At 40.1% G+C, this 72,089-nt stretch overlaps 1 protein-coding gene and 1 non-coding gene across 2 annotated transcripts; both read left to right on the top strand.

Annotated features, from left to right (window-relative positions):
• Positions 1-27,847: 27,847 nt before the first annotated feature.
• On the top strand, positions 27,848-46,618 carry MYLIP (myosin regulatory light chain interacting protein). Its single transcript, XM_054591873.1, has 7 exons — positions 27,848-28,096; positions 29,201-29,391; positions 39,662-39,847; positions 41,078-41,275; positions 41,726-41,890; positions 42,743-43,163; positions 44,728-46,618. Exons 1-7 carry the CDS (start codon positions 28,010-28,012, stop codon positions 44,815-44,817), a joined length of 1,338 nt encoding a protein of 445 aa, XP_054447848.1. The 5' UTR covers positions 27,848-28,009; the 3' UTR covers positions 44,818-46,618.
• A 3,818-nt stretch (positions 46,619-50,436) lies between these two features.
• On the top strand, positions 50,437-50,541 carry LOC129085816 (U6 spliceosomal RNA). The gene has a single exon (XR_008530753.1). It is a non-coding gene; the product is annotated as a U6 spliceosomal RNA (small nuclear RNA).
• Positions 50,542-72,089: the final 21,548 nt, after the last annotated feature.

Here is a 72,089-nt window from a genome sequence, read left to right as displayed (position 1 = left end):
TGCTGGGAGTGTTCCAGCCAGAGGTTTTGTGAATTACCATACCAGATGGTGTGTGCCACAGCCTTCTCTGGTAAGGACTGAGTTTTTTCACTGGCAAAATGAAAACATTGATCCAATAATAGCTGACAAGAAGCCTTCCTCTTTATTCCAGTCGCTATTTACAGCATCTGTAAATGCTGATTTCCTAAAGTAAATTGGGAATCAGTGGTTATGGGTTAAGCAACAACGATAGGAAGAATTTTGTTGAATCCTTTGGGTCCTGGTAAGGAAATCCAGTGACAGCACACTCTACTGTGGCCGAAAAGTTGATTCGTTCTCTACCTGAAGAAGAGAAACTTCTCGTGCCAATTTCTGTCTTACTGCTGTCCCTAGATGAACATGAAGTTAATGAAGTATTGCATTGTGATATTTATTTGTTAGAAAGGTGCCAAACTGATTTGACAAGAGTAGGAGTGATCCTAACATGAAACCAGAGATTTACTTATAAAACAGACTGTGCCTGTATAATTAGACTAATTTTCTCATTTTGCAGGTAGAGCCAGGATTACGTTCATCTGTTAAAATGCTAAAGGTATGTTCAGAGAGTGGGCTTACACTCAACAGAGACACGTGAAACACAAGCATACTTGAACACTACCTCCCATTAGGTTACTAGCAAGGAATGCAACAGAGATTCTGTTTCTCACTACTGCATAGTAGCGCTGAGCATGCAAGGGGGCAGGGGAAGGAATTATGCTCAAAGGCTGCAGGCGCATCCGGGGGACATGCGGCACTCCTGCAATTGAGGCTCAGGCTGGGTGACTGCTCTGTCACATCCATCTGCCCCCGAGAGAGAAGGCCCCCAGGTTCTATTTAAGGAGTCATCTGCCTTTGAGAATTCCCTTTGAGGCACAAGCAACCCACCAGTATTTTAAAAATATGTTGCTGCACACCAAAAACACTCTTCAAGTTTTAATATAGCATTTGAAACTCTGTTCAAACTGCTGCCCTAAATTCAAGCTGCATGGGCCATCTGTACACGTGAGGCTCACCAGCTTTGGCTAACTCAAGATAGTCTGCCAACCAAAGGAAGGAAGTCTGTTACAAAGTGGTATTTGTTGGAGAAAAATACAAATCTCAAAAGTCCCAGGATTCTTCTTCCAAAATATAGAGTTAACATCAAAGTTTTCGGAGTTTTGATGGACATTTGGAGAATTCCAGTTTCCGTGGCAAGTCCAATAAGATATACTTTCCCTGGCTGTTTACTCTTGAGTATAACCTAAAAATAGCATCACAGAGGAAGCCTGACCCACTTTGGTTGAGGAAGTATAAGATCACTCTCTGATTAAAGCTGTGTTAATTTAGACCTCCTATACTATACTATTATATACATAAGAGGTCATGAATCCTGAATTCCTTCTCATAGACACCGAAAGATGTAGCAGGATATCCAGGAGACAACTGTAGGAGTAGGATCCATGGATTCTTCCACTGGACCCAGATTAGTTGTGTAATCTTAGGCAAGTGCTTTTAAATCTCTGGGCCTATTTTCCCAGTCTGCACAATGAAAAATTGTGTCTGGGCCTCTTAAGGTCAGATTCAATGCTAAAACTCTAGGGATGTCTAATTGCGCTACAGCCTAGAAAAACTGTCCAGCGTTCAAGTCTTCCACCAAGAAATTTACTTTCCGAGTTTCATTTACTCATTAAATCAATATTTGCACAGGAGAATTTCCACAATAACATTTTACAGAGATAGTTACTCTTGCAGAAATGCAGAACTCTTAAGTGTTTCATCACTTTATTTTTTGTGTGTTCACATTGTTTTTCATGAGACTGTTTTTCTTTCCTTTTAGTCTTCAACACTAAATATTGTTAACAATTATATCAGCCACAAGACCACAATGAGAACCAGGGTTGAGTCTGCTTACATGAGAAAAGGTTAATATTACCCTTCTAAAGTGCTTTACTCTCTCCTGTCAATTTTAGATTTTACAGCAAGGTAGTAATAAGGAATCATTTTAATCAGTCATGGGAGGCTAAAATATGGACACACACATGTGTGTACGTGCATGGACATATGCATATATGTATACATAAAAGCTATATTTACTTTCACCTGAAATTAAAAGCAAATTACCATACTCCACTTACATAATGCTCTAGAAATATCTAGCAAGCATGATATTGATAAGAAAAAAGATTTATTGGGTTAAAGTTCTGAAACCACAGGATATCATATTCAAATCAAGACTTTAAATAATATTCTTAAATCTCTACCTGTTGTATAGCAGATCCTAGTAAACCAGCTTTACTTTTACGAGTCCTACAACTTGGAATATGACTTGGCTTAAATTTCTTGGAAATTCTTTCCCGAGAAGTCTCTGTACAGTTTCAGTATTATTATAAAAATCTCACATTTAAGATGGCTGCTCTAAGCAACTCTAAATTCTGAGAACTAGACCCTTTCTTCCCCAATCCTAAAAAATTCTAGATGGTGTTTAGGGTGTGTATATATGTGTGTGCACTTGTGTGTTTGTGTGTATTCATGTGTGTTTCCTTCTGTCTTTTTAGATTAATCAAACACATACAGTACATGCCAACTATTTATTTATAATTCCAAATTACCTAAATAAGAGTTAATAAAAATATTTTAACCTGTTTTAGGACAGTAGGTGTAACAGCAGACTTCAAATTATGTTCAGCATCTGCTATAAATCACATTTATTTTTAATATGAGTTGACTTTTATTCACATGCCTGTAAAATAGAACCATTTTTAACATTTATAGTAGTATCATTTATACACTATACAAACAGTTATGTCGATCTTGGTGGATGCCTGGTACTTCTCTGAGTACTGAGTACTCAAAAAGCAAAATCTAAAAAATAAAGATATATTAAAAGCTGTCATAAGACACCCTTTCATAAACACACATTTCGTATAGATTTTGCTTCTTTGTGATCTCTTCCGAAACAAATTTTAAAAAAATGTATAGAACCCAAGCAATGTGTGAGGTTCTAACCATGTCTTTCCATACCAGGATACTTTAAAAATATGCAAACTGTGTTGATATGCAGAAATAAGGTCAAAATTTATGCAGCGGGATTCCAATGTGCAGAAAACAAACTTTATTTTCTTTAATTGATTTTCTCTTTAGCTCTAAAGTGATTCATTTTGTCATGAAAAAGGGACAAATTATTCAGACATACTGTGTAGAAAAGAGGGTAGCAGGCCTAGATTGCTGTCTTTAGAAAGGCCTGCTTTCAGCATTGGCCCTTGCTCAGCATCTGGGAACTAGGATTCAGGAAAGGTTTCTACCATTCCTAGAATGATAAGAATCGTGTACCTAAACTGTTTATGCAAACAATATGGTTTATGCTAAACATCTGCTTTCTGTTGGGGAGTCTGAAATTTTGGTACCTACTAGGCAGAGGTGCCTATGTCACCTGCAATAAGAACCCTGGGTACCAAGTCTCTGATGAAATTTCCTGTCACATAACATTGTACCTGGACTGTCACAACTCATTGCTGGATGCATTAATGGCGTCCTGTGTGACACCCCAGGAACAAGACCCTGGGAGCTTGTGTCTGGTTTCCCTGGACTTTACTCCCATCCCCATGCCTTCTCCCTTTGCTGATTGAGCTTAGTACGTTTTCACTGTGAGCAATCACAGCCGCGAATATGACTCTGTGCTGAGTTCTGTGAGTCCTCCTAGTGAATACCCATACCTGGGAGTAGTCTTGAGGGCCCCAACACACATGCCAAAGTATTGAGTGTCTCCTATGTAGTAAGCACTTTCTAGCAGCTAAGGACATAGCAGTGAGGAAAGCAAAAGTACTTGACCCAAGGAACTTACGTTCAATATGTAAAGGGTGGAGGGAAGACAGGAAGATGAGGAAGGAGTCACGCAATAAAACATCAACAAGCAAATTATACCAGGTACCTAATGGTAAGAAATGCTGTGGAGAGTAATAAAACAGGAAAAAGGGCATAGAATGTTGAGGTCAGGGCTTGCCATTTTGAACAGGGGAGTCATGGAAGGTTTGAGTTAATTGCTGAAGGAGGTAAGGAAGTGAGCCATGGGAATAAGCAGAGGGAACAACTGGTGCAAAGGCCCTGAGGCACAAGAGTGTTCAGTTCAGGAACATGGCAGCAGGGTAGTGAGCAATGAGCAAGAGGGGTAGGCGGTGGGTCAGACCATGCAAGAGTGCAGACCAGGAAGGGCCATTACCCACCCTCTGGCTTTTATCCTGAGTGAGACCAGAAGTCCCTTGATGGTTATGAGAAGTGATGTTAATTAAAAATTTGTTTTTAAAATCATCATCATGGTTATTTATGGAGAATATGCTGCAGAGCAGCAAAAGCAGAAGCAGTAAGGAGCATGAGGAGATGACTGCAGTAGCCCAGGATTGGGGGGTGAATTAGACATGGGGTGTATGAAAAAGAGAGGAGTCAGTGATGATTGCAGGGCTCTTAGCCTGAGGAATTGGTGAAATTGCCATTTACTGAAGTGGGGAAATTGAAGAGAGAGCAGTTTTGGCAGGGGAGTGGGAGTAGGTGGGAATCAGGAATTTTGTTTTTGAAAGTGTTATGTTTGAGATGTTTCATGGTCTAATAAAAATATAAAATTATTGTTTCCACTTTGCAGAAGAGGAAACTGAGGCACAGAAAGGTTAAGTGACTTGCTCAAGGTCACACTTGCAAACACAAAAATTAAAATGACTGTTCCTTGGTGCAATAACAAATACATTTTAATAATAAATATATAAAAATACTTAAATAATAATATAATAAGTACAATAAATCACATTATGTCACTAATATGCTACAGTTTATCTGCACATGGTTGGCAGCTAAGTATTCCACTAGCAAATATTTTTTCCCAGAGAATTATCTCTTGGAAACAGAAGTTCCAGGACTAGGCACTGCTGCTTGAGACTATCATCCAGCCTAGGATTGATTAATGAATGATAACCTAATAGTACAATAAAGAGAATAGAGGGGGAAATAAAGAGAAAAGATTTTACTTCAATACCTCAGAAGGCTCCCACACTATGAGACTACACATGCACAAGGTTAATTTTTGCAGCCTTGTTAGTAATTGCAAAATACTAGTTACATCCAAATGCCCAGAGGAATAGTTAGATAAACTATGGTATATCTACACAACAAAGGACTAGATAGCTATAAAAATAAATAAATAAATAAATAAATAAATAAATAAATAAATAAGATCTTTAAAAAGTGATTTCCAGGATATATTGTTCAGGGAACAAAGCAAAGTGTAAAAATAATGATGTTCTATAGTACAGTATATTTTATGTAATAAAGAAAGAAAATTTAAAATGACCTAAGAATCTACTTATTTTCACAAAAATAAATGTAGGAAAGACATGCTGAGAATGAATAATCTTACTACTGAAACGGAATGGAAGGGATGAGAAAGTAGTATCACTTTTCTGAGTATGTCTCTTTATATGGTTTAGGTATTTGAACCAATGTAAATTTGCCACATGCTTCCCAAAATAGTAACAATAAAATCAACATGAATGGGGAAAATCCCTAAAAAAGAAAGCACACAAGTAAAACTTATTACATTCAAAAGTACTAACAAATCATGCTTGGAGGGGGCAGAGAGAAGGAAGAGCCAATCCAAGTAACTTTTGAACACAGTATTTCAGTTCTATACTCAGAGAAAAAAAGAAATCTAAACACATACTGAATTCTACTTAGTAGGTTTGTCTTTGCAGTGGAATGGCTGAACGATTCCAAAACTACTTTCAGTGAACTCCAGGATTGAGCCTAAATTGAGAGTGAGTGCCAGGTTTCTCCCTATCAGAAATGGGAGCTACAAATGTGGAAAGGAGAAATTATGGAATGAACTTGTGGTGTTGAATTGGAATTGGAAGTATCACTATAAACTCCTGTTTTTTTTCGGATGGATGGATGGACGGATGGATGGATGGATGGCAGATAGATCTATAGATAGAGATAAGCATACGTGTGGATTAGCCATGAATACTCTATGCTGCCCAGACTCTTCAAAACTGGAGGGTTTATTACCAAAAATGTTCTAAAGTTGTTGACTAACAGCTCTCAAATGTTAGCCCTCTGTGGAATTTCCTCAACTAAGGATATATGATGGAGGTGCTCCGTTCCCGCAGAGTCCCCCTGGGTCACCGTGGATGGTGGAAATAAAGTAAGTCATTCCAGACACTTTCCAGTCTGCCAGGAAAAGGGGGTGGTGATTCGCTCTAGTGGAGAATGCCTCCAAGTCCTTTTCTTGATGTGGTTTTCATTGAGAAAAATATGCGCAGGGGTATACAACATGAATGCAAAGCTCATCAATCAATGTCAAAAGGCTATGTTTACAGAAAACAGATGGAGATCATAGATAACAATTGAAGAAACACAGAGATTTGTCTCAGGTCAGGGTCTGGTAGACAGGGTGGCACCCATTCAGCCCTGAAACCTGGGAAACTGATCACATTTTGTGCTCAACCCCAAACATCAGTACTCATTAACTCGAGAGCATTCTTAGCAAAGTAAGTTTCATAGGTTTTAATGCATTCCTTTTCCAGGCCTGATTGTCCCCAGGAACCGCTTGATCCAGTTTAGGGCTGTACCTGCCTTTAGTATTATTTCAATCATGAGCCAAGCAGGTGGAGCAGAGCAGCCAAGAGAAAAGGAGACTTCTTTCAGATAGAATGAGGACTCCAGCCACGACAAAGCTGAGGAGTTGAGAGTCTTTTGCCTCTTCTCCGTGTCCCCCAAGTCCTTCCTTGATGGCTTCTATGTGACTGTGCCTGTCTTAGGTTGCCCCTGCCATTGAGGGATCTTACCCGTCATTGACTAACCAGCCATCCTCTGGGGCCAAGCAGGGTGATGTGAGGGTGCTGCATCCCTGCCAGGGTGACAGGTTTTGTCTCCTCAGTGGCCTAATTTCCCAAGGCCTCCTTGCTTACCTCCAGCCTTGGGGCCCTCTGGCCTGTCAGCGAAGCCACAGTTCCTGAAACTAGGCAGGACAGTTCCAGAGATCCATCTTGCCAAAATTCATGACCCTTTTTCTTAGCAGCCCATGTTCAATGAATGATTGATGCAGGGTTATAAAGGCCTGAATCTTTCACCTCAGCTCAAAACAACTCTGAAGAGCCACCCAGCATCAGAGCTCCCATGGGATCAGCTGAGACCTTTGTAGAAACCACAGTAGAGCTCATCTTCTCCTTTTGCCCAATTCTGCTTCTTTTCCTTGCATTCTACAGGAGTTCAACTCTAGATGCTCCCTAATAAACTTTCTGTTCACTAATGTCTGTCTGAGGGTTTGATTCTCAGGGAACCTAACCTGTAAAACACACACCCATACACACACACACACACCCTAGCTCTGTCTGCTAAAAGGGTCTAGAAACAATGACATGTCAGTAGCAATGAGCACACCTAGTGCCCAAATATTAATTTCTAGATATTATTCTCCACTAAAAGAAGCAAGGGCTCCTTGGAGAAGTGGCTGATTCCAGGGTTGGAAAACAGAAAATAAAAGATTAGCTTGAAATATCTGGCATCAGAAAGAAGTGTTTTTTCAAGGAAGGCTGGGGCCATGTCAAAAAGATATGGAAAGCAGCTTGAAGGGTTCTCATTGGCCAAATGTGGGACAATTTTAACATCAAAATAAATAATGATAGTAAGAAATTATATACAATTGAATAAAATGAGAATCCACCAGTCTCTACTGTTATGAGTAAATTATTTTAAAAAATGAATGAATGAATGAATAAGAAGTAAAAGCTCTTCCTTATAGTAAGATATTAACAAATGAATGTAGAAAAAATGATGGAATGAGAAAAATCAGTATTTGGAAAACATCATAGTAATAATCAATTCATGAAAGAAAAATCATCAATGGATGCTAAAATCTATGGGGTGAGAGTTTGATGAGGACTAGAATATTTACATAATCTCACAATATCTCCCCACAAGGTACTCATTGATCACAGAAGGGGAAATAGCTTTACAGAGAGAAGCTGGAAAGACACCATCTTCACCCAGTGGCCAATGTTAGCATCACCCATAATGAAACGAACTGACATCCTGCCTCCAGCTATAATGCACTGAGGATACAACATTATTTTAATGGTACTCCTGCCCAAAATGCATAATCTCAATCTAATCTGAGAAAACATCAGACACACCCGATTGAAGCACAAGACACAAAATAACTAGTCTGTACTTGTCAAAAATATCAAAGTTGTAATAGACAAAGATAGACTGAGGAAATATTCCAGGTTGGGGGAGACTAAAGAGATTTGGCAGTGTGTGACCCCAGAGTGGACCCTGGACCAGATGCTTTTCTTCTGCTATTTTGTCTTATTTTCCTATAAAGCACATTATTGGGACACTTGGCAAAGTTCAAGTAAGATGTATCCCTTAGATAGTAGTATTTATCAATATTCATTTCCTGATTTTAACAAATTGTGGTTGCTTAAGAGAATGTTCTTGCTTTTACATAATCATATAGGTGGTCTGTCCAGAAAGTATCCAGCCAGGTACTATGAAAAATAGAAATATTTATTGAAGAAGATACAAGAAACATTGTACATAGGACAATGATGCCTCAGTCTTCCTCAAAGTTGGCACCTTGGGACCTCATACAGTTCTCCCAGCGTCTCTTCCACTGTTCAAAACACTCTGCAAAATCCTTTGTTGGAATCTCTATCAGCTGCCCCATTGTATTTTCCTGAATCTCACCGATGGTCTGAAATTTCTTCCCTTTCAAAGGTGATTTTAGTTTTGGGAAAAGCCAGAAGTCTCAGGTAACCAAATCTTGGCTCTAGTGGGGCTAAGTCACCTGGGTAATTTGATATTACACAAAAATGGGACATGATGCGTGAGTAGGGGTGTGGTCATGATGAAGCTGCCAATCACCAATTACCCATAGCTGTGGCTGTTTTCATTGTACTACATCTCTCAACCAACAAAGAATGTTGAGGTAGTATTCCTTATTAATTTTTTGACTTGGAGGGGTGTGCCTGGAGGGGTATACTCATGATGGACAAAACCTTCCCAATCGAAAAACACAGTTAACATGGTCCTGATCTTGCTGCAACTTTGCCGTGCCTTCTTTGGGTGTGGAAAACCAGGCAACTTCCATTGGGACAACTGGGCCTTCATTTCGGATTATTGCTGTAGACCCATGATTCACCCCCAGTTACAACCTACTTGAGGAAATCTGGTTCATTAGTAGTGGTTTGAACAAAGTCATTAGCAACTGCAACACGGTCTTCCTTCTGCTCTGGTAGCAGAAGCTGGGGAACAAATTTAACCATGGCAGTTTTCATGCCAAGATCCTGCATTAAAATCTCGGGCACAGTAGTTTTTGGAATCCCCAGATCAGCTTCTAGTTCTCACACGATCAGGCCCCAATCTTTGTTGATTGAAGCCCATACACGTTCAACATTCTCAGGTGTTCTGCTTGTTGCAGGCCTTCCAGAAAGTGGATCACTTTCAACAGATTCTCGACGACCTTGAAGCATTTGTGCCACACTTTTATTTGTGCCGCACTCATTGCATTGTCCCTGAAAGCCTTCCAAGGCATCCCAATAGTTTCTGCAGAGGAATGTTCAAGCTTAACACAAAATTTGATGCAGATTCATTGCTCTACTATCTCAGTCATTTTGAATGCCATGGCCACACAGTACACATGCTCACTCAATGGCATCTACCACCCCCACTGACTAGTACAATGAAGTCATCATTGTTCACACATGTGCATTCCAGTCTACTCTCCTTGGCTGCCAGGTTATATTGATGTGCAAACCATTCTTGTTATATTAACAATGGCTGGACTTTTTCCAGGCAGACCTTGTACACATTAAGGATAAGGGGAATTATGTCTGCAATTTACTGTCAAATAGTGTAAAAAAATATTACACAAAGAGGGAGAATAATAAAGCAAATATGGTAAAATGTTAACAGTTGAGAAATTTAGATGAATGGCATACAGAATAATTCCTGTATAAGGAGCCCTTATGTTCTTCTTGCAACTTTCTACATTTCTGATACTACATCAAAATTTAGAAAAACTATGGTGGTAACTTTAAATACTCTACCTGATTGCCTACAAAATTGAGGATTTTGGCAATTGAGGAAAGTGAAGTTCTTAAGACAAAATCTTTAAAAGTTTGAGGTTGTATATTCGCAAACTTAAACAAATTAAATCAGAAAATAAAATTAGCATGCTGGACTAAATTTTTAGTATTCCATTGTTACATATAGCTGCTATTTTAGAATAAATGCCCTATAGATTGTGATGCAATATCAACAATATTTTTTAAATACTATAATTAGAAAAGTAAAAGATAATTATATATACCAAATGATTAGAACTAAAGAGACTTGTTACAGTTTTGGGATTGTTGACATGTTTCTTCAACACTATTGTAAAGATGATTTAATATTTTTATTTGTATATAGTTTATGTTTAAAGTTTTTACTTTAATATGACTAAGAAAATGCAGAAATACTTCTAATATACATTACTATTCAGTCACTGCCCAAATATGTTAAGATAAGAAATACATTGAACAATTCAGTTAAAGGAGAGAAGGAAATGCCATTAGGATAAATATATAGTCATTATTTATATGTTTTGTTCAATTATCATAATTAAAATCCAGTATTTTCTATGTATCAGGTTCATATTTGTAAATATCTAACTTTGCTATATCTGGAGGTTGCATTGGAAATTTTAATTTTTTAATTAAAAATAATTCATTAACCTGGTATGCATTACCTTACCCAAAGGATCAAAGCTGGCAATAGTCACTTTGAAATCTTGTTTCCCTTGATATGATGCAATGAGAATGACATTTCAGACAAATTCAAATTGAGAGATATTCTACAAAATACTCAAAATCTGTCTTCAAAATTGTCAAGGTCATGAAAAATGAGGAGAGTCTCAGACTGTCACAGATCAGGGAGACTAAAATTACATGACAACTAAGTGTAATGTGCTATCCTCAAGGGATCCTGGAAGAAAAAGAACAGTAGTGGAAAAAAAATGGTGGAAAAAAAAGTGTATAGTTTCATTAATAGTAATGTACCAATGTCAGTTTCTTAGTTTTGATAGATGTTCCACCATCATGCAAGATGTTAACATTAGTAGAAACTGAGTGAAGGGTATATGGAAACTCTCTGTACTCTTTGTAAATTGTTCTAAAATAAAAGGTTTATTTTAAAAATTATTTCATTAATATCAATATATTCATAAGGCTGCTAAAATATAATTTGTTTTAATAGTTGCACATTTATTAATGTTTAATGTACCACTACTATTTGTCAAATAGTTCAGAAAGGACTAATTTAGCCTGCTCAATACATTTTTAAAGGAGAACTCATATTATATTAGCTCAGATGACATCCATTTTCTACTTTCAAGACCAGAGGAGAAAAATTGGGGGAAGCTTTTGTTGGAAGAGGAGGAAACCAGGTCATGAAACTACAGGCATAAAATAACAATCAGTGATGATTCTATTCAAATGAAGAATTTTGAAGAATAACAACTATTGAAAAGTTGGGTTGATGACCTGGAAAATAACCTCTGATTGAGGAGAAAAGGCCACACTATTAGATTCTTTTTCATGAAGAAAGGGAAAAGTAGATTTTTTTAACCACTTATAAATATCACAAAGCTAAAACGTTTCGCTTCCTTGAATCTGTATAGCTTTAGATTGTTTGTCAGCTCACCCTTTAGAAAATGTATAGTGCACAATTTAAGTCACAATCAAGAATATGAAGACTAAGAAAGAAATGATATCCTTTTACTGAAGTAAAAGGATAAAATAGGAGTAAATTTCAAACTCACATAATTTTAAAGAGTTATATGATTTAAAACTGTATTTACTCTTCTAAAAAAATTGTATTGTATTTTTTACATTTCCTTTTAGTCTCCATATAGCCTTTCCCCCCAGCAATCACCTCACTGTTGTCCACATCCATGAGCCCTTTTTCCTTTTCGCTCAAACCCTCCACCCCTTAACCTCCCCGCCCCCACTAGCTGTCATACTGCTCTCCATTTATGAGTCTGTCTCCACTTTCCTTGTTGGTTCAGTTTGTTCATTAGATTCCACATATGAGTGAAAGCATATGGTATTTGTCTTTCTCTGACTGGTTTATTTCACTTAGCGTAATGTTCTCCAGATCCGTCCCTACTGCAAAGGGTAAAATTTTTCTTCTTTTTTATGGCTGAATAGTATTCCATTGTGTAAATGCCCCATCGTTGTTTTATCCCCTCATCTATAGATGGACACTTGGGCTGTGACCATATCTTAGGGATCGTAGATAATGCTGCAATGAACATAGCAATGCTTATGTTCTTCTGAATTAGTGTTTTGGGTTCCTTCGGATATATTTTCAGAGGAGGGATTGCCGGGTCAAAAGAGAGATTCATTTTTAATTTTTTGAGGTATCTCCACACTGCTTACCACAGTGGCTGCCCCAATCTGCATTCCCACCACCAATGCAAAACGGCTCCCCTTTCTCCAAACCCTTGCCAACACTTGTTGTTTGTTGATTTATTGATGAGAGACATTCTGACAGGTGTGAGGTGATATCTCATTGTGGTTTTAATTTGCATTTCTCTGATGATTAGTGACATTGAGCATCTTTTCATAAGTCTATTGGCCATCTGTATGTCCTCTTTGAAGAAGTTACTATTCAGGTCCTTTGCCCACTTTTATATTGGGTTGTTTGGTTGTTGTAGGTTTTTTTGGTGTTGAGTTTTGTAAGTACTTTATAAATTTTTGGTATTAATCCCTTATTAGATATAACAGCAAATATGTTCTCCCAATCTGTGGGTTGTTTTTTTATTTTCTTGATGATTTCTTTTGCCGAGCAAAGTCTTTTTAGTTTGGTGTAGCCTCATTTATTTATTTTTTCTTTTGTTTCCTTTGCCTGGGGAGATATATCCAATAAAAGCTTGTTATGAACAATGTCCAAGATTTTGCTGCCCATATTTTCTTCTATGATTTTTTATGGTTTGGGGGCTAATATTTAAATCTTTGACCCACTTTGAATTTATTCTTGTGTGTGATGTAAGAAGGTGGTCTAGTTTTATTTTTCTGTACATATCTGTCCAATATTCCCAGCATAATGTATTGAATAAACTGTCTTTAGCCCATTGTATGGGCTTGCTTCTTCTGTTGAATATTAATTGACAATAAAAATGACGGTTTATTTCTGGACTCTCTATTCTGTTCCATTGATTTATGTGTCTGTTTTTATGCCAGTACCAGGTTGTTTTGATTACTATAGCCTTATAGTACTTTCATATAAGGTAGCATGATTCCTCCAAATTTGTTCTTTTTCAGGATCACTGCTGATATGCAGGGCCTTTTGTGGTTCCATATTAATTTTTGAAATATTTGTTCTAGTTCTGTGCTATATGTCATTGAAATCTGATAGGAATTGTGTTGAATCTTTAGCTTGCTTTGGGTAGTACAGATATTTTAATGATATTAATTCTTCCTACCCATGAACACAATATGTGCTTCCACTTATTTGTGTCTTCTTCAATTTCTTTCTTCAGTGTCTTATAGTTTTCCAAGTACAGGTCTTTCACATTCTTGATGAGGTTTATTCCTAGGTGTTTTATTCTTTCTGAAGCAATTGCAAGTGGGATTGCTTTCCTTGATTTCCCTTTCTGTTAATTCATCATTGGCATATAAAAATATAACTGATTTCTGGATATTAATTTTATATCCTGCTACTTTGCTGAATTCATTTATCAGTTCTAGTAGTTCCTTGGTGGCATCTTTAGGGTTTTCTATGTACAGAATCATAACACCTGTGAATAAAGACAGTTTTACTACTTCCTTTCCAATTTGGATGCCCTTTATTTCTTCTTCTTGTCTAATTGCTGTGGCTAGGACTTCCAGTACTATGTTGAATAAGAGAGGTGAAAACAGACATCCCTGTCTTGTTCTCAATCTCAAGGGAAACATTTGTAGTTTTTGCCCATTAAGTATGATGCTGGCAGTGGGTTTGTTATACATGGCTTTTATTATGTTTATGAATGATTCCTCTATTCCAACTTTGCTAAAAGTTTTTTTTATCATAAATGGGTGCTGGATTTTATCAAATGCTTTTTCTGCATCTATTGATATGATTATGTGGTTTTCATACCTCATTTTGTTATATATGGTGAATCACATTTATTGACTTGCAAAGTTGTACCAACCTTGCATCCCCAGAATAAATCCCATTTGATCATGGTGTATGATCTTTCTGATGCATTGTTGTATTTGGCTTGCTAACATTTTGTTGAGGGTTTTAGCATCTCTGTTCATCAGAGATATTGGCTTATAATTTTATTTATTTGTAGTGTCTTTATCTGATTTTGAAATTAGGTTAATTCTGGCCTTATCAAATGAGTTTGAGAGGCTTCCCTCCTCTTGAATTTTATGAAGTTGTTTAAGAATAAGAGTTGTTATTTCTTCTGTGAATGTTGGTAAAATTCTCCTGTGAAGCCCTCCAGTCCAGGGCTTTTGTTTGTTGGGAGTTTTTTATTGCTGCTTCAGTTTCACTAAGTGAAATTTATCTATTCAGGTTCTTGGATTTTTCCTGATTTATTTTTGGAAGATTATATGTTTCTAGGAATTTATCCATTTCATCCAGGTTGTCCAGTTTGTTGGCATATAGTCGTTGGCATATAACGGGGCATATAAGCTCCTTATTTCTCCTTCCATTTTAAATGATAACTTTGCTGGGTAAAGTATCCTTGGTTGTAGGTCCTTGCTTTTTATCACTTTGAATATCTCATACCACTTCCTTCTGGCCTGAAATGTTTCTGATGAGTAATCAGATGACAGTCTAATTGGTGCTCCCTTTTAGGTAACTACCTGCATTTCTCTTACGACTTTTAGGATTCTCTCCTTGTCTTTAAGCCTTGTCATTTTAATTATGATATATCTCAGTGTAGGCCTCTTTGGGTCCAACTTGTTTGGGACTCTCTGAACTTCCTGGAATTGTGTGTCTTTTTCCTTGACCAGATTAGGGAAGTTTTCAGTCATTATTTCTTCAAATAGGTTCTCGATCCCTTGCTCACTCTCTTCTCCTAGTATTCCCATGATGCAGATGTTGTTCTGCTTCAAGTTGTCTGAAATGTTTCTTAAGCTCTCCTCACTTCTTTAGAATTCTTTTTTCTTTTGGTTGTTCTGCCTGGCTATTTTGTTCTATCTTGTCCTCCAAATCACTGATTCGATCCTCTGCTTATCTAACCTACTGTTTATTCCTCTCAGTGTATATTTATTTCAGATATCGCATTATTTATTTCTGACTGGTCCTTTTTTATGGTTTCTATATCTTTTTTCATGCTTTTGAGTACCTTATGATTATTACTCTAAACTCTTTATCTGATGAATAGCTTGTCTCCATGTCATCTAGCTCTTCTTCTGGACAATTCTCTCTTTCTTTCATTTGGGGTCTTTCATTTCAAGAAAAGAGAACTCCAGTCAATATACTCATGAGCATAGATACAAAAATATTTTGTGTAACATTTTAAAATGAAATCCAGCAAAATCAAAAAGAAAATTATGTCTGTTTGTGTTTGCTTTAAAATTTTTTAAAAATTTGGCAGTTTACCTCAAACATCAGAAAAAGTCTTATTCATATCTTGTACGGTGTTATGTAATTTTTTCCTTTGCCAGCCATTGAAGGAGACAGCAGAGCTTTCCTTGATACTTGTATGGTAGTCTCGTGGAAAGTTGGCAGAAAGGATCTCACATTGTGTTTGACTCTTGAAAGAAAGCACACATGGATGATATCATTGCATATCACATTGTTTTTATAATTTTGTATTATTTTAGTTCCATTATTTTATGTACTTTAATCCTCTGAACTTTAAGAAACAGAAAATGAAGTATATGAGGTATGCCCAGAAAGTATCTAGCCAGACGTGTACTATGAAAAATAGAGACATTTATTGAAGAGGATACAAGATATAAGAAACATTGTATACAGGACAATGATGCCTAGGTCTCCTTTAAAGTACGCACCTTATAACCTCACACAGTTCTCCCATTTGCCAACAGCTGCCCTGTCGTATTTTCCTGAATCTCATCAACGGTCTGATATCTCTTCCCTTTCAAAGGTGACTTTAGTTTTAGGAAAAGCCAGAAGTCATGGCGTGCCAAATCTGGGCTGTAGTGGGGCTGAGTCACCTGGGTGATTTGATGTTTTGCCAAAAAATTCTGCATGAGATGTGATGTGTGAATGGGCATGTTGTTGTGATGAAGTTGCCCATCACTTGTTGCCCTTGGTTGCAGCCTTCTGAATCATCCAAATAGCTTCCAAGGAGGAATGTTCAAGCTTAAGGCAAAACCGGATGCAGATTCATTGCTCTACTTGGTCATTTTGAATGCAACATCCACATAGTACATACGCTCACTCAACAGCGTCTACAGCCCCCACTGACTAGTACGGTGAAGTCACCATTGTTCACACGTGCACACTCCAGTCCACTCTCCTTGGATGCCAGTTACATCGATGTCACACAAACTGTCCTTGTTATAGTAACAATGGTTGGACTTTTTCTGGTCAGACCTCTTATTCCCATTGCACATTAAGGAAAATATATCTGCTTTATATTTTGATAGTGGTTTCATTTATCTCATTTAAGTCTTACAACAACCCACTGTGCATCCACAACAGGTGTTACTCCATTTTATGACTCTGAACATTGAGTCTCGGATCATAACTTTAATATGATTTGTAAAGTCAGCATTAAAATGCATGAGCGCACTTTTCCAGTCCATCAGACTGAAGGCTGGTGATCTTCACTGACCGCGTTTCCATTCTGCCTGTGTGGATTTTTCATAAAAGACTGTGAATGAGAAATTTTACCAGAATGATGGTAGAGGCAAGGAATAGGAAATAATGGAGGCTGGTAACAAATGTTTAACTAATACCATAAACTTTTAGAGAAAGCAACATTTTATTTCTCTTTGGAAATATCTCAGACATTGTCATAATAAAATATATACGTGATGTATGTATATATATAGACACATCTTCTATATGAAAATATTTGGTATGATACAGCTTGTTCCTCAAGTTAAATTTATACCTATCTTTGTATCTGAAACTACATGTTGATGTTCCCTTCATTTGTTTGGGCTATATTAACAAGGTTCAAAGGACTTGCAGGCAATTAGACTGGATGGTGTCTTTAATAAATAAGAAAAATGGGTTTTATACAATCGAAAGACTTATAGAACTCCCTACTACTTTTCCAGTAACCTACTTGTCTTAAGCATAAATATCTGCTAAATATTATTTGGGAAAATAACCTGAATAGTTAATTAGTACTTTGAATTGACAGAGTGGGTAGAATAATATTAACATTTATCCTTTGAAGTGCAACTAATGAAGTTTCAGTCTATTTATAATGGAGGTACATATCAAAGTCTTATTTCTTCGGTTAATTTAAAATTCCTCATTAATATTTTAAGGAACTACAACACTTGACTATTTTGAGGTATTACTTTTAGATAATAAAAGCAATGGTCAGTCATTAAAATAAAGTTCTGAAATAAAGAATATTAGTCTCGGTGCCTCTTTTTTAATATTTCTTTTTGTAATTTCCTGCCCATCAAAACAATCACAGCCAACATTTTGGTGTATTTCCTTCCAGGTATTTTCATGCATAGATTCAGTGTATATTCTATATTCTAGTAAAATTACCCAGCTGGTTCATGAACTTTAATTGGCAGTGAGGAGACAATTTGTCAATTATTCACATGTTTAATGATACTGAACTTTATCTACAAAAACCTGTGGAAAATAAACACAGTAACTTTTAACAATGGATGAAATTCAGGTCCCCATGTCACTCCTCTGCCTACCTCCCCCCTTACCTTGAAGCTCATTTCCTCTGCCCCCTGCAGCAGCCACAGAGCACCTACAGCGGCTTCCGTACTGGCCGTTTCCTTTCCCAAGAACGCTTCCCCTACACACACTCATTCATAGTATGCCATGGGCCTGTCCCTTGTATCCTGCTTCTGTAACTTTTGTCATGAGCCTTCCATAGCCAATTATCCAAAACTGCAAATTATACCCAACCCTAATTCCCATACTTCCTGATTGACTGATTGATTGATTTAGCTTAGCATTTGCAGTTTACTTGCTTACCTTGTTTATGGTCAGCTTCCCTTCTTGGATTGTAAGTTTGTTTGTTTGTTTTTTGCTCTATCACCAGTGCCTAATACTTGCCTGGCAAGTCATTCATTTGTTGAATAAATGAATGAGTCAATGTTAAAGACCAAATAAAAGGTCATAGCAATGAGAAATAATAATGATAAGAATAGCAATGGCAAATTCATGAACTGTGCACTGCCAAAGCAATTAGTTATACATATTTTGTTTTCTGGTTTGTTTATGTTTATTTTTTCTAGTATGGACAAATAAAAGATTATATTAAAATTTTACAATAATGAATGCCACATGGAAAACATATGGAGACTTCTCCAAATATTTAACATAGAATGGCCTTATGATCCAGGTATTCTTCTTGGGTATTTATCCCAAGAATACCAAAATACTAATTTAAAAAGATATATACATCCCTGTGACAATTGCAGAACTATTTAAAATAGCCAAGATATGGAACAAAGCTAGGTGTCCATTGATGAATAAACAGATGGAGAAGATGTGTTATATATATGAAATGGAATATTACTCAGCCATTAAAAAGAATAAAATCCTGTCATTGTGACAACATAGACGGACCTGGAGGGTATAGTACTATATTAAATAAGTCAGAAAGATAAGACAATACCTTGTGGTTTTGTTTATATGTGGAATCTTAAAAAAAAAGAGAAAAAAATCACAATACTGCATCCCAAAACAGACCCTCACCTGGGCCAACACTTGCATATCCTCTAAGCTACAAAGAGTTTGACTTTGGCTAATAAGTTATTATGTTGCTCAGGGAAAATGTGAACTAAGCCTCAATTCATGAGTTATTAATAGTTCCTTTCCCAGGTCAATAATAACAGATAGACATTTGAACTTCTCCAGTATATAGAAAATATATTAAGATGTGAAATGTGAGTTGGAGTATATGAAACTACTGTCTTCCTGAGTGCTGTGGACTGAATTGTGTCCCCCCAAATTCAATATGATGGTATTTGGGGGCGGCACCTCTGGAGGCAATTAGGTTTAGATTAGGTCATGAGGGTGAAACCCTCATAATGGAATTAGTGCCCTTGTAAGTAGAAATGCCAGAGAGACTGCTTCTTTTCTTTCTCTTACCATGTACGGACACAGGGAGAAGGTGGCCTTCTGCAAGCCAGGAAGAGAGGCCTCACCAGAAACAGACCATGCTGACACCGTGCTCTTGGGCTTGCCAGCCTCCAGAGCTGTGAGAGAATAAATTTCTGCCATTTAAGCCACCCAGTCAATGGTATTTTGTTATTACAGCTTCAGTGGCTTAAGACACTGAATGAAATTAAAAACCAGATATTCTGAGAAGATAAATAAGAAGTAAACATTCACTGCAGTGTAGGCAGCTGAACTTCTCACTGTTGTCCAGAATTACTCCTTGTAATAACTATTACAGCCTCCATACTGGCCCCAAGGCTGAGGGTTGAGTAGGGCTATTTACTTTAAACTCAGACCCAAATGAAGTCTTGAGGCTATTCCCACAAAAATCTATACAAAGCTAAGACAGGTTTGGGCTGTTTGGGCAAGTGTTTGCAAATGATTAAGGGGTAACCAAGGGCAAATATACAAACACTAGATAGGTTAGTGCAAGACCTGTTTTGCTGTCTGGCTTCACAGTGTTCGTGCAGGCCGAGCTCTTGGTGGACACCAGCTTCACCACCCACTGAGGACCACATGTTCAGGCTCCTTTTCTCCTGGAAGTCTGGGCCCAAGGAAGAGCAGGATCTCCTGCTCGTGTCAATCTGGGAAATACCCACAACCTCCTGCTTGATTGTTACTGAACAAGTGGGGTTCTGCCGCCCGCCATCACCCTCTAGGCAAAATTCCAGAGGCAAAGTTTTGGTGATAAAGGAAAGGAGTCTTTTTTCAAAAGCTTCACAGTTTTGGAATAACAGCTTTCCACATCTATTAGCTACTCAAGCCTATCAATTAAGGCTAAACTCTTTAACACCTGTGTTCTGCTAGCATTTCCCTGTTAGTTTTTTTATCTTATTTCTATAGGATTAGTTTACAAACTGAAACAACATAAGATACAAATCTATACAATTTTGGGAGAATGACAGGTTTCTGCCTCAGAGATCATCCTCTCTAGAGCACCCAAAGAATAAGCCTGCCACCCTCTGCCAGGCCAGCCCAATCCTAAGCAATGCCCAGAATTCCTTCCCATCCAGAATACTGTCCGTTGAGAAATGCAGGCAGCTGCAGCCCAATCGTCCAGGCATCCTCGAGGAAGAGAGAGCCCAGGGGCCAGAGGGCCCAACCAGCCATCTGAGAGCCCTTCCTTTATTTCAAATCTTCTTGCCCATCATTCCATGCATTGTGGAGGCATTGAGCTTCTCAGCCCATCTGTCCTAGGCTGGTTGCCGTTGCCTTAGCAAACTCCTCCTATGGCTCATCCCTAGTGCTCCCCAATGACCTAATCAGATCTCTCCATATCACTAGGGTCTGAGATACAGATCCATCACGGCAGGTAGCAAAAGACAAGGCCTTCACACAGGGGTGCAGATGGCTTCCTGACCAACCTCTCCCAGGAATTCTGAACCAAGGGAGAGAAGAGGGAGGAAAAAGCAATTGATATAGCACTGGGTACTTACAGCCAGAGAAATTCCCAGAAAGAAAGCAGGCAATGACTTTGTTGTCAAGTCATTTTCAAATAATTGATAGGGGAACTCAAGAGTTAAAGATTTTAGCTGTAGTAATAGGTGATAGGCTTAATGCATTAAGTCATTAATGCATGTGGAAGGCTGTTATTCCAGGAACTGGAATATACGATCTATGTAATTCTAGGAGCAATCCAACCTTTGTGCCCCAGGGGGTATGTGAGTGATGGAGATGGTATCTGAGCCCTTGTGTTCCATGGAGGGAACTTCCAGTACACAGATAAAGAATTGTTGATCAGCAGATAAAGAAATACTAGGAAAAGCACCACCAGACAGCAACTCTTATCTGACCAACCTTTTTTTCCAAACCCCTTACCTACTCTTTTCTACTCTTTATAAAAAGGTCAGTTTGAGGTGAGATATTAAGACGGTTTTTAAGGTACATAACCCTCCATCTTCTCAGATCACTGGTATCTGAATAAAGCACTTATAGAGATTCAATCCTTGTCTCTACTTATTGGTTCTGGTAGTGACAAGCAGCACAAATGCTGACTTTTCTAGTTTCCTAATCACAATCTTCAAGAACACAACAAGGACAGAATGTGAAATAACTGAAGGAAGGGTAAGATTTTCCTATCAAATGATATACAATCTAACAAATGTCAGCAATAATAATAAATGAGCTAGGCAGGATTGTGTAAGTGAAATTTAGTGAAGATTTGCCTCATTCCGAAGCACGCATAGTTTTATCTTGTTTTATCTTCTAGCTCTAGTTTTATCTAAAAGCCTGTGGCTTTTCTAACATATGTAGCTGATTTTGTGTACCTTATTTCTATAACACTTATAACAGTTGTTTGCTTTCTCCCTAAAAGTTGGTACTCCCTCATATTCCATTGACTTGAAAAATGTTCACACCCACCAAGTTCTGTGTCACACTTGTCCACACAATACATCATGTTGACCCCACCTGCCTTTACAGAAGGCATGCTTAGACAGTGTGAGGAGCAGGGGAGAGGAGTTATTATAGATCGGCTGGTTGGAACACCTATCAGTTAGGACAGGTCTGTGAGTCTGCGCCTGGGGCAGACTGGGTCTATCCTCTGTTCTGCGGTTTCCATTCACGTCCCTAGCATCCTCCCAACCTTGTTCAAGATCAGAATGATAACAAACACTATTGTGGGTGGATCAGCACCTACATGTCACCAGACTTGAGACAACATAGGGTTAATTATTGACCATCTCTCTAAGTAAAAGACAGGTATCAAACTATTAAACAAAATATTTTTGTTGTTAAACAAAATGTGCCAAGTTGGAAATGATTGCCCAGCTCTGAGCATCTCTCAACTAAATGCTATGTGTCAAAGAAAGAAATATGCCACAAAATCTGACTTTTCAAAACATATAGGTGGTCAGAAGAAAAACAGAGGAAAGGGTAGTATTTCAGGAAAAAAAAGACAGCTGAGAAAAAGCACTAGTTGGATTTTTCTGTGGTAATTGTTTTTTCTGTTTATAATTTTCCTAATATTCATAACAGTAGGTACAGATTTGGAACTCTGAACCCCAGGAATCTCTTGCTGTCTTCATATGTCTCCAGAGGTTCATGCGCTGTATCTGTTTATATCACTATAAAAATTTAGAGCAGACTGCATGAAAAATACAAAAGTAAAATATCGATATTTTATGAACTAGAAATGCCTGATAAAATTACAGGTACATTTTTCCCTTGTATTTTTCCAAGTAGCCTGCCATCAACATGAACTACTCTCACAGACAGAAAAAGAAATCATTGAAAGTGTTTTCTAATGAAGACAACGCCATTTTGTATGATCCAAATTTTGTAATACAAGCCAAGCGTTGCCTGTTTTTTCTCTATTCCTTCTTTCACTCTTCAAACAGCCAGTTATAAAAATGAGACACTCTGCTTTGAAGGTAGGCCAGGGTCGAATTAAACTAATTCTGAATTTCACATGTCCAATATTTCAAATGAGAGGCTCCAGCTCACTTGACACAGTCTAATACACTTGTGCAAAATGAAACATTGTTTATGTGAAAAAAGCTAGCTTGAATTATGTGTGAAAGCAAACAGTGTTTTGGGTAGTCGCTAAGTGTTCCTCCTTCCATGCTCTTGCATTGGAAATGAACACTGAGATGTAGGTGAAGAGGGCCGTCCTTTGACCCAGCGCAGGGTGTCTGCAGGAGTGTACGCAGTGTTGAAAGAGGAAAGAGCAAGGAGACGTATCCAGCCAGCCAGAGCAGACCTAGTGTGCTCAACCAGAAGAAAAAATTCTCAGCCAGACAGCTATCACATCACGTTCTACCAATATTATCCCGTACTCCGTCGTTGGCCCTAGCATTCTAACTGCAGTGCTTGGGTGTGTTTGAACGGCCAGTACTCCACTGGCTCAGCTGACTTTACCACTTCGTTAGGATTTCTGGTTTTGAAAATCTGCCTTCATACATCTGAACTTTGTACTTTGCCTGTTAACTGTAATGGTATCTTTAAAAGGTGATAGCTAATGGAGAGCAAAAGAAAGCAGACACAGTTAAATGTAGCACCTCTCTGACTGCTGCAGTTCTGAATCAATATTACATCTGGATGCAATACAGTTACCATTCCCAGGCTGATATTTTCAGTCTCTTACTTTGGAGTTTGCCCAGCTGGGGCTTGCAACTGACTCCAGAAGTGTAGTAGCTTACCAAAGGGTGGGACCCAGTAGGAAGTAATCCTACTGTGGGCTTTCTAGTTCCTAACCAGGTCTTTGAGCTCACTGTACTTTCTCAGCCAGTCACCGGTGAACTCAGCCTTCTCATTCCTTAACAAACCGGTCTCTACCTCTCTCTACGAGGGAGAGAGAGTGGCAGGGAGAGAGAGGCTGAGAGAGAGAAAAAGAGAGATTGGTCCCCTATTTCCCATATATGCTAGTAGAAGCTGGTATTTTTTTTCCCATTATTTGGATTTCTACCCCCTCCCTGAAAGCCATTTTCCTTTTTTAAGTTTTGCTTTAAGAAATCCTTCCCTCAATCTTATCTGATAATTCTTAATTTCAAAAACAATTGGGATCTTTAGCAAGCACCCTCTAGCAGGAGCATAATCTGGGCTTGCATTAGAAATATGCCTGCCAAAACCAAAAATATAATTTATTTTTAAAGTAGTTTCTTCACAAAATGAATATTTGGTTTTGGTTTTTGATTGACTTGTTTGTTTTTGCCTTTGGCCAACCAATAATTCTCCCTTTTATTTATTTTCATGACTAGTCTCCACTGATTCTGTGACCTCCACAAATTTGTGCACTATTTTAGCCTAAGTTAGCTAGCTTTTGGTTAACTGGCTTTGGTTTAGCCAGCTTAGTCTCTCAATAAACAAAAATATTAAGCAAAGAAACTTGCCTCGCCTCTTCTCCTTATTCTAAACTTTCTAGTGATTGATCATAGATTAGGTCAGTGGTCCTCAACCTTTTTGGCACCAGGGACCAGTTTTGTGGAAGACAATTTTTCCATGGACTAGGGGTGGGGAATGGTTTAGGGATGATTCAAATGCATCACATTTACTGCGCATTTTATTTCTATTATTATGACATTGAAATATATAATGAAATAATTATACAACTCACCATAATGCAGAATCAGTGGGAGCCCTGAGCTTGTTTTCCTGCAACTAGATGGTCCCATCTGGGGGTGATGTGGGACAGTGACACCTGAAGTGTGTTGCTTATGTCCAGTCTACTCCGTCATCTTGTTTTGGTTGCTGTCACTGCAGAAAGCCCTGCTTCACAAGGATAGGATGTTGGAAGTGGAAGTAGGCTTTTCAGTGCTTTTGTGGTAATCCCAGGATAGTCCGCCTTAACTTTAATCCAGAAAGCATGGAGATTTTAAGTTGTCTCAAACATCTTTTAAGGCCACCATCATTTGCGACCTCAAGCGGCCGATCCTTTTCTAGCACAGGCAAAGTCAATTCACCTGGCCCATTTACAAGTGGGTCATAGATCCATTCCTTCCCAGTTCTGGGGTCTTTTGTGCTTGGGAAGTAATGCTCAAACTCTTTTGAAAGCTGAGGTAAGTGATCATGTACCAGCTGGGAGAAAGAATGCCCTGGCTCAGTCTCTGAAAATCTCTGCTAATGTTTGAAACACGTTGAAATCCCAATGCTCACCTGTCACCCCCATAATTCCAGTTTGGCTTTGAATGCAGCCACTTTATCTGCTGACTTGAACATAGTTGTCATTCTCCCTTGAAGTCACAGGCTGAGTTCGTTGAGCAGGTTGAAAATGTCACACAAGTAAGCAAGTTTTGCTACCCATTCTGTGTCACTGAAATGTCCTTCCCTGTGGTGACTGTTTTTCTTAACGAAATCCCTGGAGTGGTTCTCATGACTCAGAAACTCTGGGCAGTGATCTGCCCTTAGAAAGCCATCTCACATCTGTGTATAAGGGAAGACGTGCGTGCTCACAGAGCTGTGCAAACAGACATGAATTAAGGGCATGTACTCTAATGCGGTTGATAATTTTAATTATATTCTGTAAAATGATGTTAAGTTCAAGTGCCATTTTTCAGCTAGCCAGCATTTCTCTGTGGATGACACAGTGCATAGACTCACATTCAGAAGCAACCTCTTAGACCCAAGTAGTGAAACCAGAAAACCATGGCAGCCGCTCCATCCTTGCATATACCAACAGAAAATGACCAGTTCAGTTTTACTGATATGTAATCATTCAAAGACTTGAATAGTTCTGCAGCTGTGGTGTTGGCTGGCAACAAAAATGCACATAATATATCCTCATGCACATCCTCCTGAAAAATAAATCACACAAAACAAGCATTGTTGCCTTGTCAATATCAGTAGACTCATCAACCTGGATTGTATACAATGGCGACTCATTAATCCTCTCTAACAATTGTGCCTCAATATCTTCTGCTCTTTCATCAATTTGTGTAGTCATGGTGCTAGCTGAAAGAGGAACACATGCCACCTATTGAACTGCAGCCTCTCCTAAAAGTTCATGACAAATGTCCTCAGCATTAGACAGGATCAATTCTTCACCAGTAGCAAAGGGCTTCTTAGCTTTAGCAATACCTTTATCCACTAAGAATGATGCTCTCAGTGCAGGCACATTTGATGAAGTTGTGGCCTTCAATAATTGCTTCTGTTATTTGTGTTCACATTTTTTTCTTTTGAAAAACTCCTTTTCATGCAGAGTTTGTCTTTTAATGCAGGGTACTTGGTTTCCATGTGGCGAAGCAGTTTTGAAGGTTTCATCCTGGCTTTGTTGGATAGCCGGTCCACATGTTATACAAAGTGGGCTTGGAGAATGTGAATCATCTGTTGCAATGAACCCATAATTTAAGTAGAACTCTTGGTATTTTCTTTTAAATGCAGCTTTCTTTTTGTTGACAGTCTTAGAGTCTTATGCTGTCTCATCATTGGGTCTTTTCCCCTTTTCAAAGAAGCTCTCCAGTGGTGTTGGTTTTTCACTCATTTTGGTTAGGGTTAGCAGGTGGGCTCACCAAAGCTGTGACGGAGACAAGTGTGCAGTGCAGAAAAGAGGCAGGGATGGAAGTGGTAAGTGAAATAGTAGGCAGGCCCCACACAGACTAAAATAAGTGTTGGATTCCGACTTAAAGCCTGCCACCAGATGTAGCTTAATTATCACTTGCCACTCACTCATAGGGTTTTGATATGATTCTGCAAGCAATAAATTTATTATGGTCTCTGTGCAGTCAAACCTCTCTGCTAATGATAACCTGTATTTGCAGCCTCTCCCCAGCACTAGCATCACCACCTCAGCTCCACCGCGAATCATCAGGCATTAGATTCTCATAAGGATCAGACAACCTACAGCCCTGGCATTTGCAGCTCACAGTAGGGTTCCTGCTCCTATGAGAATCTAATGCTGCCACTGATCTAACAAGAGGCAGACCTCAGGCAGTAATGCCAGCAATGGGGAGTGGTTGTATATACAGATGAAGCTTGCTCCCCACGCTCACCTCTTTCAGGGCTGCCTGGTTCCTAACAGGCTACCAACTGGTACTAATCTGTGGCCCAAGGGTTGGGGACCCCTGAATTAGATAACAGTCATCCAAATGTTATCTCCCAGATAAATTTCCCAGGTCAGTAAACTGGAATTAAAGGAAAGGGGAACAGGAGCTGATACAAGTCTATTTCAGCAGCACAATATCCTGAGGTATATTAAGACACAAAGAAAGGTGAGAAGGTACGTGTCCATCTACAACACTGGAGGGCTGCACAGCAGGTGCTCAATATTTAATGAATGAATAAGATGAGACAAGAGATAGAATGAGTAACCTGAGAGAAGGCCTTAGTGTCCTACAAGGTGTTTTGATTTCAACACAACAGGTAAACAGAAGACGCTGGAGAGGACTCATACAGAAGCACTAGACCAAGCTCTGGGCTCACTGTTTAACTGCAAAAACTTTCATGCTTAGACTGCTTTTTCATTGACTGAATCTGAAATGAGGAACAACTACTCCACCTTCCAATAACCTGCCGTGGCAAATCCCAGAAGAAAATAGTTTCTTAGGCTTTGGGGTTGCTCCCTTTCCTTTCTTGCTTTCACCTCCCGAAATGCATTTTTGGAGAGACCCAAGGTTTCTGAAGAACGGCGGTAGCCTGGAGGTGTTCAATCACTGTAAATTCAAGCCCAAAAGAAAGGCGTCCGCGCCTCGCAGCCCCGGGAGGTCGCTTGCTCTTTGCAGTGTCGCCCAGCGGGCAGAAGCAACGGGTGTGTTGGGGGCCTCCCTCCTGCTGCAGTACTCAGGCGGCCGCAAGCTGCCACCTCCTCTGGCGGCCCCGGGAAATCAACGAGCTCTGGGGGGAGGGGCCGAGGCTGAATGGGCACCACTATTGGCTGGCAGGGTGGAGGAGGCGTGGCAGAGCCTCCGTGATTGGCGGGGACCTCAGCCGGAGGGGGCGGGGCTGCTATATCAGAAGAGTCCCTGTCGCGGCTTAGGCAGTCGGGCGGCTGGAGTGCGGCACCGTCGTGGAGACTGAGAAACCCAGCAGGCGGGCGGGTGGGCTGGCAAGGGGGTGGCGGGAGGGCGCGGCGGCAGCCCAGGTGTGGGGCAGGGATCTGCGGGGCAGCAGCCTCTCGAGGGCCAGCCTCGCTGAGTCCGGAACTAGGTCTGATTGGTAGCGAGGCAGCAGCCCCGCGCACACCAAAGAGGAGGCGGCTGTAGCGGCCCCAGCGGCCCCAGCCATGCTGTGCTATGTGACGAGGCCGGACGCGGTGCTGATGGAGGTGGAGGTGGAAGCGAAAGCCAACGGCGAGGACTGCCTCAACCAGGTGAGAATGAGGGGACCAAGGGGAACCCGGTCGGTCCACCAAGACGGAGGGGCCTCTTGGCGGCGCCAGGCGCCAGGGCGCGCCACTTGCCAGGGGCCAGGAGGAGCTGCGGCGGCGGCCGAGGGGAGCGCGGCTCCGGGCACCCTGCCGGTGCACCCTCCTCCCCGCGGGCGTGGGGCGCGCGGCCTCCTTCCCAGCGCGGGAACGCGTGTGGGGTGGGCGCAGAGGACGCGTGCGGCGGCTGGCCACCCAGCCCCCTAGCTCGGCACTTTCCCGGAAGAAGGCGGTGCTGCACACCTGCTGCAGGTGTGTGCATGATGCCTGTTTTGTTCCCGCGGGGCCTGGCAATGACAGCTACATCTCAGGATGAGGTGTCTGGAAGCGGCCTCTTGTCCTGGGTTGTTTGGCCGATAAGCCGGGCCCTTGTCTCTTGCTGCTTCTCAAACGGACCATTCACCTGCACCTCGGATTTGCGGAGGATCAGAGGACCGTAGGCTTTCGCCATCTACTCCTCAGTTGTCTTTAAGCACGCAACGTTTCCTTAGGAGTAAGGGATGGTTCCAAACAGTAGGTACTGGTATGGCAGACAGCAGATTTGATCTCAGGTGAAACGCTGTTTCCCCAAACCCCTTAGACTTGAAATGTTTGGAAACCCTCTTGTAAAGCTTCGCTGACACTTGTGGCGTGTTTCCTCATTTTTTCACTTTTTTTTTTTTTTTTTTTTTGAGTCCAGATGTTTAAAATTGCCCAGATACGAAGCTGCCAAAGCAGCCTTGTCGATTGTGCTGGTGGAAGGAATTCTGGTGATTGGAATAAGAAGGAAAATACCCTGAGATTACCCTCCTCAGCTTTTCTGGAAGGCTATTTTTGAGAACTCCTTTTTCTGTACTGCCATGTTGTAGGTATTAAAGGAAGGACAAGCCTCTCTAGGTTTAGCATCACTGAAGCCTTAAAACTTTGTTCTTCCAGTTTACAATAGTAATTTTAACAGTGTTGAACTTCGTAAAAAGTAGGAAGGAATCTTAGACCCATACGGAGTCCTTGGGTTTGCTTTGACTACATAGACCATTTTGCTCATCCAGGCTGCATTCATTTTTGTTGTAGGTGTGCAGGCGACTGGGAATTATAGAAGTTGACTATTTTGGACTGCAATTTACGGGTAGCAAAGGTGAGAGTTTATGGCTAAATCTGAGAAACCGGATCTCCCAGCAGATGGATGGGCTAGCCCCTTACCGGCTTAAACTGAGAGTCAAGTTCTTCGTGGAGCCTCATCTCATCTTACAGGAACAGACTAGGTAAAGTGATGCTAAAATAAACCAATGTCAAATAAACCTTCCCAGAGATGTTCTTTCATAGGCAAATTTGTTTGATACAAAGTTGGTTGTAACTTAGAGGTTTTCTATGTCATGGCCCTTTTATTGAGATGAAGAGGGAGCTGTATAGTTGGCCTGAGGAACATTTTCCAATGCTTCTTGTGGTTTTTCTTGTCTTTATACACAATGAGAGAGCAGGGTTGAATTCTTAATAACACTTGAGATTAGTGCCACAAATGAGAGGGAGGGAGCGGGGAGAGAGACAGACAGACAGACAGACACACAGAGAGAGAACGAACCCAGGAGACTTCCTGATAGCAGCATCTAATGCCCGAGAGTAACCTCTGCCTCAGCAATGTTACTATAGGTCATTGTAGACTGTTCTAATGGAAAGCAGGAAGCAGTTCCTCTTGGATTGCTTAAATTTGGTCACCTTCTTCAACCTGGTGTCAGATTACAGTGAGACTTAATGCAGAATTTTAAAAGTTTTTAAATTTCTCAAAAACTTATTAAGGCAGTTCTTTTAAGGCCAGTGTAACCAAACCCCAACCCACTGGTATGTTACATGGGATTGTGGAGTTTAGATTGTTTTCTTCTAGCATTATTATCTTTTGGCAGATAATAATGGCAGGTAATACTTTTCTGAAGGATGAGCCAAACTAGGAAACCACTGTTAAATATTTATTGCTGAAATGCAAGAGACCTAAATCACATAGTGGCATGTCAAAAAAAAAAAAAGAAAAAAAGGAAAACAACTAATTCTAAATGCAGCAAACTTTGGGTCTAAGTTCTACTGTTTTTCATAACCCTTTGGCTTGGAAATTTGCAGTGCACATGAAAAATGTGAATGTGAAAATTTTGAGCAATGATGAGTGAACAATATAGTTTAAGAGTTTTTAACATGTCACATGTTTGTTTACCCAAGGACTGGTAGAAACATATTTTGAAATATTGTTCATTTGAATTTGAAATCTCTGCTTTGCCTTGTTTTGGATCTTTAAAGAGTGAAAGAAATGTTCAATTTTGTTTCTGAAATTACTGGTGTATCGAATTCTTAGTGCTCCTAAAAACATCTTGCAAAATATCCAAGTGATTGCATGTTTTTAGAATGTTTTAGTTGTCTGTGTGAATCAGAGTTGTTTGCGGCTTTTGTTGTTGTTTTTTACTTAAAGCTGATTTATGAAAACTTCCACTTTTCACTTCAGTGTGGTAACTGTTAGCAAGTAAGAGAAAAAAATATATATAAAACACAATAGATTGCTATTTTCATTGTGTACTTTTGTTGTGATTTTCTAATCATTTCAAGGCTTCCCGATGCAAATCTGTCTTGATGACACAAATTTATTTTTTAAATCTGCCAAAGTTTGGAGGAGCAAATGCATCATTCAAACAATGGCTGTAGTTATAATAGTATAATACATTTGTATAATGAATGCTTACAGACTTTAAAATGTACTATAAGATGGTCTTTACCTGCGCTTTCTTATAATTGAGTTAATAACTATTATCAAGTCTTTTATTCATGCAAGAAATAGAAACATTTTGTGAATTAGAATTAGAATCAAATTTCCTACTCTATTGACTCAATGGACTTTTGACTCTTGAGATTCTTGCCTAATGGCACTCAAAGAATGCACATACCTAGTCAGACTAGGTAATTTTAATTGATTTTAGGTCTTTTTGAAATCTTACTGAAATATTATTGTGAGCTAAGCTTTTGACTAACTTTTAAAATATTGGTGAATTTTAGTTGTTTCTGTGGGATTGTCTGAAACAGAATTTTAAGAAAATGCCACCTAAATTTATATAGCATTCTGCCTTAATAACTAGATAAAATTATTTTTAATTAGCATTTGTATATTTTAATTAGGATCAGAAGTTGTACTAGGTCCAGTTTGGTTAGACAATCAGTGTTGTTTTAATGTGCCTGATACTGTAAGAACAAAATACTTATTTCCCCTAATGTTATATATTAGCAAGATAAAGCTGGTTGATAAACTTACTGATGTTTTTCATTATAAAATATTTATATAAAATGGCACAAAAATAAAATAGATGTGTTTATTTAGTGAGTATATTCGGTTTTACCAGTCTGGGTATGAGAGGTGATTGTTTAAGTCAAGTCATAAGGGTACATTTGGTGTACTGAAAGTGTGTGGATGTTTATTAAGTGGCGCTGAAATATCCTGGCTGAGTTGTCCTCTGTGGACCATTAAAGTAGCCTGCTCACAGTAGAGCTGGCCTAACCAGGGGCCAGTTAATCTATCAGTATTTAGTTTGCATTGGATTAGGGAAGCTGCTGTGAGAATGAAAGGCAGGAAATCCTGTTTGTAACGGGAGGGTATTGGGGTCATGGCAGAAGCCCAGCATTCTAGGTCCAGCTCTGCCACCCAGTACCAGTGCATGCGGAGTGCAAAGACTGGACTGGCTTTTTATCTCAATTGAAAACCTGGGACAAGATTGTAGAATCTCTTCCATCAGTAGATTTTTTTTTTGCTTTGCTTCTGCTTCTTCTCTGTAAGATTTTCCTCAGTACATTTCTCTGAAGACAGAAAAAAAAATGTATCAAGTGTCTGCTTAGATTGATTGGTATGTGGAGTTAATTGGTCCCTGATTTGGTCTAATTTTAGATTTGGTTCTTTATCCAGATTATTATGTTTGCTCTTGAATGGAGGTCTGGAAAGTAACAAGAGAGTCTGGTTTAGACTCTGCTGGCACATTTCAGAGATGGAAACAGCAGGTATTTCCAGCAGATGTTTACCATAATATGGATTCCAAAAGTGAAACTAATGTATTCTGGAAGTAAGTCTGAAATAATGATCTTTGAAATTCGTGCCTTTCAGGGGCTCTTGGGTATTCACAGCAATTCAGACCAGATTTTGTCAACATTTTCAAAACCAGAGATTAGGGAATTACATGCTTCTTCTTCAGAGACCACCCACTGCCAGTACGATCTATTTCTTCTGAGTTTGCCACATTTTAGAAGAGCTCTGCTGTCTCTGCTAGGGGCACTCCTGCTTCGGTTAAGACTAACCAACACCAGAATTCTCCTTCCCGAGAAACAACCCCAATGTAAGGACTTGGTGAGTCCTGAATAAATATTTATGGAAATGCTGTAGTCCTGAACATTGAATTTCATCAAGATTTCAGTGATGGAAGCAGTGAAGAGTGACGTGTCCCTGGTTAAAGACTGCCTGCCTTCAGACCTCAGCTCAGTCACCACCCCTCAGGGAGGCCATCACTAGGCCTGCTTAGGAGACTCAACTTTCCCAAGATGCTGGGTAACGTTCCTTTATAGCATTTAATGAGCGTGTACTTCGTTTACTGAGGTGACAATTTGTTAATTGTCAGCCACTCTAATCATCTAAATTCCCTGAAACAGGGAGCTGATCCTCATTGTATCCCCAAAGTCTAGCAAGTGCCTGGTGCATAAGTATTCATTGAATCAATGAGTTAAGAACTTGGAAATAAATAAAAGTAAGTTAAGTGATACTTACGATATACATTTTCTTACAGAAATTGAAATGTTTTTGGTAGTTTGCTTCTATAAACTGAAAAGTTTGACACTATCGAAAAGAAATCTCACCGTTAAAACCTGTTTTGTAGTGACTTTTCTGTCAAGAAATGGCTCAGCGCTTAGCCTTCTGCTCCTTTCGCCTCTCCACCCCACCCTCTAGGCCATTTGTTTGTTCGCTTGCTTTGTTTATCCCCAAACACAAACTAGGCTCCAGGAAAGTAAAAATGCCAAAAAGACATATAATTTTGCCAAAAAAGTACTAATTCAATTTCTGAATTCTAATTTCTCTGATTTTCTTTTTGCTCAGAATATAAGATGTTTGTGTTATTATTGATAAATGTTTATTTTGGCCACAGATCTCCCATCTGGGCGCCTTGGTCTCTTTATGAATTTCTGATATTTAGGTATTTGTATGAAATCTCCAAAGACCACTGAGGAATCGATTTTTATGTAATGACAATTAACTTTGAATCTTGGACATAGGATTTTTAAATGAGATTTGAAGATTTAGATGGCAGTTAGCGTCCGACTCAGGGTGGCCAGTGGCGGCCAGTGGCGCACAGCTCGCCTGGCACCAAGTGCTTTTATTCTTAGTTGCAGCCCCCGCAGCCTGTGCCTGACTTGTCCTGGGCCCAGTGGCACTCCCCGCTCAGTTAGGTTGTTAAGAAAAAAGATTGTGGTTAACACTTTTAAACCAAACGAGTACCTGGATTGTTGTTTGCCAAGAACAGGTATCTACGGTGAGCAATCACGTTCTTTAGAAATGCAGATGTTATGCTTCTAAGTAACAGTATTCTTCTGGTCTGGGTTGTAATCACTTTTGAAGTTGGGAATGTCCTTCCGATTCCTACCTTCCCCCACCTCCAGTTCTTTTATCTTCTTGGAGCCTGAGGAACAAATTTATTGATGATTCCCATTTTGCATTTTGGGCTTTGAGGAGGGTTTTCCTTAAGCCTGAATGGAGACCTGACTTGGTAATTATTTGGCTGTGACAGGTTTCACAATTGCAAGCCTTCCATGAAGTGTAGGTTTGAGGGTTCATTTTAGGTACAGCTAGTCATCTGAATTCTGAACTTAAACCCTATGGGATTTTCACTAGCATTTTTTTCCCTCAATCTCTTATTATAAACATTTTCAAACATCCAGATAAGTAGAAGATGTTTACAATAAACACTCAACACTCCCAGCTAGATTCTACTATCAACAGTTTACTTGCCTCATCCCATTGTTATCCATTTTTGATCCCTCTATCTATCAGTCTTTTCGATGCTTGTCAAAATAAATTGGGCAGAGGTACACTTTCCCCTAAATACTTCAGTATGGATATCATTAACTAGAACTCAGTGTTTGCCGACAGTTCTTTTATGATGAAATGCACACCTTCTATATCATTTAATGGGTTTCTGACAAATGGATGTGCCTGTTTAAACAAAACCCTTATCAAGATTTAGAATATTACCATCACTCCCGACAGTTTCCACTCGCTCTTCTGCAGTCAGTCCCGCCCTCCTTCCCCACCCTTACCCATCCCACTGCACAACCAGGGTTATATGTTTTTCTCAGCATAGATTAGTTATGCCTGTTGCGCTTTGTGTAGTTGGAATCATACCGTGCATACACTTTCATATCTGCCTTCTTTTGTTCATCATAAATTTTTTGAGATGTCATATTGTGTATATATCAGTGGCTTGTTCCTGTTTATGCTGGATAGTATTCCATGGTATGAATGTCTCACTATTTGTTTATCCATAATCCCATTGAGAAAGACTTGCTTTCCAGCTATTATGAATAAAGCTTCTATGAACATTCAAGTACAAGTCTTTCTGATAGACATGTGTTTTTATTTCTCTTGAGTAAATACTTAAGACTGGAATAGCTGGGTCAAAGAGGAGGCATCTGCTTAGTTTTATAAGTAACTGCCAGACCCTTGTACCATCCCGTACTTCCACCACGAATGTCTGAGAGTTCGGTTCCTCCGCATCCCTGCCAGCCTTCAGTTTTAATTTGTATGTCTCTCTTGATTAATAATACAAACACTTGCTCTGGCTGGGTGGCTCAGCTGATTGGAGGGTCACCCCATACACCAGAAGGTTTCAGGTTTGATTCCCAGTCAGAGCACATACCTAGATTGTGGATTCGGTCCCTTATTTGGGCGCATATAGGAGGGAGCCAGTTGATGTTTCACTTTCACATTGACGTTTCTCTCTTTCTCTCTCTCACTCAAATCTATAAACATATCTTCAGGTGAGTATTCAAAAAAAAATATATATGTAAAAACTATTCCATGTGTTGATTGGCTTTTTGTATATCTTTTATGAAGTAACTGTTCAAGTAATTTACCCATTTTTATTGAGTTGTTGCCTTTATTTTTGAGCTTTACAAATTCTTTGTAAAGATATATACCAGTTGTTTGTCAGATATGTGTTTTGTAAATAGTGTATTTTCTCCAGTAGCTTACCTGTTTTCTTGAGGCCTTTTGATGAGTAGAAGTTTTTAATTTGGTAAAGTCTAATTTATCCATTTTTTTCTCTTTTACAATTTTTGCTGACTTTGTCCTGAGAAACCTTTTCCTACCCCTATGCCATTGAACTCCTCTGTTTCATTTTAAAACACCGTGGTTCTAGCTATGATCCATCTTGAAATAATTTTTGTTTCCCTGGAACTTAAGATACAAAACAAAAAACTCTTACAGCAATTCTGTTTTGATTTGATGGCTTTAAAGTATACGTTGGCAGGCTCTGGTTTAGAGTAAACTGATGTGGTTAAGTGACTCATTGGACTGCGGCAGGCGTACTCTTTGTCTCGGCGGGCGTCTCCCCGGGTGCAGGACAAACCGGTCACCATGAAGGGATGGCCAGGTTCAGTCAGGTCTTTTGGGAGAGAAATACAGTTCAATTATTGGGACTAGAGAGTTTTTAAAAATAGCTACTTAGCCATTTTAAATATGTTTTAGGTTAGTTACTTAAATTTTGAGTTGAATGGTGCATGTGGATAGTTATTTTACATTTGTGTCACCAAAAGCTATTTAATATGATGTAACTGGAAAGATACCTGGAGAGCAGTAATTTAGAGCAACCATCCGTGATGAGCAGAGAGACAACTCCCGGCTGGTTTCCAGAAAGTTCTACTTTGATTTCTAGATGATTTCTTTATGAGTCAAGCCAGTGTTTAGAGGAAAGCTCTCTGATTACAATTCATAAAAGATAAATGGCTCAGTCCCTTATAGCTATGGAAAGAAATTAATTTTTAGAATAGAGGAAATTTGAGGCACTTTGAAACAGAAATATATTAAGAATATGTGATTCTTCTTTTCTTTTAATTAAAATTTGGCATATTCTTATTTTCATTTCACTTTTTGAATCTTCCATAATGCTGCAGTAAGTATGAATTCATTAGCATCCATAATGCAAAGATGTAAGTTAGCCAGAATGTTTCACTTTGTCCTCCAAAATGTGATCCATATATTGAAAATACTCACTTTCTTAGGAACTGGGTAAAACTTGAAGAATCATGAATTTTGAGGTGTAACCAGGAGAGTGTTTAGGAAATGCACTTTGAGCTTGTATCTATAGGACATACTCACAGACATTTGCTTAAAACAAAAAAAAAAATGTTTTTTTAAGGGCTTTCATTCTGTTTGTAATTCTAGTATGTAGTCTAAATTGAATTATAAAATGTCAACCACTTTTGATCTTCAGTAAAAACTAAAGTAAAAACAATTTACTGCCCGCATGACTTCTTGAACCACATCTACTTGTTATTGATATTATTGGTAACCTTTCACCCACTTTCCAAAAAAGGGAGGGGGGAAAATCTACAAGCCAAACAGTTACAGACCAGATGGTTCAAGAGAAAATAATAGAAGAAAATACTTGATTCAAAACCATCCCTAACTATTGAGCCATTGCTGGATTCTTTGTGGAAACACGCCCTGTTCTCTGCCATCCTCCCTCTTGGAAAGAGCCCAATAACTAGGGTCTGCTGGTGGCGCTCACAGCTGGTGACCTCTGCTGTCACTGCTCCATTGTGCTTTCCTCCAGGAGAGCATAAAGTGGTCACCCAAAAGGCAGTTTGTGGCAGGAATTATGTTGATAGGATGTGTTACTGCACATCAAAAGGCTGCAAGTTTCATGTAAAAAGGAACTATCAGGCTTGTTCACCCTGGAATCCCAGCGCAGGGTTTGGCACAGAGGGAATGCACAGAAAATATTTGTTGACTTGAAATGAGAAGATTGCTTTGTAGCCATGAAACTGAAAAATGCAGGAAGGGCCTGACCAGAAAGTTTATGTCAACAGTAAGGAGGAGAGTTCTGCTCACAGGGTAGTAATTGCTGTCCAGCCTAGAATGTGGACTTTGTAGAAAAGGGCAATTGTCCCCACCCCCTTTTTAATTCTGACCCACATGCCAGGAGAGGATCTGTATCACTGGGGCTGCTGACCACTTGTTAATATTTAGTTACTGCTGCTTTGCCTTTGGTTTTTCGCAGCTCTCTTTAGAAGTGGGCATGGATAGCTTGGAAAAAGCAGTTGGATCGATTTTCAAACTCTTTTGCAAGCTATGCGTACTCTTCAGTAAAGCAGAAGCTACTCTCTAACTTGGTACTGGCATAGTAAATAACTTAAAAGACACTTTCATTAAGCAGTGATTAAATTGATAAGTGTTAGCCTGTGGTGATACTTTTACAACCATTCGGCACATAATTTCTTCTTTAATGTTAAGCATATATTCAGATGTCATTTCTACTAATATCTCCCCTGATGGATACAGAGACAGAGGTGCATTCACCACAAGGTGAAGCATGCTGAACAGTCATCTAAAAAGCCGTTAGAGGGCTGAAGCAGTGTTGTGACACCAAAGTTGCATGGGAATGCTGGGCTTTGGTCCTCAGGTAGCTATTTGAAAACAAGTATTTTTGTGGTTATTTCTTTGCCCCAGTAGGGGACCCCCTCCTCAGTTTAGCAGCATGTCAGAAATGCTTTAAAGACTAGCAGATGTTTGGGTTAATAAAAACCATGCTTATCTTCTTTCATTGCTATTACGCACTCACTGTGACTTCTTCATAGGGACTTTGAATAAAGGAAAAGACTGTAGTATTTGGCAGAGTCTGATTATCTTAAGCATTTCTCTGTCATTTTAGAAGGTGGGAAACATGAAATTTGAAGAGTTCTTGAAAGGAGATTCATGGCTCTTGTCAGCCTGGCCAGACTGTCAGCGGAGCCTCTCCTTATATTTCCAGTCTCACTTTCTTCTTCCTTTTTGTACCTTTCTAATGTTGTCCCCTCTGCCTGGAACATCAAACACAGTCTAATCTTTGAATAAAAGCAGCGTGGAGGACTGGAGTAGGGTCTCCAGCTGAAGTCCAGAGCTGATCTTATGAGCTGTGTTCAATGCTCAAAGCTTTGCCAGCAGTCGTCACTCATCAGTCAGTGGAAGGAATATGGTGGCATTTGAGCATGTTTGCAAGGCTATACCAGGTCATCAGAGGAAGGTTGGATTTATACATTTGCCAGAGGCAAATTTTATAACCAAAGCCAACCTGTCTGTAGACATTTATATGCTCTCTTGAAACCTTTTAGTAAATGTGGAGTATACTGTTGTGTACAATTAGGACAGGTCACATGGACTGAAACTAAGGTGGGAGTGAATATAAACAGACAGTGTGCAGTTTTACTTACATTTACGGAGTTTTTTTGATGTTAGAAGCACTTAAGAAGTTAGAATATGTCAAATACCATAATAGAGGAATAAATAGTTTGCATGTGATACAGATGAAGGGGGAGCTAAACACGGAGACAGAAAGAATGGCCTTCAGGAGACCTGAAGGAGCAGGGAACTGTTCCTTTCCCTGGGCATAGTGGCCGGAAGGAATGACAGGAGATAGGGGGCCAAAGAGTGGAGAAGCCTGGGTTCATGCTGACAGCGTGCTTTTTTGGAAACAGTGGGATCCCTCAAAGGATTTTAAGCAGAGAAAAGGCAAATACATCCCAGAAGCTTGGAAAGTAGATCAGCGCAGAGTCCAGAAGAGAGGTTGGCTGAAAGGATACTGTAAATTCTCTGACAGTTTAGGCACGCAGGTAGGGCAGAGGAGGTTAAAGTGGGAAAAATAGAACTGGATTTAAAGAGTTTTCAGAAATAGAAAATAGGTGGAGATAAGATTAATAGTCAAAAGTGAGTTTATTGGGAAACATAACAAATCAGACTGGTTTCCACTGGGAGAAAAAGCAGGTTTGGGAAGACAGTGAGTCTGGTTTAGAATGAGCTCAAATTGGGATACTAGCAAACACCCCAGTGCAGAACTCTACAGGCAGGTGGACATTTGAATCCAATTCCTAGGAAAGAAGTGTGGGCTAAAAGTAGAGATTTGGGAGTCATTTGAATAAAGCTGAGGGTGTTGAGATATGAATTCCATGTGAAGCTGAAGTGTTTTTCTGATTACAATAATTTATTTTAAAAAAATTATTATGCAGAAATTTGGGTGATTATTTCACATTTTGTAATGTTATGAACTTAGACCTGTGTTTGTTTGGGTTACACTTTTTATCCCAGAGAAACAGTCATTAGACTTAACTTTGCCAGAATACTCATTATAAAAGGTTCTTTAATGTAAGCATTTTAAGGGTGACTTTTAAAATTTCTGTTTTCCTTACTTAAAAGGAATTGTGAAAATGCTAAGCAGATTGAGTTTGATACCAAGTTAGTTCCCAGCATAAACTCATTCTTGCATTGTTTTGTAGGCATATCTTTTTCTTGCATATCAAGGAGGCCCTCCTGGCCGGCCAGCTGCAGTGCTCCCCTGAGCAGGCAGTGGAGCTCAGCGCCCTCCTGGCCCAGACCAAGTTTGGAGACTACAACCAGAACACTGCCAAATACAGCTACGAGGAGCTGTGTGCGAAGGAGCTCTCGACTGCAGCCTTGAACAGGTGGGACTGCCGTTAAGGCTAGTGTTTTTACTCAGAGGTCTAGCAAACTGATAAGAATTTCCGGTAGAAAATGAATCTCTTTAACCAACTTTTGATAGATTCATAGCCTTTTTTTTGAGAAACCTATAAACACAATATATAATCCACACAAATAAATGCCATTATATGGACTGCTATATTACAGGAATTATAAAAATCCCTGACCTTTTAAGAATGCAAATCTCCTAACATCAGAGTCTATCATGTATACTGGAATGTTCTTCATCCCAATGAGGATTGAACCAAGAGACCTAACGTTATCTATTCCTCAGTAACGAGTTACCTCGAAACTTAGTGGCTTAAAACAATAAACATCATCTCAACAGTTCTGTGGGTCAGGAGTCAGGCTTGCCGGGCTCTCAGGCTCAGGCCTGAGGCTGCTGTCGAGCTGTTGGTGGAGCTCAGTCTCAACCGAAGGCTCCCCTGGGGCCCGCTCCAGGCAGACACCTGTGCCTTGGTGGCAGGCCTCGTCCCCCACCACATGGTCCTCTCCGTGGAGCTCTGTCATTACGTGGTAGCTGGCTTCATCCAGCACAGGCCGTCCATGTCAGAGCAAGAGAGAACACCAAGGTGGAATTCAGAGTCCTTTCTTGACTTAATTTCAGAAACAACTGACATCCCGTCATTCGGCCATGTTCAGTTCCTTAGAAGAAAGTCATTAATCCAGCCCACACTCAAATGAAGGACAGACAGACACGCAAGTGAAGGGTGAGGGCACCAGGAGATGGGGTCTTTAAGGACTAGATTAGATGGCATACACCACAATAGATACTATAAATCCTTCACTTTTTTCAGTTGCAAACAATCTAATCAATCCCTTATAATGCTATGTTTTATTGAAACTTATAAAGTAAATGTAGACATATAGATGAGAAGTTTGTATATAAAAATTTCTGACATGTATTTTTAGAGGTTTTCATAAGTCTTCCAATTCACCCTCATCCAGCATCCCCAGTAGTTTTTCTACTGAATATTTAATAGTCGTGCTCTTGAAGAGTGTCTTAGAAGTATTGTCCTGTAAGTTTTCTAAGTGAAAGAAACTTCAATAATTAATATATGGCTTTCAGTTACTGTGATTCATAAATGACAATGTCAGTAGAATTCAGTAGTGAAAAGGATACAGATTTATCTCTAAAGGCTGCATAAGTTAACCTCTCTGTATACCCCTGTGTGTTCTTGGTGTCCTTACAGCATTGTTGCGAAGCATAAGGAGTTGGAGGGGACCAGCCAGGCTTCGGCTGAATACCAAGTCTTGCAGATTGTGTCAGCGATGGAAAACTATGGCATAGAGTGGCATTCCGTGAGGGACAGCGAAGGGCAGAAACTCCTTATAGGAGTTGGACCTGAAGGAATCTCAATTTGTAAAGATGACTTCAGCCCAATTAATAGGTAACCCAAGTCTTAAATTTTTTTAGACCTACGTGTATACTTTCATAACTCTAATCATGAAAGTAGAAAATGGAGCAAGATTTACTGAACAGTCTTCTTTTAGGAACACAGTTTCATTTTGGTACGTACATTCATTTTATTCCGGCGTCAGTAACTATTTCATTATTTTTTAAAATACTAACTAAAAGGTACTGAGGTGGCAGGCTTAGTTTTTTTTTCAGATAAGTTGTTCACTGCTATAAGAACGTCATTTTCACCTGTACACACCCACCAAAACTTCCTCCAACACGTCTCTCCACTGACCTACAATTGCTTTTCAGTGTGCTTCATAGCAAAGTGCTTAAATGACCATCTGGTTTTACTGCTGGGTCCTGAGCACGCGAGAATCCTATACACATGATGACAAATCTCTCCTCTGGGCTTACTCACCTTTCTCTTCCTGTCTTTCAGGATCGCCTACCCCGTAGTGCAGATGGCCACCCAGTCAGGAAAGAATGTGTACTTGACCGTCACCAAGGAGTCTGGGAACAGCATCGTGCTCTTGTTTAAGATGATCAGCACCAGGGCAGCCAGCGGGCTCTACCGCGCAATCACGGAGACGCATGCTTTCTACAGGTACGTACTGCCCTTAACCTTAGCATCCGTCCACAGCTTTAAGGATTTCAGGTGACAAGGAGGCTTCTATAGTTCTGGCATTGTTCTGTATCCTGTACCAAATTGAAGAAACCAGCTGCTTTGGAAACGCTTCATTTCTACTGTAGCAGTGAGTCCCTGGCAATGTTGCCCTGCTTTCCCCCAGGAAGTGCATGTGCAGGAGCTGCAGACGCCCTCACCAGCTTCCCTGTCCCCGCCCCCCTCCGTACAGCGCCCCCTCTGCCGGAGGGGTGGTGCCTCCTGCCCTGTCTCAGCAGGATGGCCCAGGCCACCTCTCCTTTCTGGGAGAGCTGCTATCCTGAATCCTCACTGCATTGTAAGGATTTTTTAATAACAGTTTTGATGCTCTCATTTCAGAGGGTGATTTTAAAGTAGAGTTGTGGTTTTATGCAAATATTTGAAAAATTAAAGCTAAGAAATTTAATTGGCAGGCAACCTCAGCCTTTTTTAAGCTAAAATAGACGTGCAAATTGTGGAGCAGAATGGAAAATTTGTAGAAATTTTTAACGTAAGACAAAGACTTCAAATAAAAATGTATTTTTCTTGCCACGAGCTGCTTTGAACTGTAGCTCATGCCCCTGCAGCTGGAGGGGCACATTCACTGGCTCTGAAGTTTACAGCTACTTTATCAGAGAATCGTTGAAATTTTTAACACATAAACCTGGAAGAATATATTTACTTTCAAGCATGCAAATAAGAGTATTAAATGTCCGCTGACAGGAATATTCTTATTCACAGCAGCGTTTGATGGTCTGAATCTCAGGAATGGCGGGCTTGTCAATACTAAGGTGGCTGTTCACTCCCTCCCCGTAGGTGTGACACGGTGACCAGTGCTGTCATGATGCAGTATAGTCGAGACTTGAAGGGCCACTTGGCATCTCTGTTTCTGAATGAAAACATTAACCTGGGCAAGAAGTATGTCTTCGATATTAAGAGGACATCAAAGGAGGTGTATGACCACGCCAGGAGGGCTCTGTACAATGCCGGCGTTGTGGACCTCGTCTCAAGAGGCGACCACAGCCCTCCCAACTCGCCTCTGAAGTCCTCAGAGGGTGGCATGAACTGCAGGAGCTGCGAGGGCCTGAGCTGCCAGCAGACCCGGGTGCTGCAGGAGAAGCTGCGCAAGCTGAAGGAGGCCATGCTGTGCATGCTGTGCTGCGGGGAGGAGATCAACTCGGCCTTCTGCCCCTGCGGGCACACCGTGTGCTGTGAGAGCTGTGCCGCCCAGCTCCAGGTGAGGGGTGTCTGCCGGTGCTTTCCCGGCAGCCTCACGTACCCCTCCCTTCACGGGAAGTACCTGCTGCCTGCCAGGTGCTGGCTCGCTAATGCCCAATCCAAGGATGTCCACCTGCACCTGTATGGGTATTTGTATTTGGTGACTTGAACGATATTGCCCTTTTGAAACACTTTGGACTAGGGTTCCATTTTCCACACTGTAATTACTCTAAACCCTAGACTTTTTTCAAGTGCTGGAAGCAAGGTTCAGATTCACCAGGTAATGCGTCTGGCTAGTGGCTGAGCCGAGGATACAATCCTGGCCTCCTGAGGGCTGGCCAAGGACTTCCTCTGTCATGTCATGTTGTTTCCTATTTGCTGACACTTGAGAAGATGTCCTCTATGTAAAGTACAGGGTCCAGCAGAAGCAAGGCCTGCTTGGTTGGTAGGGTAATAATATGGGTGTAATAACCTACCGTTTTAATTTGAACATTTCACCTAAAATGTCATACGGTGTGCTGGAGTGTGATATTGTTATGTTACAGAATTACATGCTTATGGTTAATAAAAGATTTTGTAGTAAAAAAAAAGGGGTGGTATTTGTTCTGGACCCTGTATTTGAGAAAGAATACTTGGAGTTTAGTTAATTCTCAGTTATCCATGGGTAGCTTATTTACTCTGTGATTATTTGTAATTTATTTCCTTTTATTACTACATTTGCCTCTACCGGCCCCTTGGAGTAGCTCTTAGTTAGCAAGTCAAATGAATTTTAATATTAATACAAAAAAGAAAGACCTCATATATAGCATTTTTTTTCCTTCCTGGCACTTACATTTCTTCTTACAATAATTTCTTCAATTCATTTTCATTTCCCAGAACTGTTTGCTAAATTTCACTATGGTTTTATATAAAACTAGCCCTAAATAACATCTAGTCCTTCAGAAAGTGCTAATTTCAGAGCTGTTTTAAGAACTACATAATGAGCCAACAGAAGGCCTTGTCCTTCCTAAGAGTGGATCATGCTCCTATGACAAATTACCTCCCCAGGAGAGGTCATGGGTTTGTCTTCTTCTGCCCTTGTGCCTAAGGCTCCCTTTGTGGCTAAGGAAGGGCCATGCTTACTGAGAAGCCTGGACCAGGAGCAGAGCCATACTTGCTGGCCATGTGGCATCGGGCCAGTGATGCTGGCCTGAGCCAGCCTCTGAGCCAGCACACAGTCTCTGGAAGACCCTCCTGCATCACAGCGGGAAGGTTACAATCTGCCCGTGCGGGGACCACAGCCTCATTGCACAGCAAGAAGTCTGAGAATCACTTTACTCATTGTGTCTTGTTTGGAGCTTGATGAAACCCTAATTCATTTCCTTCAGTCTATCCTTTTTCATATTATTTATTTTTAATCCCTTGTGAAGTATCAACTTTCAAACAGGTTAGAAAGAAAAGATCGCTATCAATTGAAAGCCAGAAAAAATTGTGAGCACGACTTATTTAGAAACAGAATGGAGAATGTAATAAGTACCACAGGTGAACACCAACGAGACAGATTGATGGTATCCTAACAGGTACTGTTGGCTTCTCTTTTGCAGTCATGCCCTGTGTGCAGGTCACGGGTAGAACATGTTCAGCACGTCTATCTGCCAACGCACACCAGTCTTCTCAACCTGACCATCATCTGATTGTTGTGCACTTATTAAACAGGCCGTGTTTCCATGAACTGCACTATTGTCAACTATGAAAATGATAGGTCGTGGAGAAAATAAATACTCCTACACCCATCTGCCATGCAACATTTTACAAAAAGGAAGAAGAAAAAGAATGCAGCAGTCGTCACCACCGAAACATGACATCGATACCGCCCGTGGTGGGGACCAGGAAGAGCTTGGGACACTGACACATTCCTCGGATTTTCATTTGTTTTATGATCAAGTAAAAGAATAATTAAAATCTCTGATGCCATTAGGTGGTGGTGACATAGCCAAAAAGTGGGTACCTTTTAGGAAGTGATGTTGTAAGTCTTCTTAATGTAGCCTAAGGTAAGTTTCCTACCTGCACCCAGTTTTGTAAGAATTGGTTTGAAGAATTTTCTTGCAGTTTTTTGTTTTGTTTTGTTTTTTGGTACAGTCACAGAGCTGTGAACATTTTTAATAGGAAAATTTTTCTTAAAGAAAGACACTTTAATGTCATTTCTGTTTTTATAACTTGTTCAAGAATGATTGAAAGGCAAACATTTAAAAATCAATTCTGTGACTTAAAAAGTTGACAAAGTTGTCAGATTTACTCATTGTAAACCAGTCTGCCTGGTGGAAAACAAATAACTCAGTGCGGGCGGCTTCCTGTTCCTTTTCCCATCCCTTTCCTTACCCCCAAGCCTTTCAATTGTAAGATGCTACCAATGTGGTTAAACGACTTCAGTGGAGTAATGAGCACTCCTTGGGCCTCTTGAGTTGGTAGAATGTTTTATTTTAAGATTGAAAAGGAGCATGTTCCTTGGGAAGGGAGAGTGTTGCTCACTGAGGAGGCTTCCTGGTATACAAACAGGGGCAGTTCTTCAGTTCTCCCAAGCACTCTATCCCAGCTTCACCCAGTGGGGTCACTTTTGCTTGAGCCATCAAGCCTTGTACAGCCTTATTATAGGTATCTAGATATTGTATGCTTTTTTGGGTAAGTGCTTAAGTATTAACTTTTGGTCGTCCCCTCTCTGTGTCTTAGAGGGGTTTTGGGTTTTTTGTTTCTATATTCTTAATCATGTTTTCCACTCCCACTTGGGCATTTTGGATGTTGGTCAGCTTGTGGGTTTTCTAGGACTTCGGGAAACCCAGACGACTGTATTGGGTGCAATACTAGCTAACTTTAAGCTAGAAAGCTACACTGTCACTTTACTGAGATTTCTGAGTATACTTTTCATATTGCCTTAATGTAGCAGTAATGTGTTTATGCATTTGTTTCTTTGCACAGACATTTTGTCAGATATTAAAACTCTACTTTTTTATGGCACATAATTAGCATATAAGCCTTTATTCCAAAAGGTATTTATTTTTTCACTTGTAAAAAAATAATGTTTCCACATAAAGAACTCTGTTATATCCTAAGAGGACTTCTGTCTTTTATATTCAGGAGAATAAAGACTTGAAAGCAAATGCAGGTGTTGTATCATCACTGTTACTGTTTTTTAAGCCCATTTAGTTTATATAAAAGAAAAGAGCATTGACAATATCCTAGTTGGTGTCTAATTTGATCCTCTATGAAAACTTGAAAACGTTTAAGGTATTCGCCCTAACCGGAGAATATATATCCAGTTATTCACTCTTCTTTGTTTTCTGGTTATAGGATTGGAATGTAAGTGAAAATGAGGTAATGATATAAAAAAATAAAATAAAATTGGGGAAAGGATTGGGAAGTTTGGAGAAGGAAGGAAGTGGTGAAGTTGGAAGTTAACAATTTAAATCAGATGATGTTGCTGATTTAGTTGCCGGTTGGGAAAGGTAAGTACTTGTCGAGGTCCTTGCAGTAATGGTCTCAGGCTACTTCAGAATCTATTCTATACAGGCTACTAGGACTATCTTCTCTAGGATGACTAGCTTGCTGCTGCCCCAACCTGACTGCTGTAAGCATGCCAGCATGTGCTCATTTGTATTGTTCAGGAAATGCTTTGTAGAGTAGAGAACTCTGCATATAATATATGTAACTCATAATTACCTGTAGCAGTCAAAGGAAGCAATTTCAATTGCTGCAGAAGTTTAGTTCAGTACAATTATTTTAAGGAAGTAATTTTTAAAAGTTGAAAGACAGGGATTTATTCTCTACTCCTATACCTAAGTCAGTCTTCCATCAGTTTCTAGGAATTAATTCATGTGCTTTTGCAATTCATTCCTTGAGCACCTACTAAGTTATTGAATGCTAGAAATTGAAAATGGTCAAGATATGAATGATATGCCAGTATCATGTGCTTACCCTGTGACATACACTATTTTCTCTATAGGGAGAAGCTAAATAATACTTGCAATCATAGAATATTAGCACTGGGGAGAACTAGAGTGTGTTAAGTTTAAAAATCTAGCCAGATTGATGGCTAGCCAACAAATGGATAAAATAACATTGTGCTCCCCACTAGGCCATGGACATTTTAAGCTGAGTACTAACATGAAAATAACCATGTTACAAAGTATTATAATGGAACTATAAGGGAAGTGCTGTGGAAGTACAGAAGATAGCGATTAATTCTGCTTATAGACCAAGGATAAGGGTGCTTCACATAGGAGCTTTCAGCTGAGTCCTGACACTGTTGTTGGGTCTTACCAGGTGGATAAAGAAAGTGTATAGCACATGCAGAGCTAAAATAGAGTTTGGTGGGGCTGGACCATCCCTTGCTGTCATTGAAGTGGTAAGTAATTAGACTCTGAAGAATATGGTTAAGGTTACAGTCATGGAGGATTTTGAATTTCAGTTTAATTTGGACTTGGTTCTCCACTGTCTGCAGAACAAGGAACTTTTGGGAGGAGAGCAGCAATCAGACCCGGTTCTTGCACAAAGAATTCCTACCACAGAAGAAACGATACACAAAAGCAGGGAGAGAACAGAGAACACTCAATTTTGACCACCTATGGACATGAATAAGTCAGATCAAGACTTCAGAAATACCATTAGTATTTAGTGAGACAGATGAGTTAGATAAAAATTCTCTTTCTAGCTTGGAATAGATAGTCTTTAATAGAAGGACAAACAGAGGGGCAAGCCATGGGAGTAGGAAGAAAACTGGATTTGGTTGTGGCCGTGATGCATTTGAGATGCTTGGTAACAGCCAAACCTGGGGACGGTTGAAAACTTGGGTTGGAACCTCCAGAGGATGATAATGGGAAGCATTTGATGGCTGTTACATTTGATTGATATTTGAAGACATGACAACATAAGAAGTTATCTGTGGGAGAGCATTAAGGCGGAGAGTGAGAACAAAGCTGGTGATGGAACAATGAAGTGACCTACATCTACAGCGGACAGTAAAATCATCAAGGAGTCTGAAAAAGAACAAAAGGATAAAAACCAAGAGACTGAGAGCTACGCCAGGACAGTTACATCAAAATGGGCAGGTCAGTTACATCAAAAACTGCAGCAAAGAGCTGGAGTACCGAGGAAGGGCCATAAGACGTGGCAATATTAGGAAGTCCTAGGTTCTGAGAAAGAGTGGGTGCGCTGTGAAACATGAGGGGATTTTAGTGAACTGAGTACCAATGTGAGAGAAGGTTGTGGAAGTGATAAATGGGGACCAACGCGTTTGGTGATGAGGTGGAGTAAATCAAGATTGTACCATAAGAGGAGGCAGGGTCAAGAGAAAAGAGTTTGGGTTTTGTATTTTTAGTGGGAGGCGGATGGGTGGGCGTGGAGGAGAGAGCCATGGAGAGAGGGTGAGTCAGAAAGTACAGAGAGGAATCAGCGGAGGCCGGAACCTTTGGAGCTGCGGAGAGACTGAAGCCTCAGGAGGCTGTCCTGCCAACAGGCTCAGTTTATGAGACTTAAAAGCATTCTTTCATCTTTTTATTAAGGGTTGTAAAAATCAATGCTGGAAACAGGAATGTTTTCCCCTACGCAACCCCATCCCAGTATGTCTACTCTTTATTTATCCTGTCACAAATGGGAGCTCTAAAGCAGTGCTGCTAAAGTTTGGGGTCGTGCCTTCGCTCTGCCATTGAGTGAGGTGGATCAGAAGCCCCCCGGGTGACCACTCTTGTGTAAAATGAACTTTCCCAAGAAAAATGTGAGAAAGAAATATCCTGAGGACAGAAGTTGGGCAAATTTCCAAAGACAGGCATGGGGGAAAATGCATGCACAGGTCACTGCAAGTCTGCCTGAGGAAGGAGGGGTGCCACAGATGCGTGGGTGTTGAGAGAGCTCGGAGTCAACCAGGCAGGCCCAAGTTTTTGATATAGTTTCACCAAGCAATGAAAAAAGACCTAGATGGAGTTGAAGCACAGTCCAAATTTAAGACAAATTGCAGCCATTTTTGTCTTTTTCATTATCATATTTACTGCCTTCTCACAGAAATCCTAAAACATTGCAGATTACTTCCATTTATATTTGCAGAACCTCATTGAAATGAGTTTGTTCAAAACTGCAAGATATTAAAGAGTTAGCCCTATGCCTTTTAGAAACAAAACTCTGTCAGGACCACACAAATTACACAGATTTAACACACCTGGCAGTTGATTAAAGAAAAAACTCACTTCAAGCAAAAAGCTCGGTATCTGTTGTTGATAAAGCTTGTGCTGATGCTAAAGGGAAGAAAGAACTCAAAGGCACAACTAAGCTTTCCATTAAAGAGCGATTATTCTAGTTGAGAAGAAAGTTTTTGTACAAGTTTGTGACACAAAAACATAACTAGTTCTAAGACCAAAAACAATACATGTATATGTGTATACATGTGCATGAATACAGACATGGATTATATATACATTACAGATAATATATAATATGTATGTATTTATATATTCTTATAATTTTCCATCATAGACACTTCATAAATATTCAGAGAATGTGAAGTAAGGAGATTGCTGGATTAGGTGAATTGGGGCAGGCTTTTGGAAGGAGACAAGTTGTTCTTTGTCTTGAAGTAAGTACAGTGTTTGGATTGGCAAGAAGAAAACAAAGAATGATCATGTAGAAGAGCCCACATGTGAGGAGCAAAGAGTATGAGAGAAAATAGAGAAGAAAGTCAAGTCAGTTCATAAAGAGACTTGACTGCTGGCATGAAGGTTTTGAGTTTGATTTGGTAAGTGTCTAAAAGTTACTGTAAGATATTTTTTCATCTGTTAATTTGCTTAGTTTTTAATTCATTAATTGGGCATTCATTTATTAACGAGCAAATATTTATTAAGCACCTATGTATCAGGCTCTGCATCAGAGCTGTGGCAGTGACTCAACCAGGGACAGTTTTGTCCCCCAGGAGGCATTGAGCAATGTCTGAAGACAGTTTTTAACTGTCACACTGGGGGTGAAGGCCAGGGATGATGTTAAACATCCTACAAGGCACAAGGCAGGCCTAACCACAACGTTTTCCAGCTTGAAATGTCAATAATGCTGCCAGGGATTCCTGGTCTAGTGGGTACAGATTTTCAAGATTAAATCCCCGCCCTCTCTCCATTACTAGGGAGGGTGACACTGTAAACTAATATTGCAGTCAATTACACAACGAAGTAGGTACTGGCTACTATGGAAGAGCAGAAAAAGGTGCCACTAACTTTGCTTGGGGCTGGAAAAAATTCTGGAATAAAGTCACGTTGGAGATAAGTGTTAAAAGCTGAGTCGTGCTCGATCTGGCAGCACCTATACTAAAATTGGAATGATTCAGAGATTGACATGGCCCCTGTGCAAGGGTGACAACGCAAATTTGTGAAATGTTCCATATTTATATACCTAACTTTAGATAAAATAAGATGTGTAAGAAGCCATAGGACTATCTGTATGTTGGATGGCTTTAATGCTGTGTGTGTGTGTGTGTGTGTGTGTTTTAAAGATTTTATTTACTTATTTTTAGAGAGGAAAAGGGTGGGAAAAAGAAAGGGGAAGAAACATCAATGTGTGGTTGCATTTCACGCACCCCTTGCTAGGGACCCGGCCTGCAACCCAGGCATGTGCCTTGCACTGGGAATTGAACCGGTGACCCTTTGTTTCGCAGGCTGGTGCTCAATAACCTGAGCCACACCAGCTAGGGCTAATGCTGTGTTTTTAAAAAGAAAAATAATAATATGGGAAAAGAAAAAGATGAGTCGAAGCTTACCTAGATAGGAAAGGTGGGTGAAAGAAGAGGGCTCAACATGCAGCATATCCGGGACCAGCGGGCAGTTCGGCGTAACTGGAATACAGGGTGTGCGGTGAGATGAGTGGGGGTGGAAGGTGAGAGGCGGAGATGGGACATAGATTGGCACCACATCGAGGAGGGTGCTAAGGGCCCTGCCAATCTCTACTGCAGCCCCGCTTTATAAGAAAGCCGCTGTCCACACAGGCTATGAAAGGGAATCTAGAAGTAGCTGTTTATGGCATCCTGTTCACGGCCTTCTTGTGTGTAGCTTTTATTTCTTCCTCTGGGCTCTGGTAATCCTGTGTCCTCTGAGTTTTAAGGAAAGTTAATAGCAAAATAAAACTCTTGCTAATAATTCTAGATATGGGAGTTAGATAATCATTCAGAATTTAAAATCTCCTCTCAATATTCCTTTAGATGAAAAAAAAATGGTAAGATAAAAATATAGCAGGGCTTATTAGTAACAATTTACCCATTTTTCCCCCCTAAATGGTTAGAACATGCTGCCTTTCCCTGCTCTTTACATCAGTATTTCTGTTATTAAAGCTGTCTATTTTTCAGTTCTAAATCCTAGGAGGATTTTCCCCATGAATTTAACATGACTGAGGAAACTTGCCCCAGCATAAAACTTGGCTACAAATTATCTCTGACTGAGACTAGGCTTCTTAATAAAGGGACTAAAAATGAATCACTGCCTTTTTGTAGCTTAAAAGATGGTTATCTTTCTCCTTTACCACCAATTTCATGATTATTTATAATGGAAATAAACCAGCTTTATAAAGTGCTTGCATGCAACACATGCCCTTGCGTCCAAAACCAGAGGCTGCTGCTGAGACGGGCCAGGAGAGTGTACATGTGAAAGACTGAGGGGGGAGTGGGGGAAAGAGAGAGAGAGAAGCTACCGTATCTAAGCTTCTCCAAATGCTACCCTACACGTGCGGTTCAATGCTCATAGGTGGGGGCTGTGTATGACACCCTTAGAGCCAGGCAGTGCTTTCTGAAATGGCATTCAGGCCCAAGACCCTACAAATGTACAACCGTGACTCTTCCGAGTCTGAGTTATTATACAAGCTCTACAAAAAGCAAATGTCACTTAAACAAGTGAGCCAATTATCGTGGAAAAGGAGAAAGTGTAAGGTATTCCCTACACTCTAGTCTGTGAGCACCAAGAAGAGCCTCACCCTCATCAGAAATTGATTCTAGAAAGCTTTTTCCTTCTTCACATCACCTCTGTTTGAAAGTTCTTTTTCCTTTTGAGAAGAAGCCATGCTTCCCCTTTCCCTTCTGTTATTTAGCCTGAATTTACACGCAGGAAAAAAGTTAACAACAAGCCCAAAATGGTGTCCCTTGTACTAAGCCTTGCATAAATAAACGAAGACTTAACTGCAGTTTCTGCCTAAACCAGGAATGTGACCTTTACTCAATCAATCTGGAATGAACCTGGTCAGCACTAGTAAGATAATCTGCTTCACAGACCCCCGCCCTTTCCCGAAGGAAGATGACCTTGCCCAAAGTAATCCACTCCTCTCTAGAAACTTTCTTTTTTCCTCTCCTACCTAGAAAAGCCTTCCATTTTGTACAGCTCCTCAGAGCTCCTTCCTGTTTGCTAGATGGGATGCTGCCCAATTCATGAATCATTGAATAAAGCCAATTAGATCTTCAAAATTACTCAGTTGCATTTTGTTTTATAACAGTATGTAGGAATCTTTGTTAGGGTCCTTTAGCACCAGTGTTAGTAAAGGTCCAGCACTAGATACTAGGCCGTTCTAATGGCTTTAAAAGAATTAACTCATTTTACCCTCATGTGGAAGAAAGGGGGCAACATATTAACCTGACAAGCTCGGGGAGGCCTGTGTGGAGGCCTTACAAACTCAGAGATCTAAAGGAACCACAAAGGATGGTCTGAAATTAAAACTTTAACTAAAAGCAGTTCATGGCGTGTAGTCATGTCCTAAGGCAGTATTTTCCTCTAAGAAAAGTCAACCTTCACCTTAACTAAGCCTGCCTGTTGTCTTTTTGCATCTAGTATAACATACCTGATAAACATGTTTTTGCAATAATAAAGTTATTTACTTTTGTCTGGACCCCTCAAAGCTCAGTCACCGCACCAGAGTCCACACATCCCCTCATCGTTATTGTTATTGTGTTAATTGTTGACTGTTAGCTATCCTGTGCCTGCCATGTAAAAGAAGTATGTGTCTATCACTTCACTTTCTATCCAACCCCAGAGGTTTCCCTGCTTTGCTTTCCCTGCCTCCCTAATCTATAGCCAATGGATTTCATGTAACTCCCTTACGCCTTTTCCTTTGATTGCAATATACAAAGTAAGGTGCAAAATTGCCATTTTTTGTACCATTTCTCAATCTGTTGAGATTTTGCTTCCCTGTAATTGTCATCAGTTTGACTCAATAAAGTCACAAAAATTCTCTACAGCTTTGAGTGTTATGTGGATGTTGACACTCACTGCATGCCCGTGACAAAGGGACCCTTATTGGCTGCATTTATGGATGAGGACCTGATGCACAGAAAGGTGAAGTGACTCCTCAGGATCACAGAGCTAGGAAGATGGAGAGCCAGGAGTCAAATTGTAACATTGTGACTTAGAAGAAATACATATCTGATATTAGTCCCTCTTTTTGTCATTGAGCTCTTAAAACCCTAGGAATGGTCTAAGTGACGAAAGTAAGAAAGGTGTCTTTTATTATGTCAATGAGTGACTGTGGACAGAACCTAAGGATGGGGCTTTGTGTAGGGGGAACCAATCATGTGATCAGAGGGTTGAAACTTTCAATTCCATCTCCCAACCTTCAGAGGGAAGAGAGGGGCTGGAGGTTGAGTTCATAGTTAATCAATCATGTCTATGCAGTGAAACTTCCAAAAGTCTCTGAAAGGAGGAGGTTCACCACACGGAGGTGCAAGGAGAGCGGCACAGAGAGCATGGAAGCTCCACGCCCTTTCCCTGCGTCTTGCTCTAGGCATCTCCTCTACCTGGCTGTTGCTAAATTATATTCTTTTATAATGAACCAGAAATCTAGTAGGTAAAATGTTCCTCAGAGTTCTGTGAGCAACTCTAGCAAATTAATTGAACCCAAGGAAGGGGTTATGGGAACCTTTGGTTCATAGTCAGTCAGTCAGAAGCATAAGTAACAGTCTGGACCTAGACTGGCACCTGAAGTTGGGGGTTGGGGAAGGGGCAGTCTTGTAGGACTGAACCCTTAGTCTGTGGAATTTGATGCTGTCTGTGGGTAGATGGTTTCTGAGAATTGCTTGGTGGTTGTTTGGAAAGTCCCCCTGCCACGCCACCCACCACCAACGCCCATGTTGGAGTTGGTACTGGAACCAATCTACAAATGCAGGCCATTGGACCTCTGAAGGCCCAGCAAATGCAGCTTCAAAATCACACGTGGCCTCAGATGGTTTCAGGCAGAGCGTTTGAAGAGACAGAAACGCAAATAAATAATTTTGTTTTCTTCAAGAGTGACTTAACGGCTCAAATTCTCTCTGTCAGTGCCCTTGAGTTTGAGGGTACAGGAGTTGACTGCAATAATACCCACTATTTATGGCCCCCACAGTTCCTTTTTGAAGCAGCCCAATTTCACCTCATGAAGCAATTTTAAAACAATATATATTTTTTAACTACCATTGTTTTCTCAGGAGGGGAAAAAAGAAAAAAAAACCTTAAACAAAAAAATGAGAAGGTATATAGGTATAGCCAAAGGGGATTAGGATCCTGGAATTTCCACCACTGTGCTTTTACTGACTGAAATGATGATCTTCAAATACAACTGAAAGACTTAAGTCTTGGCAAGGCTTTGTATTTTCAAAGTATCAGTGTTAATACCCATTTCTTTGTCAGCCCTCCTCCACTGGTTTCACATTTCCACTACTAATCCCTGGGGAGAGAAAAAAAATGCCTGGGCTGGTTAGGCCTTTGAATGGGGTCGGGGGAAGGGTGTGTGTGCGTGGAATCCTCTTTCCCTAGGCAGTACAGTGGACCTCCCTCAGGGGCACCCCTGTGCCAGACCCAACCCACCGGGAAACAGGCCAAAATACTACCTCCACACAGCATTTCTGAGAAATGGATACTTCACTCAAGACTTTGAGGAAAGATGGGGAGTCCCATTATACACACTATTTGGCAAAAATGTCTGAAAACCCCCATGCAAGCATCTCTGTTAAACACCAACATAGAGAGGAGACAGAAATGAACCTAATAAAAACAGGGAAGAAAAATGTGATAGAAGAGAAAGAACAAGGTAATGGAAAATGTTTTTCTTTTCTTCTTTAAACTCAAGTGAACCAATTATCTTTGTTAGCTGAGTTAGTAAAGGGGAGTCAACTGGGGAACAATAGTGAAGTAAATTTGTGAAATTGAAGTATTTGCTTCTTCTCTTCTCTTTAGGGCCTTATGAACCATGAGGGTAAATTGCAAAAATCAAGAGAGCGAAGATGATGGAATTCACTCCTTTCCAAAACTTATCTGATTATCCTCATGCATTTCGTCAAGAGAAGACGCAAGCCACAACTTTTTATATAGGCATGCACTTCACAGACGTTGCTTTTTTTTTCTTAACAAATTGAAGGCAAGATACTCCATTAACAAAAAGATTATGACTTGCTTTATTGTGATACCCACTTTATTGCAGTGGTCTGGAACCAAACCCACAATATATATCCGAGGTATAAAACCTTCCCTGAGGTTTGGTGCAAGAAATCATTAAGAATTATAGATAAACCTTAAGCTTTCCAGCTTCCAAGTTGCTGAACTACAGCTGTAAAAGGATGAAGCTGTGAGCCTCTCAGAGCCTCAATTTACTGCCTTTGAACTTCAACGTCAATGGCTTGGGAAAGACCACATTTTGATTACCTGAAATCATCTAAGTAATAGGGAAAAGCCACCTGTTTTTTAAGGGAAACCTAAGACTCTTCTTGTTCCACTAGGTGCCAGCCACCAGGACCAATACCACTCCGAGTATCTCCCTGCACCCAGGCAAGGCATCCGGCTGACACATGGCCATCCACAAACACATCTGCTTAGAACACGTCCCACATAAAACACTCAACAACTCCCTATTGCATGCAGAGCTGAACCCATACTCCTCAGTCAAAATTCTTCATCTCTTGTTCTCTCCATACCTTTCCAGACCAGGTTCCCGTTCCACCTGTCATCCCATCCACTGTTGAGACTGGAGTAAGCTAGTCAGCACCTGTGAATGTGCTTTTATCTCCTCTCATCACTCCTAGACATTTGCTGATATGTTTCATAATAAGGAGACTTTCTTCCTTCCCTCCCCACATCGTGGCTATATTCATCTGGCCTGATCTTTCTTTAGGGTTCAGTTTAAATCTCACCACTTGTACAAATTCTTCCACAAATCTCCCCTCCTCTGTTAAAAAGAATTTCTTCCTCCATTAAAATCCCAGAGCATTTTGCACCAACACATAGCATCAGAGGGTGTTCGTTTCTTTCTTTTTATACATTTTCCTAGATTACAATAATTGCTGCATAGCACTTATCATTCTCTATCATACTATACGTTGACTCATTTATTTCTTTGTTGTCTGTCTCCCCACCAGAACGTACAGGTTTTTGTCTGCTTTGTTTATTGTTCTGTCCCCCATGCCTAGAACAGTGCCTAGCAAAGAGTAGACGCTCAATAAATACTTGATGAATGGCTCATGGGAGTCTAGAGGTCCCACCAGACTGTCCTACTCCTCCTTCCATCACCAGAGAGTAGCTGGCAAAGCGCTTTGCACATACTTCTTGAATCCAGCAGGATTGAAGAGCCAGTCAGCTGGAGCTGTGTATCTCCTCTGCTTTGAAAAGATGTGAATTGCACAGCAATTATACAGCTGTGGTGCTGTGAGGCAGGCAGACACGACAGAGGGTGAGACTTTGATAGGAAAATGCTAGGTTAAACTCACATAGGCAACTCTAATTGCTAAATCTAGTTAAGAAGAGGGAATCAGTTCAATTAAGAATCCTTCATGTAAAAGAACCAAATAAGAAGCTGTTGGGTAAAATGTTTCATTCCTCATTCACTTCAATCAGCTTCCTCAGAGAGGGCAGGAAGATAGCAGAACTTAGCAAGTTTTTTCTTGGGCAAAAAGCTATGCTCCCATGACTGTAGAAACCAAAAAGAAAGAAAATCCTGGTTTTTGGCCAGTAAGTTCCTCTTTGGCATATGTTTGAGAGGAAGCCGCCACATTGTCTCTCAGGAGATCTTAAGGATTATCGCTGCAAAAGGCCAGCCTCTCAGGCTTGAATCTTTGCCAACATGCTTCCAATTTGGAGGGCTAATCCTCCTAATTGAGCAAGCGATTCAGAAGCACTGTTCAAGTCACCTCTGTTAGTAAAGCTGCTACTTGTGTTGTCCTCAGTCATTTTACTTAAGAAGAGTGATTTTTTCCCTTAATATTTTCAATTTTTAATGTGTTTACATCATCATCTTTTGTAATACCTTAAGTAGCACAGGACCTGCTTCTCTTTTTCTGAAAAAACCCAACAAAAATATGTAAAATAACTATGATAGTATGAATATCTACTAGAATTACCAAGAAAAATTACAACAGAATTTTTATATGTAAATATATATATATACATATACACATACATGTGCACACAAATGCATGTGTATTCAAAACCAGAGTGGTAATATTAGTGTCAGTATGAACAAGATTCCAGGTAAGCTCTGTCGCTTACCATGTGAAATTAGGGCAAGTGATACAGACTCTCTAAACTCTCATACCCTCATCTGTCAAATAGGGATAAAAATAATACCTGTGTCCACAGTTATTTTGTGGACATTAAATAAGATGATGCTTGTATAGAACTTAGCACTACACCTACACTGCAGTAACCACTTTATTAGTGCCAAACAAATAAATTAATATACCGTCAGACACCTTCAAACTACTGGTCCTTATCTGCTACAAATCTGAGGCAATAGGACTTTTGTCATCTCCCAAACAACTGGGTCCTGAGACTGATGTTTACAACAGTACTGTCTGCAACCTAAAGAGCACTGTGCTGTATTTGACTATTACAATTTTACTGCATATAACAATGATTTCCTAATAGATGGAAATACAGATCAGGAGGAAGGGGAGACTTTGCACAAAGGCATGCTAAGGGCAAGTGCTGGCCCTGGGCAATTAAAGACAAGCGCTGGCGCCAGCTCCCTGGAGGAAAACAACCCCGGTTAGATGCCTGGTTTCAGCCACAGTTGGGCTCATTCATGGGGCTCTAAACACTGTAAGTATTGTTGAAAAGCTGCTCTCCCCGGACAGTGTTTGGTTTGTAAATGTTAGCTACTGTGTTTGCTGTTCTTGTTAGAGTCATTGTTTTATTTCACTATATTATATGTTGTTTTAACCTCATTCCAGAGACCACACCTATCTCCTCCACTAGTCGGTCAGCATCAGGTACCTGCCATAATAAAAATCAAAAGGCAAACCCAGGTCAACAGCATGCCATCTGGGAGCACTCTGGCCCTCGCTGGAGTAGGCTCTGCAGACTCAGCCTCCATCTTTAGGCTGAAAACAGGTCCTGAATCTGGACCCAGGACCTGCACTGCCTCAGCCAGTTTAGCTGAGAGATGACAAGCAGCTTGGGCAAAAGGATGCAAGGGTAGTGAGCCTTGGGGAACAAAGGAAACAATCAGGTCAACTACAGGGCAGCAATCAGAGGTGGCCTTTTGCATGGCTACTTAGGAATCATAAACAGTCACCAGGACAAGACTGGTCATAGCTCCAGAGTGGGAGTTTCTTCCTTCTTCAACCCCCATAACATACTGTTTCTACCTCCCTGTATTGATTGGTCTTGGACATTGCCTGATTGTCCTCCTGGGAGTGTGAAAAGTACAAAAGGTACAAGGTGTTAAGAACCATCACTCACTCTCTTTTGTGTGTTTATAAGTAAATCCATGCTGGTTGATCATAAATCCATCCACCCACTTGCAGAATACACTTCTCTATATCTTGATTGTGTTATACAACTCTATGCATTTGTCAAAACCCATAGACCTGCACACCACAAAAAGCGAATATTATTGTGTATAAATTAAGAATGAGAGGTTACAGCAGACACCACTGCTGCCTATTCAACACCCTTTCTCCCAAACCCCACTTCCTTGCTAATAAAACCCTGATTCTGTTCAGGCATCTGTCTGGCTTAGGGGAGGCTGGACCCTCCCAGCCTCTTGGAGATACATCTTGATTAAGGTAAGCCAATTGATAACCTGATTCCTCTTGTCACTGATTGATTTAAGAATGACATTTGATGGGATTCTTGCCTATCTAAGAAGTGAGGGTCTGGAAGCTTCAGCTCAGGTTTTGTTTTCTGTTTAAAAAGAGGCGTCAGGACAGTCTTGTGCCCTCTTCTTTTCTGGCTTCTGGTGTTGTGTGATGTGATGCCTAGAGCCGGTACAGCGATCTTGTGCATAAGGGGAGCTAGCACACCTGCAGAGGACGGCAGACCAGGCAGGCAAAAAGACTGTAGACCATACTGCCAATGCTGAGCAGCTGAGTTCACAGATCCTGGAGTCTGGCTCCACCCCTACCACCTTTTGACTGTCTGCTATGGGAGGTAATACAATTTTTTTTCTTATTATTGAAGCAGGTTTATTTGGTTTTCCCCTTACTGACAGCCAAAAGCATCATGAGTAATACACTGGTCCCATGCTGTTAGAAATGGGTCAGACTTCCTCCTGAGGGCCAAGAACAAACACACAACAGGTGTCTGTTATCCCAAGGCCAAGGTACCCTGTGTTTTTGTTGTTGTTGTTGCAGAAATTGTCTCTTGATTATAAGTGGACTACCCAGAGCCACTTGTACCTAATTCAACCAATAAAAAAATGCTAGAAACTTAAGACAACAATGCCTTTAAAGCTGTTGAAGTTCGTTTTGTTTTCTGCTTTATTGTTCCAATGTTATGATAAATTTCCTTTTTCTCCTCTTTTTCTAGGCCCTGTCCTGCTGGATGCTGAACACTTCATTTTCAGCCCCTCATACGTAGCCTCTTGCTGAGTCTGCTCTCAGTGGGGCCTCCTGATGGCTTTTTGTTGTTTTCATCTGTCTAAAGCTTCATCTTTCTTTGCCATTTATCATCATCTAAAAACTCTATATTCTTTCTTCCCCTCTTCTCTTGATCTTATATAAAATCAAGGTTGTCCACTGAGAGGTATATTTAAGAAACAATGTTTTTAAAAAAATCTTTGTATCTTTTTAAAAACTTTTCAACATCCGTTCATATTTTGTTTTTATTTTTCATATTTTTCTCTTGATTGAGTTGCTTATCATCCAGATCATAGGAAGTCTCTTTATTCCTATTGAACTTTTTCTCACATTCAATATCTTTGTCCTTTATTAACTGCGGTTTGATTATTTCCCTACTAATCCAACAGAAAGGGCCCCTCCCCTATCCTTCCAGCCCCGCAATTGTAAGATAAAAAATTATCTGCCACTGGCATCTTGCAGGCAACGTGTCCAACAGGCAATACATCAAGCAGCCAACATTTATCAGAACTTGACCTTTTTCCTATATCTCTCCCTAACATGCTTAGTGTAATAATTTATCAAGTAGATATTCAATAATTTAAATTGTTTTGAATTAAGTAAAGTTGAATGTGTATAGTCACTACTAGGTGACTGGCAACATGCATGAATTTGGCTGTTTTGAAACACATGGGAAAGGACATTAATGCTGGCAGCATCTTGAGATTCTAATAACTATATTTAAGCAACTCAGAATAGTCAAGAGCTGAATATTAATGTATGACATGGGTCATCTGGCCCTAGTTCATTGATTCATCTTTTGCCTGCTGACTTCGCTGACACCTTTCATTATAATATCTAAAATGTTATCATAAAATATATAGCATATATAAATTAATTAATTAGTTAAATGTCAGGAGTTTGACCCTAAAGAGTAAAGGTCTGGGTGTGTTAAAGAGATTGCAATGTCCAGGAGCTTCTTAACCTTTGTGGAGCAGGGGAGAGAATGAAATTTGTATAAAGATTCTCAAAATGTCCAGTTTATTATTATTTTTAATTATAGTATGACAACTTTATTATTATTTTTAATTATAACATGACAACATAACAGCCTTTTAATGTCTAACTGTTTTTTTTTTCCTTTCATTAGTCCTCGGTTTTCAGCTCTGCTAGCAGCCAGATTTCATCTCATTCATTTGCTCACTCATTCATTCATTCATCCAACAGTTGCATATTGATCATCCCCTTGGGGCAAACCCTACTCTGGGTGCTCAGGGTATATCAGTGAACAAAACAGAGAGGACTCCTGCCCTCCTGGAACTTATGTTCTAGTGAAAAAACAAAAACAAAACATTAGAATGTAATAAATCTATAAACTCAGGAAGAACTCAATTATTCTTTTTAGATAAATAAGGGTGAGTAAAACATTGCCGAGAAGGCCTCTCTGAAGAGGTGCTGTTTGATCTAAGACTATTTTTAAAAAAGACTTCTTATTTTTAGGTATTCTTTAGCTATTTCCTTCTTTTGTTCTCTAACAGAAGTATCTTGCAGCAAGGAATAGAAAGACTGGAGTCCAGTGATGTGATGATATTGGGAAAATCTCTTCTTTGGTGCTCACTTTTCCTGAGAGCAATATACTAAGGCTGGAAAATCAATGAGATCCTCTGTAACCCTGAAATTTTAACACTTTGTTCAAGTTATTAGAGCTTTATAATATTATTATATTATAATTAATTAGATTAATTATATAATAAAATATTATTAGAACTTAACAATGTTTAATGATGATAACATTAGAAAAAGCTATTATTAGAACCTGCGTTCTAGAAAACACATGTAAGAAATCCCTCTAGCTAGTAGGGATTTCACTTTCCAACAGCTAACTTTTTTTTTAACATCAGAAATCTAAGTGGTCAGTACTCTTTTTTTAATGAGTTTGTCTATCCAATCATTTAGATTTGTAAGTTCTTTAAGGAGAAATTAATGCAATTCTAGCACTTCCATAAATTAGGGAACATGATTCAGACCTGTTGACAAATCTGGGAACATAACGTGGATTGAGTTTGGATTGTCAATAAATTAAACCAGATAAACCTGAGGGTCCTTCAGACTTGGATTAAATTTAGTTTAAAATTCTAACTCTAGAAATCACCTCTCTCTCTTCTTTCCCCTAATAACCAATATCCCCTGAGGCAACAGAAGACAGTAGCCTGGACCTGACTAATGGTCCAGACGTATGGCAGGTCAACATCTTGACCTAAGTTATGCTTCATTTCCTGAGTCCTAAGGTGGAACAAGCCCCCTGGCTACTTCCCCACGAGACCAGAGAGAGGGATGCAAGAAAGACCTCGGAGCTGTCATCAAGACCTGAAGACATGATTCATTCCCCCATACACCGCCAACCAATCAGCTCCCAGCACATTTCTGAACCCCTATTCTACAGTGTCTTGTGATTTTTACCTATATAATCTGTAATTTACATGCCATCAAAAAGTTTGGGCTTTAGAGCATTAGCTTCCCATTTTTCTGGGTGGTGCCATTCATAAAAAAATAGACCAATATTTCTCCACTGCAATGCTTGGTATTTAGTGTTTGGCTTTCTACCAGGGGTTGGATGAACACTTTCTGTACTATAAGAAAATTGGTGGCTATAAAGGGACTCAGCTGTGAGTAGGCTTTCCACCCACAGTTTAGTGGGCCCATGGCAGTCCCTTCAGGTTTTGTCCAAGCAGCTGCCTGTAATGGTTGTTCCAACAATGGACCTGCAGTGCTCACTGCTGACCAGGTGTGGCTGACCTACTGTGCTTTCAATGAGAGAAACTGAGTACTTGGTTTAGAAGATATCTGTTAGTGAGTAACCTCATGAGTGACAACCCCAAGATACCTGCTTTCCCCCTATTACTTTTGGTTGGGTCCTTCAAGGACTCATTTAACTTGGTTTGGCACTTCCCAATTGGTTGTATTAGGGAAGGACCCTGACAGGTTACAATTAGCAGCTAGGATTGATTATTAAAACTGTTTCTCTTATTTGTTGAGTTTGTGTCTTGTCTCATAGGAAAGGGGGCCAATGCCAACCACTTTTCAGCAGACCTTGAAAGAGGGGGCAATATGAGCTAGGCTCGACCCAGCCTAGCTCAAAGTAGCTGTTCACGTCATCTTGACCACTGAACCAACCTGTTTGTCCCCCACCCCCCTGAGGGGATAATCCTCAGGGTCTGAGGCATAGTGGGAAGTTTGGGCTACCCAACCTTACTGTCTTGTCTGTTAGGTCTGATTTGTCATGGGCCAGACTTTAGAAGGATATAATGTTCAAAAATACAATTTTTGAAAGGATCAAGGATAGTGATTTTGTCCTAAAAAAAAAAAAAGTTGGCAAACTCAGAATGGATAACAAGAGATAAAATTAATAAGGACTAAGGAAGTGGTAGAAGGCCTGTGGAAAGTAATTGTGAGAAAAGATATTGTTATGGAAAACCTTATGTCCAGTTCAGTCCGTCAATGCAGCCCCAACTGGGTGCATCTTACAAAACTGGGCACGTTGAGCTATAAACCAATGAAGAGAAGAAAAATACTCTTTCTTTGCCAGGTAGCATGGCTACAATATAATTGAGGATCAGGCAAATTTTGTCCAGAAAATGGGTCCTTAAATTATACTCCCAGCCTGTAACTTATCAGAATAGGTCTGCTCAAAGGAAATGTAAAATTATGATACAAACAGATAAACCAGTTAGGCTGGTTCTCCCAGAGTCTCCTGAGAATAAAGATGATTTATTCTTACTCCAGCATAATGCCCCTGCATCAGCCTCCAATCTGCCAGCTTGGTGTCCACAGCTCATCCCCCACAGCCTCCAGTGGGAGAGGGAGCTCTGCCGGGCCTGGGAATGGCTTCCCCCTCCCACACCCCAAGGGGTGCTAGATTTGGTCAGGAGCTTCCTCCAATCCAAGCAGTAAAATTCCCATTAAGAGAAGTACCAATAGGAAGACTTCATGTCCATGGACAACTGGCAGAGGTGGTATCATGTTGGTCCCTTCTAATTGGAAGAATAATATGCCTGAATGGCTGGTGCCACTTTTATAAGACTGGACTTATTAACTAAACTGAATGCCAAGATAACCTTTGTTTGAACAGTGAGGTGACTTTGGCTGAAGTCTGTGCCATCAGCATTCAAAAATAACTCCATAAATATGGGCCAAGGGCAGACCTGGAAAGGCAAAAACCACTGCTCCAACCCAAATAACAGTTGTGGGCAGGTGTAACCATCCCCCATCTAAAACAGTATCCTCTAAAAAAACAAGCTGAGAGGGGAATCCAAACACTGGTGGCAGCATTTGTAGAGTGCTAACTTATTGGGCCTTGCCATTCACCATAATGACTGGCTTTTGTAGGATCTGGATTCCAAACTTTGGTTTGATTGCAAAACTATATGAGGGATTGAAAGGAACAGATCAAGAACCTTTGATTTGGACTGGGGAATGCCAAAAGGCCTTCCAGACTATTAAGGAGAAGTTATTGATGGTCCCAACCCTAAGCCTCCCAGACTTAAGAGAGCTGTTTGACTTGTTTGTACATGAAAGACAGGAAATAGGATGGGGGGTCTTGACCCAGAATCTGGGAAATATTAAAAGGCCAGTGGCCAACTTCTCAAAATACCTGGACGTGGTGGCTCAGGGAATAGCCAGTTTGTCTGAGGACCATGGCTGCTCCCTCTGCAGCGGGCTGAGAAGTTCACCTGGGACCGCTCACCACGGTACATTTACCAGAGCAAAAGGGAGGATATGGACTGACCTCCAGGCGACTGGGAAAATACTAGGCCATCCTTTTAGACAATCATAATGTCATTCTCAGGACTATTTTCACTCTAAATCCCGCCACGCTGCATCTCTCTGAGCCAGAGGGATCAAAACTGATTGTATCCAAATAAGTGAACAGTGTCTTCTACCCAAACAGACCCGGCTGACTTGCTGCTAAGGAATCCTGATCTCCAGATGTCTGCAGATGGAAGCACCTTCATGGACATGGGAAACTGGAAAGCAGATATGCCACGGTAACTCTTCAGGAAACCTCAGGAGCTGAGGCCCTACCGACAGGTAATCAGTCCAGAAAGCCAAATTATTGGCCTTTCCTAAGCCCTACACCTGGGAAAAGGTAAGAGAGTCAACATCAACACAGATTGCAAATATGCATTTACAGTAGTACATGCCCATGGAGCTTTTTGGAGAGAAAGAGGACTTTTTACATCAGGTGGAAAAGAAATTAAACATTCTCAGGAGACATTATGTCTTCTAAAGGCAGTTATGGAACCTAAGGAGGTTGCCATCATGATACACCACCCAGGTCATCAGAAGACTGATGGCTTAATCTCTCAGGGAAATAATAAAGCAGATCAAGCTGTCAAGCCGGTGGCCCAAACTAAAATCCCAGCATTCCTGGTAGCAGCCCTTGTTCCTGACATTGACTTAAAGGTAGTCCAGAGTGACTATTCCTTAGAAGATTTAGAAAGAACAAAAGAATGGGGCGATTCTACTCGCCAGAAAGACAGACGGATTAGCAATTGGAATCATTCTGATCCAAAAATACCTGCTGGAGGAAATAGCTTCTATCCACCAGGACACCCATTACGGATGGGAAGTGACAATCCAAGGGATGCAGAAATATAGCACCGGGCCAGAGAGCCAAAGGACTGTTCAAAAAGATAATTCAAAATGCATTATCTATGCCAGAAATAATCGTAAAACAGGGCTCACCTTGAGACAGGAGGGTCCGCAGCCAGGGGTTAGGCCCTGGAGAAGGTTGGCGAAATGACTTCACTGTGAGGACTGAAACAACTAGAAATTACGGATACCTGCTAGTCTCTGTGCATACTTTAATAGAATGGTGGAAGCATTTCCCTGCAGGCCAGAGAAGACTTAAGCAGTAGTAAAAGCCTTATTGAAAGAAATGATTCCCGGGCCTGGATTGCCCTCCTCTATTCAAGGTGACAGTGGGAGCATCTTTATTGCCAAGGAGACCCAGGAAGTTCCCCAGCTCTTCGGAACACAATGGAAACTTCGCACTTCCTGGGGGCCACAGTCTACTGGAAAACTCCGAGAAGATCCACCACACTTTAAAGAAAACCATTGCTAAACTTTGCCAAGACACTAACCTGAAGTGAAATAAGGTATTTCCTATGGCCGTGCTTAGAATAGGAGTAGGCCCCAGAAGCAGAATTCAATTAAGTCCTTAATGAAATATTATACGAGAGTCCCTTCCTATGTTTTAGATAAAATCTTAGAAATGTTGATGACCTAAAGAATAAAGAATTAGACACTATAAATTATGCACAATCTTTGGGATTAACTTTAACTGCTATTTATAAGTTTGCTTCCAACAGGATGAAGTACCCCACGGATGTCCCTTTATACCATTTCAACCCTGGAGAGTGGGTACTTTCTAAGGTTCTGGAAAAATAAATATCCTGATGACCAACTTGAACGTAAGTGGGTGGGACCTTATCAGGTTTTACTAACCACTCATTCTTCTGTTAACCTAGAAAGAGTCAAGCTCTTGAATGGATCAAGAGAACTCACCATTCTCAACTGAAGTCTGCTCCAGACTTAGACGGCCTCCCACCTGAGAGACAATACCATCAGAAACGGCCGCGCTCTGCAGGAGTATTCCTGTGAGCCCATCTCAGACTGTCAGATACTCTACAAGGAAAACACCTGAAAACCTGAACTAGATGCACTTCGCCAAAATGAAGAATACCCTCTGGTTGAGATCCAAAACAATTGTTTGTTTTCTAATCTCTAATTTTCTCTTGTTTCAATTTTCACCTGTTACAGGCAGTGCCTTTGGGTCGTGGGCTGCCACCTACACTGAAATGCATAACCAGTCTGATGGCTGGGACTGAGGTCTACTGCCTATGTCCAATGTGGAACTAATGCCTTGGATTATACACCATTCAACCTCTCTGACTTGGAACGATGGATGAAGCAAGTCACCAAAGTTAAGTGGGATTCGTCTTCCCTCCTCCACATTCAGGGGAACATGTGCCTTAATCCGACAAGAATGCTGTACATATATATCCCTGCTTATGAGGCCAGTGTTACTGATCTGTTAGCCCACATGAGAGCGGCCGGAGCAGGCCGATAACTCTTTATATGTGGACACATTCACCCACAGAATCACTTCTCTTCCTGCCACTAGGGAATGCCCATATTTGTTTTGCTTCTTTGTGGCACCAGGATACTAATCAGGTGTTGCTACCTTTACAACTGTGCCTGAGGGCAGCTAAAACTAACAGCCTGGTAATCATTCAAACTTTGGACACTTGGCCTAGACCCAAGAATATTTCCAGTTTCCTGTAAAACAGTGTCATTCCTCTAACCCCCAAAACTCTGTCCTTTCTCAGCAGGAAGCAGCTAGAGCTGCTCCCTCAACCCTTCTCCCTCAAGACCAAAAAATGATCAAAAGAAAGGGGAAAATTGAAACTGAGGGTTCTTAGGACTTTGATTAATTTTAGTTTTAAATTCTTTTTCTAAAAATCATCTCTCACTCTCTACACAGACACACACACACACACACAAGACTAGCTTTACAGTTCATATGACAAATAATACAATAGTCAATACATAACAATACAAGAATAAACTCTGTGTTTCACATGCTCACAGCTGTATATAGGGGAGAGAGACTGAGAGTCAGAGCTCTCAGTATATGGCACTGTTCCCCTGGGTGGTGCCATTCATAATAAAATAGCTACTATTTCTCCATTGCATTCTTGGTCCTCAGTGCTTGGTCCTGCTACCATGCGGTGATGAACTCTTCCTGTTCTGTAACACAGACAGGCATCTAAGGGGTTCTGATATAGTCTACTTCTCTCTCTTTTTCTTTTAAGAAGTGAAAAGTTCAGCAGACTCAGGAGAGAAATAAGTAAATAAATAAATATTAAAATCCCCTGAGGCAGCTGGATCTGACCAGAAAAAAACAACCACTAAAATGCCAGTGAAAGGGAAGGAGGTATCAGTCATGATATTTACCAACCTCTGGCGCTCATTTACCATGGGGAACTTGAGGGTGGAAAGTTGCAGTTCTTATAACAGTGATGGCTGCCTGGTTAAAAGTCTCATCTTCTGGTTAACAATTCATGTTTTAAAATAGAAGACCCAGACTCAAGTGTAATTCTGTCTTCAGACTTGATGATCGATAAAATGCTATTTTAATCTAATACCTAAATTAAGGCAGAAAAATCCTCTCCATGAATGGAAGATATTCATGGCTCTATTATACTTGCCGACTATAAACATACGAAAGAAACTTTCAGGGAACAATGTTCCCCAGAACAGCCTTTTAAAATGTTAAACGACTGCACTCGGGGCAACTGAGATAAAGAGCTTTGTACCCCGAGCTATTTCTCTGCTGCTTTTTCCTGAACTAACCATCCTGTGTAACAGTTTCTTTGGTGAGACGTGTTTCATGTTGCTGCTGCCTCTGCCTCGTCTCTGTAATCAAAGGCTCACTGAGTCAGATTTGACCTTTGGAAAACAACCCAGATAACTGACTGCCTGTAATTCTATAAATGCTTAAATTGCAGCTGGTTTAATTTAATTTAATAGAAGTAAAACTTAGCACATCTTTAGCACATCTTTATGCAGTGCCTCTCCTTATAAGTGACCATTGTGTCCTCTGGGTAACCTTAGAACCTGGTGGCATTGTTAGGAACATAATAGACGCTATAAAAATATTTAATATTGGGTTGGCAAAAAGTCTGTTATGTTTTTTCTGCACAATGGCTCTAGTAGTGCTTAGTTGTCTTTGACTTCATTCAAAACAATTTTGTTAGATTGTATTGTGACAGCTGTCATATCAGCGTGCATTTAAAAATATACCAAAATTGGTTAGTTTTTCTGCAGCCATTTTGACTGAAGATGGAAGAAAATATGCAACATTTTTGGCATATTATGCTTTATTATGTCAAGAAAGGTAAAAATGCAACTGAAACACACACAAAAAAATTTGTGTAGTATATGAAGAAGGTGCTGTGACTTATTGAATGTGTCAAAAGTGGTTTGCAAAGTTTCTTGGGATGATTGACATTTTGGCCAAATAACTCTTTGCTGTGGAGCTGTCTTGTACATTGGAAGATGTTTAGTGGTGCCCCTGGCCTCTACCCACTAGAAGCAAATAGCAGGAGATAGCTGACATATTCAAAATTTCCATATCAATAAAGTTATTGGGGAAAATGAAAAATGTGTCTTTTATTTTACGGGAAAAACTAAACAGACTTTTTGGCCAACCCAGTAGGTGAATGAATGAATGAATGAATGCTTAATAAATATACTTGGTCTGATTCTAAAATAACTTTTTTTATGCTCAGAAATTCAGCCTTTTAATCTGCCTTTTTTGGAAATGTTTATTTCAAAAGTATATCAGTATTAAAGAGTATTTACAAGAGAAAGGAGTCAACAATATGTCTTTTTAAATCCTGCCTTTCTTTCCCAAATAAATTCATGATATATGGCTCTCCAGAGATAGAACAAAGCCAGCTGAGATAAAAATATCTGATGAGTCCCTCGCCCCCACCTAATCTGCCAGGTTCAGAGCAATGCCACAATTTTAATGGCCTCAGGGTCCACACTCCAAGGTCCACACTCCAGTGTCCACATACAATCTTTCCTACTAAGTCTAGCCTTGTTTGGCAAAGCCTGAAGTCACAGTGAAGCAGACAAGTTAGAATAGGGAACAAAGACCTCAAGCTCTACCCCTCCCCTTTTCCATTTTGCATGGAACATCACAGATGTGACCTCCACTGACCACCTGTTCCCCTGCTTTACTCTCCCCAACATCCTGTAACTGAGATAAGCAAAATGGGTCTCAACATGATTCAGCAGCCATACTGATCTAAAAGTGACCAACAAGAACATTATAATATCTTTATAATAAATTTACATCTCAGAATCACCATGACAGTTCTGGGAGGGCCAAACAAAAAAGAAATCACTATCTGGAAAGGAGGCACAGGACCCCTGTCATCAGTCTCCCCACCGGCTGAGGACCACCCGATCACCCCCACCTACCCCTACCCATGCTAAATAAAAACCTTCCATCCAGACCCCATGGGGGCATCTCGTTCTCCAAGGCCCCCCACACTTACTTCCACAGTGCACCCTATCACTTTAAGAAATTTATTGTGCGTTGCTAAATCTTTCTGTCGTGGTCTCAAATCCTATCTTGATCTGTGACAAGAACCTAGACCCTGGCATCAGGTTGAGGCTTCCCCAGCTGTTCTCCGCCCCCAGCCTGCATTAACACTTCGCCCTTCCAGTTTCCAGGGTAAATTATCTTAATCCCCACTCCTCCCCACCCCTCAACAATCCCAAAGAGTTATCTCAAATTTTGTTTGTCCAAATGGTGAGTATGTTTGGTCTTACCACTTGGAGCAAAACGTTTTAATGATATTCTTTGCATTTTCTCAAAATATACTCTTTTGCACAGTTTCCCAGATCTAACCTTGAGCTAGTTTCTGGAGTTGGTCAAACAAATGGGAAAAGTTTAAGTAAACTATTTAAGAACTTTAGCCAATGAAGAGTTGAATGAACTCCACAGTGCTGGAACTTGCCTGACCAAGAGGAGAGGAGCCAGCTCTGAGAGTGCAGTTTCTCGGTCAAGGTCATGGGTGTTGATCATCAGAGAATGTGGTGGAGGGTGGTGCCTTCAGCACCCACTGTGGGAGTAGAGAAAACACTAAACTCTTGAGGTATCTCTTTACCATGTTTATTTATTTATTGACAAATTGGAAGCCTTAGCATTCTGGGAGAAGCTGCAGACTGTAAGAAAGCGTGTAGTGGAACTGGGTTGTGAAAAATGCTCTCTTCTCTCCAGCCACAATGTCCTTTCTGTCCACTTCTCACTGAGGCACAATCTCCAAGTGCAAGATCTGTTTGCGACCTCTTGTGACTGGCCATGACCAGCTTTTTCAGAGGACAAACTCGACCTTTGCACTACACAGACACTTTAAATGAATAAATGAATATACAGCTATTATTTAAATTATGGATAATTTTAGCAAACAAAAGACACAATTAATCAGTAAAATAATCAGCAGACACCATCCATATGTCCACCACTGAGTGCAGATGTTAATGTCTTGCTTATTCACCTTTAGTCTTCTTTTTCTTTAAAAAAAATAAGGTATGATAGAGCTAGAGCCCTTCCTCAATTTAAGTATCCCTACAGTTATTTTCATTGTGGTTTCTTTTACAAATTCTTTTTTAAAAATTATGAACGATTTATGAACAATAGAAAATAATGTAATGAATATCTATATCCCCACCATCAAGATTATTTATTTTGCCTTATTTGTTTTAAATCTTGTTCTAAGTTTTTGCTGTGGAAAATTTCAGACATATACAAAAGTGGAAGTAGTATAATAAGCTTATGTATTTTTCAACCAGCTTCAACAATGATCGGCTGAAGGCCCATCTTGTTTTATCTATGATATAATTATAGATGATATAATTATACCTCCATCATCAGAGTTTTTAATATACCCCCATCATACTATTTATCCATAAATATTTCAGTATGTATCTTCTTCAGATGGGAACTTTAAAAAACATAGATGAAATACCATTATCATACTTAAATATATTGATCATTTACAAATATTACCCAATATCCAGTGTTTACATTTCCAAACATTTTATTATGAAAATAATTTTTATAGTTTATGTTTTAATCAAGATTCATGTAAGTTTTACACATTGCTATTGGTTTGATATACTTTTAAAATATCTTTTGATCATTAAAAGTGTCTTCTTTCTCTAGTCTATCTTCCAATCCTTGTCTTTTATAATTCATTTGCTGAGGAAACTGGCAGCCCTATAATGAGGATGCTGGATGCTTTAAAGTTGCCCCAGAGGTTCCTAAGCATCTCCTCATTTTTTTGAATTCTCGTTTCTTCATTTGGTTCTGGTTGAATGTTTATCTCTTTCTTCTGCTCCAAATCATTGATTTGAGTCCTGCTTTCGTTCCTTTACTGTTGGTTCCCTGTATATTTTTCTTTATTCCACTTTTTCATAGCCTTTGCTTTTTCCTCCATTTTGCGACCATACTCAACCAATTCAGTGAGCATCCAGATTACTAGTGTTTTGAACTCTGCATCTGATAGGTTGGCTATCTGTTCA

This window comes from Pteronotus mesoamericanus, unplaced genomic scaffold, assembly GCF_021234165.1.
Source record: "Pteronotus mesoamericanus isolate MK-2021 breed Mesoamerican mustached bat unplaced genomic scaffold, CSHL_Meso_final scaffold_31, whole genome shotgun sequence".
In the NCBI taxonomy this organism is placed as follows: Eukaryota; Metazoa; Chordata; class Mammalia; order Chiroptera; family Mormoopidae; genus Pteronotus; species Pteronotus mesoamericanus.
This window is presented reverse-complemented; position numbering and strand designations above follow the sequence as displayed.

What these genes read in the sequence shown, in the direction of transcription:
- MYLIP (XM_054591873.1), top strand. Translation starts at nt 28,010, where the DNA reads ATGCTGTGCTATGTGACGAGGCCGGACGCGGTGCTGATGGAGGTGGAG. An exon ending in GACTTCAGCCCAATTAATAG is followed by an intron (nt 41,276 to 41,725) that starts GTAACCCAAGTC and finishes CCTGTCTTTCAG; the next exon opens with GATCGCCTACCCCGTAGTGC. An exon ending in GCTGTGCCGCCCAGCTCCAG is followed by an intron (nt 43,164 to 44,727) that starts GTGAGGGGTGTC and finishes TCTCTTTTGCAG; the next exon opens with TCATGCCCTGTGTGCAGGTC.